At 36.7% G+C, this 65,448-nt stretch overlaps 2 protein-coding genes across 2 annotated transcripts; both read right to left on the bottom strand.

Moving 5' to 3' along the window:
* Positions 1 to 10,797: 10,797 nt before the first annotated feature.
* On the bottom strand, positions 10,798 to 18,078 carry ak1 (adenylate kinase 1). The gene is made up of 7 exons (XM_028462161.1): positions 17,953 to 18,078; positions 14,589 to 14,623; positions 13,891 to 13,926; positions 13,653 to 13,816; positions 11,738 to 11,854; positions 11,458 to 11,649; positions 10,798 to 11,363 (listed from the first exon to the last, which is right to left on the bottom strand). The coding sequence occupies exons 2-7, from the start codon at positions 14,593 to 14,595 to the stop codon at positions 11,298 to 11,300; spliced, it is 582 nt and encodes a 193-aa protein (XP_028317962.1). The 5' UTR covers positions 14,596 to 14,623; positions 17,953 to 18,078; the 3' UTR covers positions 10,798 to 11,297.
* Positions 18,079 to 18,535: 457 nt separating this feature from the next.
* Positions 18,536 to 45,917, bottom strand: gpsm1b (G protein signaling modulator 1b). Its single transcript, XM_028462159.1, has 14 exons — positions 45,673 to 45,917; positions 34,521 to 34,742; positions 33,578 to 33,713; positions 33,349 to 33,491; positions 32,516 to 32,639; positions 30,371 to 30,486; positions 30,103 to 30,258; positions 29,351 to 29,459; positions 29,159 to 29,273; positions 27,728 to 27,798; positions 27,483 to 27,653; positions 22,221 to 22,383; positions 21,911 to 22,116; positions 18,536 to 20,149 (listed from the first exon to the last, which is right to left on the bottom strand). Exons 1-14 carry the CDS (start codon positions 45,735 to 45,737, stop codon positions 19,946 to 19,948), a joined length of 2,001 nt encoding a protein of 666 aa, XP_028317960.1. The 5' UTR covers positions 45,738 to 45,917; the 3' UTR covers positions 18,536 to 19,945.
* Between the last annotated feature and the right edge of the window lie 19,531 nt (positions 45,918 to 65,448).

Genomic DNA, 65,448 nt, shown 5'->3' with positions numbered 1-65,448 from the left:
CTACTCAGATGGCCAAGTAGGAAGAGGCAGGATAACAGCACACAAGAAAGTGAAATGTTATGATGTCTTAATAAACTTGTTGATTCCAGCTCTGAGAGCAGGTGTGTTGACACATTTGTGCGAACTATGTGATTTTCTTACATCAAATGTTCTGTTTCTTTCTTGTTTCAGCCTATTTTGCAACACATTTCTGAATCGAAAAGTCTCAGATTACTCTCGGAACAGTGTTTATCTTTCACTTATGTGCCACCACAGAGAAAAAGTGAGACTTTTAACCAGTAGACACAACATCCTTTCTGTGCCTTATGACTCACTGCAGTCATCTAACCATCACTCTTTTCACAAAGTCTATTGGCAGAGTGAAAAAGCAGAACAACACAGGCCAGAATTAAACAAAATCCTGTAAAAATACCTACAAGACTGCTTTAACAAATATATATATATATATATATATATATATATATATATATATATATATATATATATATGTGTAGTATAATATATTTATTTTTGTGGGAAATGGGAAAATAAAAGTGAGAAATACATAGCTTTCTGAGAAAAATGATAAATGCATTTTCAGTTTTCTAAAAGCAGTGCCCTATTCGTCACTGTCACTCGATTTTAGCCTAATCCTCATTCATTTTAATTCTTCAGACCTTCAAAATTCGATGTGGGTTTACTGTGACTTTTTCCTCAGAGTATTGGTTGATAATTTATGTCTATTTTAGGAGGAAGGAGAGCTACAGACACTGATGGAGTGTGAGCCAGCTCAAGTAAACCTAATAATAAAGTGCTAAGGTAAGAACCGCTTTGAATTTTAAACAGCTGTGTCATTGCAAGTGTCTGTGGGGTTTTTACAAGCGGTTAGCGCTCATAACTGTGGTACATGCAAATTGGAAATTAGAGTTGAGAAAACCACATCGCATGAATAAAAGTAGAACCCTCTGTTTACGATTGGACTGTATAAGTGTACTAATAAGTACGTTAGCGATGGACAGGCATATTGTCTTATTTCTTGTTAGTAATAAGAATGGCTAATGCTTGGTTAATGCTATTGCTTGGCTAATGCTTAGCTAATGCTAAGTTAGTGGTAATGCTAATGCGATTGCAAGGTGAATGCTAATGCTAGATTAGTGCTAATTGTCGGTGCCCAATCCTTTCACGGACCTGATCGTTTCTGATCCTTTCCACGCAAACGCGTCTCCATCAGGTCTGCTTATTTTACGGCAGTTTGTGTACTATTTAAAAGGTTGAAACCCTGCTATTTAAAAATTATTTGATATTTATGTTTTGAGTGAATTCCGATTTATTTTGGTTTTTATCTTATTTTCTGTGTGGTTTTTGATTGTCAAATGTTGTGTATTGTGTTTTTATCCATTTTGTTTATTTATTAACATTTAAAAACACCACAAAGCAGTCACATATTTAAATTTGTACTATCAAAATATTTAACGAACGTCGTACAGTCGGTTTACATTCAAATCTCACGACCCAGCAGCTGTCGTAAGGATTGTGAGTGAAGGAAGTAACCTAGTCTACGCGCATGCGTTAAAAAGGATCTGAACGGATCCACTCCGTGAAAGAGCGAATGCTAATGCTAGGTTAGTGTTAATTCTAGACTAATGCTAATGCTATTGTTAAGCTAAGGATAATGCTATTGCTAGGCTACCGTTAATGCTAATATTAGGCTAGCTAACGAAGTGCAACGCAGGCCAAGACCTGCATCCTCACTTGCATTTTCTTCAGGAAATACAAATTTTCTAGTTGGTTTTGTATATTTTTATCTCATTTTCTTTAACCTGTGTGAATTTGTATAACCTCTGTACGGCACTTTGGTCGACGTCTGTTGTTTTTAAATGTGCTCTATAAATAAAATTGACTTGACTTTACTTACAATGTCTTGCTAGCTTGTTATTGGCAAGAATAAAGGACAGGGTCCAAACTTAAAAAAATATAATTTAGCAAAGCCCTAAACCCTAATGTTTTTTAAACTCTACCTGTATTTCATCAAGATGTTTTTCTCATCCAGTACTGATGCCAGTGTGCCAAACAAGGATACGATTGCGGTACATTTTTTCCAATGGATTTAAAAATTGTATTTCCCCCCTGAAATAAATAACCCCATAAACCTTATCTTTCCTTTTGCCTTAGCTTTCTCTAATGATAACGGGTCAGTTTTGACCCATGTCTTAAATCAGCTGTAAAATACACTAAAAAACAATTATTTATCATCTCTTGGTTTCCTTGTTAGGCTTGCTTATCCATAATAATAAAAGTTTTAATATTTTTGGTGTGGGCATCCTAGCATTCTTTGTGTCAATATACCTCTCGATTTCAATTATTATAAAACAATGGTAAAATTATCCTCAAGACAACTAACAGGTAGTGGGAAAATGCATTATGGAACATGTTTTGATCATTGTTTACTTTGTATGTGTAAGCCATAGAAATGTAACATGGTTCCCCAGTTTTGCGTTTCATTAAATTGTAAATGACAGTTTTAATAACGACTCCATGCCAAATTACAATTCAATTCATCCGTTTTCTGACCCCCTTTTTCAGGATCGCAGGGTCGATTACAAAGTCAATTATTTGAACTCAATTACGGTTACAACAGCAGCATTTTCTTTTTTCAATTACAATTATACAATAATTGTAAATAATTACCAATTATACAATTACAATTGTAATTGACCCCAACCTTGGTGCCAAAGTTACACTTCTGGTGTTTTCACGGATTGGAAGTTGTTCCAAAACAACAGCGGATGTTGATATTGTGGCTTGCTGGCGGAGTGGTGTCATATCCCGGGGAACACTACAAACAAACCAGGATGAAAATAGCATCAAGCGAATCACCGTCTTCCTCGTCTGGCGATGAAACACAAGGTTTCTGGTTAAGAATGAAGTAAAAACACTTCTTAAATAGGATTCCCAATCCAACAATGGAATGCATGAAATTTTTCCAAAGTCCAAGTTACGTGACCATTTGTCAACAAACTCATTGTTTGTGGAGTCAAAAACAATCTTGTGACATTTGTGAGTCAGTTTTCCAGTTTTTCAGAATAAATACCTTTAATTTATTGATCTTTGAGGCCGACATTATATCTTTATCTGGGTTTTAGAAATAATGTGAGGAATCGTCCTCAACAGCTTTAAAGGTCTAGTACTATGCTATTTTTCACCCATCTCCATTTGTTTTAAGAACCCCAACAACGTAGCATTTGAGGTTTATTTTCCCAAACTTGCCTGTTTTCCAGATTTCAAGACGATTCTGTTTTTGGGGCCTTCATAATAATGCATGAGTGAGCGTGTCTGTAGATGCAGACTTCATGCCTTGCTCCGAGAGGGTAATCAGTGATAACCGTCGTGATTTTCTTTTGCTATCCACACGCTCTTGTTATTGTTTTCAGCCAAAAAACTGCACATTACAGTAAAACACATGGCTATTTAAGAGGCTATTGTGATTGTGAGTCAAACAAACACTGGGCCATGGTGAGCGTTTATCACATCAGCAGCGGGTTGTGTCAGTTGTTTCAAACACACACCAAAGCTGCTACGTCACTTTCTTTTTATCCGCACATATTCTGACCACAGAACTAGAACTTACATATATGACAATAAAGTATAATGTATATTCTATATTAAAACACAGTGTTTGTTTTAGCTGTGAGGTAGTTTGTGAGGGAGAAGCTCACATTTTTATAGGGTAGGAGGAGCCAGGATTGTCAGGAGGATGAGTTTCTGCGATGTGACGTCACAATGCGAGAAAAACCCAACTCGCCCATTTGGAGCTGATTTTTTACAAAATGTGGAATAACAAGGGAGAAGGGAGAACTTTTTCAACTTTGGCCCTCTGGCCAAGGAATGTATATTATTGTAGCAAAACCATTAAAGTTATTTTTTTCATAATACTGCCCCTTTAAGGTAAGCAGTTTAGCCTATAAATGATGTAGAATTCTACAGAATTCTAGCTGTTCGTATTGTATCTCATTAGAAGCTGAGGTTTTAAGGACAACCGTCCATTAATCTTTACCTAATGAATGGAAGGCAGAGAACCAAAATTAGAGCCACATGTGTCAACAGCTGTCATTAAGTGAATAGCATCAGCTCAAGTGTAATTAGTCTTCCTAGTTGTTGCAATCCATCGTTTTTGACACGGAGAGTAGGGAAACTGCCACTGGGTTAGAAGATTTAACCCTGGCACGTCACTTTCTGAGGAAAATTTGTATTTTCTCTTTGGGCAAACATGGATTTTCTCTCCATCTTTCATTTCTCTTTCATCTATACCAGTGGCTCCCCATCTTTTTTGTCCCCTGTACCCCATCTTAAGTACCCTCTCCATAATTTTACATGTTTTGTAATTTGTGGATCAGCGTACTTTCCTAAACCTTTCACTGAGTGGAATTTAAAGTGGAATTTATGAAAAATAAAAATACCATGCAACTTTTATTTTTGATTACTTCAATAGCAAGTAAAAACGGTGTTCTTTGTAAAATATAGCGAGTTATTGTCTCCTATTCTCAGAAGTGTGATAAAAATGGCCTCTACTGCATGAAATAATCCTGTTTCAATAAATTACAAGAAAATATGATCTTTTTTTAGCAATAGCACTGATAGTTTGTGGTGACTTTGTCCAAAAAAATTGCCTAAAAAAGATGTAGAAACATTTCTCGATTATTAATAAATCAGTTGTTAAATCTTTCTTAGTATATCCTGCAATGTGCTCCTGTACCCCTAGGAGTACACGTACCGCTGTTTGGGAACAACTGATCTATACCAAACTGACATGTTTTTTAAAGACTGGTACCTTGACTGTGAATTATGGAGCCCTTAATCTACAGTTACATCACTAAGAGAGAAAGAGACAATCCAAGAGTACCAGTCTTTTCAAACTGACACTCATTTATGCATATGTTATAGAAACACTGAACTGTCAAAATGCTCAAGTATGCTGGTCCATAAATGCAGCTTTCAGTTGTTAAATGAGTGACCAGACTTCATCTTGAAATGCAAACAGACGCACATTATTCAAAGAGCCTCGTTGATATTCTGCATGCCAAGCTGACTCGCCACACTTGACGTCATTCTTTCAAGCTGCTCGAACAAAGAAATGCACATGGGATCCAGCACTAAGTGGAGACAATTTTATGCTGCTTGCATTTTTTTTTCACGACTTTAAACTATACTTGGACCTCCTGGTAGTTCACGCAGCCTTGCCAGTAGCAGCTAAGGAGGGTGTCACGCTTTGCATTCACCTCAGGAACTCATCACGTCTAACATTGGCCAGAGGACACTTGTACAGCAGCACTCTAATTCAATGGCAGTTTTTTTTTTTTTTTTTATTGGTTCCTGCCCCTAGCTTTCTACCCCCACCCATGAGCAGTATTTCAATAACAGGAAACAATCGGCCACCGTCTTTCATCACAGAGAGACGCTGGTTCCCGCACGGTGCCACTGGGTCTCTGTGGTGCCAGCCAGCCAGCACAACACTGTTCCTAACCGAGCACACAGAGAATAAAGAGCATGTGCCAGCCTACTCATTTCCTTATCGCCCTCCAAGGGGGATCTGACGCATGCCCTTGCGCCAGTAATATCCCAGACTGATACAAAAACGAGCAGCAGCTTATCAGCCTTTCAGAGTCGTTGGATGTGGAGCTACAATCCCCTCTGGTAGCTAATTGACAACTCTTTTATCACAGAAGCGTTGAATTTGAAAAATGATGCCTAATTGTGCTTTTATATAAAGTCAATGGCACTGATTCATCCGAATGTGCATCTAAAATTCTCTGACAATCCGAGGGATTTTCAAAGCATTTTTCATCTTTAATTAACACTAGTCTCATAGTCAGTTGGTGTCTTTGCAATTAAAAACATACATTATTGTATTTAGCCTGTCTCATCAGGAACTTGGTTGAAACTTGAAAAAAGAAAATAGTTAGACCAACTTAATTAAATTGTTTCAATCAGTAACACCCTAATGTGTGACGTTATTTGAAATTAAGTTAACAAGTTAGATTAACACGATGAATTAATTGTTCTCAAATCAATGTTTTGCAATAGTCCAACTTAAAATAAAGGCAAGTCCGTTTCCGTAAAGGCCACCCCTCCGCAACATAAAACCAGATTATTATTATTTCTAGAAATTCTAAAGAAAGCGGATACGTCAGACGCACAGCATCACAAGAAACCTAATTGATGCAGGTTCATTAAAATGAGAATGAAATGGTGTTTACAGTGGAGATGTAAATGGCAATTTCAATCTTTTACATCTTTGTTTCAAGTCAGTAATCTTTGATTTATTGATAAGGTTTCTACTATGGATTTATCTGATAATAAAAATGAGTAACAGGTGGCAAAAAATGGTCCAAAAGTGACAAGAAAAGAATGAAAAATAACTCAAATGGGCCAAAAGCAGTCAATAGTGGCAAAAAAAATGACCAAAAAGAGGAAACGTGGTATGTAATGGCTAAAGGTAGCTTAAATTAGCAAAATGTGGCAAACGATAGTGAAAAAGGACAAAAATGGGCAACAAAAAGAGGAAAAATTAAACAAGTGGTATTAATTAGGCAAAAGGTTGCTTATTTGGATGAAAAGTGGCACAAAAAAAAAGTTAGAATCGAGAAAAATTGGATAAAAGTATCAAAAGGAAACCTGAAAAAACTAAAAAGTTTTAATTTTTTGGGAAAAATGAAACAAAGGAAGTTGCAAAATGGCCAAAGAAAAAGGTAAAAAGGGGTTGAAAAGTTTGCCTCTTTTAAGCTTTTCTGGGGGATTTTAACCTTTTACATCTTTGTTTCAAGCAAATGTTTTTCAACATATAGTGACAAATGAAGTCTCTACAACGGATTTATCTTGTTTTTTTTTTTTAAAAATAACCATTTTTGCTGCTGTGATATCCTTACTCAATTGTAGAGGGCCACAATCCTGCATGTTTCAGATGCTTCCCTGCTTTAAAACACCTATATTGTAAACTAATTGTAATGAGTGGCTTGTTATCAGGCTTTCTGCAGAACTGCGTCAATACAAACTTATCAGATCCGTGGAGAAAAAGAGGAGAGAAAGCTTTAAATCCTGCAGGACTGCAGCTCTTAGAGCAGTTTGGAATGCACTGTTCCAAATGCTAATGTAAATAAATAGGTATTCAAATGCATAATTCAGAAGTTGATCTATTATATTTGATCATCTGAGGTTAAAACAGCTCCAGCAACTGTGAGTAAATACAGAACGGCCCTAAATCGTTTTCTTTCAGGAGATTCATAATTTCTTCCATAAATCTGCACTATGAATGTCTAGGTTTTACACACTAACTTAGTTTTTCAAGATATACCGCTCCCGTTGCCAAGTAACTGTTAAACCACATCAAATTAAAAATGGCACCTCACTTGACTTTATATCACTCGGGGCCTTTAAACTCTCGATAAATTTGTACACATTCACACAGGAGATGTTATTACTGAAAATGTGCTATTAGTCTAACTTGTTATTATACTACTGGAGGGCTCTAAAGTCACATTTAGTATCCAGCTTTGAGATATATCAAATATTATTCTACTGGAAAGCTTTCGAAGGCACTTGAGACCTAAAACTGAGTTTGTTTGTCTGGATAACTGAGTTTTTTATATTATTATTATTTTATATATGAGTTTAGATAGCAGCGTCAAACACTTAACATACATAAAGCTACCTCATCAATCTGGCTCTTGACCTTGATAAGTTCACATTTCTTTTGTCCTATTCTTTGGAGGTAAGAGCAGCATTCCTAGCATTCCAGGCTCATTCCTATGAAGTCCCTCCAGTTCCCGTTGACTGATTGACTTCCCGATGGACACATCCGCTGCACCTTCACAAGCCCTTTTCCTCTTCCTTATTCCTTCGGAGCACGCGCTTATGATCAGAGCTGTCCTTTGTGAGTTCTCCGGATACCTGCCGCAATGTTTGCTCAGCCGCTTGGAAACGTTTGTGCGTTTGTGCGTGCGGTAAGGAAAGAGGAGTTGGTGATCAAGGCCTCAAAGGAAAAATTGTAATAACAGAGGTGAACGGTGTCTATTGCAGCGTGTCCTGTATCCTGTTGTGTCTACATGCTTCAGCACCTTCACCACACTGTCTGAATAGCAAAGGGTTTTTTTTTTTTCCTTTTTCACCTTAGGTACACAGTTGGCCTTGTTTTATATATATATATTTTTCTAGAACAATTTTCGTCACATATAGATGCTGTGTTTTTCAAATGTGGACATTTACAATGTGATATTCAGCAGGGGTGTGCAATGCCATGAATCTGATGATACGATTCACAATTTGTATGTCACGATATGATATGTCCTGATAATACCGGTAATAAACAATTTGATATTCATTGCGATATATAATTATAAATTTCACCTTTACAAGTACAAAATGAGAGGAAATACAATGTATTTCTTTTATTTTAAAGTTGCGAGAACAAGTAAATTGTAACTAACTGTAATTTAAGTATAAATATAAAAAACAAGTGGTATATTTATCAAACTGTCAAATTACATTTTTGTTAGACAAATTGTTTTTTACAAAATTTTTAGGATCGATATAATTGTGCGGTGAAATATCGCGATATATCGTAGAATCAATTTTTTTTTCTTACCCCCCTAATATTCAGTAGGTCACAATCACTAGTGTGTCAACAACACTTTTTATTTGTTTGTTGCGGACGTTGTACTTCGCCACCTTTTTTTTTTTTCTCACTAGATCAAACAAGACTCAGGACATTCTAATGAAATTAAGTTCAAATGAACATTCTGAGAGTCATTACTGGCTGTTAAACTTCCTGAAATTGTGCCAAACATCCTTAATACTGAGGTTATTAATTTCATATTTCTCTGCTGTAGAAGTGCGCCAGAACAGGCTGTTTTTGCTACACTTGCTAGACATTTGGCCACCGGTTTTACGGCAAAAACAATCAGGGAAATGTGTGAAATTGTCCCCAAACTTGTGTTGTGGAGGTATGTCTGTCATATCTCAACATTTCATAGCTACATTTTGTGCAAGATTTCATATTGCAGTCTCTTTGCGCACCCGTGTTCGATGTAAAATTGTGTGTAAAGGTGGGATATGGGCTGTGTTCCAAATGGCACACTACGTACTATACACTACAAACTCAATGAGGATATACTGTCTACTATATACTGTACTATAAGTATGATTAGGATGATGAGCGTTACCACTGAAGTATACTTCCAAGTTTCCCAAGATGCATTTCGAACCTACGATGACAAAAACCTTTAGCACACTGAGGCTAAATATCTCCATTAATTTGCCACATTTGAAAGTTCTGAAAACATTTTAAATGAGAAAGTAACCAAGTAGAATATCAACATTTCATTCCGATATTTCAGAGACCCGCCATTGTGCTAACAAAAACGTTAAAAAATATTCGAAGACAAGAAAAAATGCTTTTGTTTTGAAAAGAGAAAGTTTGATTTTTAGCTTGAAGTCGGTCCCAGGACGATTTTACATTCCTCTCGCAATGCATCATGGGGCGGTTGAGTATGACTAGTGTGCCCACTGTGCACACTTAAAAATGTCCCGATATAGTATACATCTGGGTATTTCTTGCGTACTCAATCTTTCCATACTATCTAATAGGGATGTAACGATTAATCGTAAGGCAGTTAAAAATCGATTCATAAGTATCACGATTCACATGGATACTGTGAAAATTGAATCGCAGTACTTTTTTTAACCAACAGAAGTGTTGGCGGCAGGCGGAATCTGCTAATACTTTCTTTCTGGCAGCCTTCTGCTTTTAAACATGTTCATAAATGATTCCTTACCCCTTTAGCACCAAAAAATATCTGTAATATTACGTGAATATCTGTAAAAGTCACGTTTTTCTATTAGCTCTGTCTGCTAGCATAGCATCTCTTCTTCACTGCAAGATATCAGCATGCCAACCGACCACTGGGTTACCAGCGCCCTCTGCTGGTCCAAACAAATAACTGACCTAAATACAGTGAAATGACTGTTTTTTTTTAAGTCCAATTGTTAAGGCACAAAATACATTTTGAGTTGCACTTTTAAAAAGAACTATTATGCAGTTTTAAATTAATGGGCTTCTTTTTAATTTGTATTATTCCTCTATTTATTTCATTCAAGATTTATTTTTAGTTAAATTGCATTGTTTTGAATAGTTTATCAAGGGATTCTTTTGACAATGAAAAAGAAAAGGAAAACAGAAAAGTTTTTTATAGTTTTTTCCCCCCCCAAAAAATAAAGGAATATTTTTCAGTTATCATTTTTCTACAGTCCCATTTAGTAAAATAAATCGTGAGAGAATCGTATCGTGAACCCAGTATCGTGAATTGAATTGTATCAGGAGTTGAGTGAATCGTTACATCCCTACTATCTAATGTGAATCCACAACATACTCGTTTTGACGTCAAACTTAGTATGAGTAGTATGTTAGTATGACATTTCGAACACGGCCCTGGTCTCAAAACATGCATGTGACGATATGTTCCGTGTCATAATGCCATTTCTGCATGATTTTGCTCAAAAAAATAAACAATGTTCCCATTTCAATAAATTAATTCCATAATTTCTTTCCGTTTTCTGGGGATGAGACACCCTACAAGTCTAAGGAAGTAATGCAAAAGCTTGGTGGCATTAACCTGCATCATCCAAACAGATCCAGCAATCATCAGCCCAACATCCACATGAATGAAACTGTGACACTGGGAGCAAATGTTAATACTTTGCTCCCTTTGTAATGAAAATAGGCCCAGAGAGATCTTAAACGTACGAAAACCATCCAAAACATTGCAGTTTTTTCATAATAGGATTGTTTAATTTTTGTTTCCCTTTATATATTATAGACAACCTTTTTTAACATCTTGAAAAAAATAGAAAAAAATATGATCTTATAAATGTTCAATTAGATATGTAGCATTTCTCTGCTATTGTTCAGTGGCTCAATGTAAATTAAGTTAAAAAAATCTGGAGTCTTTACTTCAGAATAAAGAGGGAAATTAACGACTTGTAAAGTGCACGTTTGTCTCCGAAAGGACAAGAAGCATTAAAGAGGTGGTAACCATTACTAATATACTAAATTGAACATGTTTGATATTAGTATTTGTCAGGAGACGTATTCGTCGATGCTGTTGCACTTATTGCAGTCATTAGTCACAGTTGGATTAAGGCCTTTTTGATCCTGAATGTCGGCATATCTTCCTTTCTCATTCATTTTGACTCCCTATTACATAATCAATTATACAAAAGTTCCAAATGAAACCACAGCCAGAGGCATCTCATCCAGTTAAGCTTTACTACAGTGCATCAACTGCTTTGCAGACTTGGGCAAACACGTCATCCACCGCCAGCTCTGAGTCGACCTAAGGGAACACAATGTGGAGGGAAAAATCAATGTCTGAGTTGATGGTGTTTTTAATGTGTTTATATTGGGAACACCATGAATACTATACACACCTTCCTGACAATACCACGGCTCTCATAGAAAGCAATGACGGGCTCGGTTGCTTTGTAATACAAGTCCAGACGCTTCTTGATGGTCTCCTCGTTATCGTCAGAACGACCGCTGGTCTCGCCGCGCTTCATGAGCCTCTTGACCATCGTCTCTCCTTTGGCGTCAACGTACAGCAGCAGGCTGGGTTTACCAATCTGGGACCAATCAAACATCAACAAAAATATGAATGTATTTATTCATTTATTTTACATTTGTAGGGATGATTTGTGTTCATGCGCTTACCTTCTTCTCAAACTCCTCCCCCTGCTTGACCTCACGTGGGTAACCATCAATAAGGAATCCCTTAGAGACGTCGGCCTTGGCGATCATGGCGTCCTTAATCATGTCTAAGACCGTGTCCTGCAAAAAGCCACGAAACATTATTATCAGCTTTCATTAAGGCATCGTTTTTCAACCTTGGAGTCGTGACCCCAAGTGAAGTCGCTCGGAAACTTGTTTTAAAAATTTACTGATTATTAATATGTTGTACATTTTTTTTTTTTTCATGTTTTGGAAAGCATCAACAATATACAGCTGACATAACAAAATGCATATATGTACATTCACATCAAATATACATTAAAAGTGCAACGTCCTATACAACTGTTAACTTGTTATTCCTTTCTTTTCTTTTTAATCTACATACATATAAACACATGTATATAGAAACATACAACACTAATAAGCAAGTAATCAAACTAAAAAATAAATAAAGAAAAAGAACCATTTTCAGATGCACTTCATGCACATTTTTCTTAATTATTCTTTTCCAAATTAAAACACAACACACATTCTTAAACAACTGTATTCTATACTTTCAATTTCTCAAATCTAGTAAAACAAATATGATCAAAAAGTAATTATGGGGTCGCCAGAAATTTGTGATATGAAAATGGGGTCCCGATCTAAAAAAAAAAAAAAAAAAAAGGTTGGGAACCATTACATTAAGGTATGCTAGCGCTAACAGAACTTTTTAGCAAAAATCTTCTCTTTAGTGAAAGAAAATGCTGACATTCCATATTTTTTTATCCCAGTCTTTGCTTTTTCTCTCCATACACTAATGCATGTTTTCCCCCACAATTAAATGCTTCCTCATGTTTTAACATTGGCAAATATAGATTTATGAAATCTTCTAAAAACAACCTGGATCAATTTTTTAGAACTTTGTGACTATAGTTTCTGCAATTATTGCTTTTAAGCAAAATGAAGTCACTTCCTTGCTTTATTTATTATACATGTATATATATATATATATATATATGTCAATCAGTTTACTTTTGAATATCTTATGCAAAATTACAAGAACTCTATTAATTACAGTGAGACAATAGTGTCTCTTTCAATTTTACAAATTTGAAAAGAGCCGGAAGCTTATGTTTAATTAATTCCACCCCTTCTCCTTAAAGTAAATCAAAGTTATTTATTTCTTAAGGATACCTATAATATATATACCCATAGAAACAGAAATTTGACACAATTATTTATTCACAAACCCTTTACAATCACTTCTGTTTTCTTATTGTATGTTTAGTCATTTTAATCAATTTATCTTAGGTTATCTTTCATTTATATATATAGATATTTTTTATTTTATTTTGTTTCTTTTTTTTTAAGTTCTGTTTTTTTTGTCTGTTCTTTACTTTTAATTTTTAGGTAAAAGCTTCAAATAAGCTTTTCAAGCTTTCTGCTTTTTCCTGCACTCTTTGTCCATTTCTTATGTGATAATGTGTATTATTCTGTAATTGTGCCAAAAAATTTAAATTAAATAAATAAAAAAATCCCATTCCAATAATTTGTAACAAATAAGAAATAGTAAAAAAAAAAAAAAACAACAAAAAACCCAAGAAAATAAATAATAATTATGACAGAAATACAGAAACTCTTCCTTGCTGTACAGAATTGCATTTATTGTGAAGTTAAAATTAAGCTCTCATATAATATTTTTCTTCAGACCAAAACTAGATGAGGACAAAGTTGACTAAAACAATGAATCAATTAAACTGTAATTTGATTTGATTTTTGTCAAATAATAAGCAAGATCTATAAACAAGATTAGCAATCCTCCAATCAGAAGTCTTTTTGTCCAACCCCTTGTTTTTAAACTAAGATCATTTATTGATTGAAGGTGTTATTAGATATTTAGATTTGTTTTTCTTACCAGGGGTACGAGTTCTCCTTTCTGCATGATGGCCTGCAGATGTTTGCCTCTGTCGGAGCCTGAAGCCACCTCTGCACGGAGCAGGTCACCAGATGACAGGTGAGTGTAGCCATACTTTGCTACTATCTTCTCACACTGGGTGCCTTTTCCAGAGCCGGGCCCACCTGAGAAATATAGAAAAAGCATTAATATAATAAAAAGAAGCAGGCTATAGTTGGTGTTTTATCACTGTACTCGCCTACGACAAAGATGATCTTGGCGTCTTTAATTTTATCTGAAAAGAGCAAAAAAACCAAGTTTATATTTAAGCATGAAATGAAAGTTTCTGTGAAGAAAAGGAAATGATTTCCTTTGACAAACCATCCTTAGAGTTAGTTGTAGATGCAGAATCAACATTTAGGTTTTCCATCTTGAGTGAGACGAACTGGTCCTGATGGCTGTTAGCTTCTATGCTATATTCTCTAACTCAAACAACATTGCCATGGCAACTGTTGCCCCTAGCAATTGTCAACCAAGTGTTTAGAACACAGCTGCATGGTTTGTCTTAGTTTAATCATAGTGTTTTTGCTCATTTAACATCTATTAAAATAATAGTCAAAGTCAAAATGAACCAATGTTTTGTAAGTTTATTAAATAGAGGAAAACATTTACACTTAAAATAAAATAATGAAAATACAAATAATGTAATTATATACATTTAAATTAAAAAAAAAATGTATTTAAAATTACATATTTCATTTAGAAATAATGTGAATCACGTTTACATTGTAAATGTTTTCTTCTAAAACACCACAAGAGGGCAGTGTAGGCCATGAGAAAACAAACATGCCTCTGCCAGTATTCAAATGCTTTAGTTTAGGTACAAATACCAATGTGCTGTATAATGACAGAACAGAAACAACAAGCTGTTCAAATCTTACAATGGTTGTGAATTACCTGCCATTGTGTTGAGGGCTGAGGGCTTCAATTACCTGCAAAACACACGAAATCTCACATGACAACAGTGTGAGCTCAGCAGATAAACTGTGTAAAAGGTGCTGTAGAACTGGTTTTGGAAAAGGGTTTTTTATGCTTGAGCTTGATCTGAGCAATGTGTATATGATACTATGGAGGGACTTATGGAGTAACATGTCCCATTCATATATTAGTATGTGTCAATGATTCTGTCCCATCAACTGTCGCAATATTTGACTCACAAATAAATGAGAAAACGACTGTAATGGAAATTGCATGAAAAGGGGGTGGGCCCCTTGGCTCCTAATCAAATTGTGCGAGGCTTAATCATAATCTACGATCAATTACCTTTGAAGCAATATATCACACGACTATGTTCCCATAAATTTGGATATTACCAGAAATGGGGGGTGGGCCCCGGGCACCCTACTTTTTTTTAAATAAAAGGGGCTCAGAGCGTCTCATCATATTCATTCATAGAGTATTCATACCAGACTGCATTCTGATCTAACGAGAACTAACGAAGGAGTAGTCATTTGAAAAATGGGACCCCCGGAGTCCCACTGACACGTACGGGGTAATGGGCCCTATTTATACTGTATATTGGTATGTGCCAATGATTTGGTACCACCAATCGTCGTAATATTTGACTCGCAAATAAGTGAGAAATCGACTTTAGTTTTTTTTGTTTTTCAGGAAATTTACTTTGACATTTTTTTTTAGGAGATCAAAGTTAATTTCCTGAAAAAAGTTTTCTGAATAAATGAAACCTGAACATATTAGTTAAAAAAAAAAGACAAAATGAACTTAATTACTTATTAATAACTGTTTAAATAATTGTCAGAATTGCTTGAATAGTCTTTACATTTATGTTAACGCTTATGTAGTCTTATTATTGCTTCTAATTATTGTAATTATATGTGTCATCATTAGAAAGTGCATAACACTATGGCAGTTGAGGTTGTGCTGGTGATCCATCTTTTTTTATTAATCATTTTTACTTAGTTTGAGTTTAATCAATACAGGTTACAAGATTACATTTTCCTTTAGCAGACGCTTTTATCCAAAGTGACGTACAACACGAACAGTTGTTAGGGTTAGAGCTGTTTAGAGAGAGACTCCATTCACTCCAATGGTCCGTCCTTTTTGTACAGAAATGGCGGTTCATGGAGCCTCACAATAGTTCCAGGAAGTGAGCAGTTGACCTTTGCACCGCAATGGAGCTAGAGTGGAGTAGGCACTTTGTGATGCACTTTTGAAAGGTAAGACGTTTAAATAATTATATTGGATATTATTATTATCATCAGCAGTGTATCTAAACCCATTAACGTGTGCATTAAAGCATATTAGTGGATTATTATATTATCTTTATATACACAAATCAATGGATTTGAATCTTCCAAGGAACTATTTGAGTCTACGTGAATCACGTGATGATAGAACACGTCAAACAGCTCTGATTAGGATTAGGACAACAGGTTGGATTCGAACCAATGACTCTCAGATTACCCGCATAGCTCTAGTTTAGATTATCCTCTTTATTGTAATTCCTATTTCAAATATATTTTAAGTAGCACTTTGGTAGGGATTATAGAATTCTAAATAAATCTATGAAAAGGCTGTAAGAAAACCCTATTTTACTATTTTTGCCATCTTGTTATATCCCTTAGTTCCATAAAGTTTAGACTACAACTGCACGAGTTACACATGAATGTCCTTTGGTAAAGTATTCATAGTATGTTTTCTGGTTTGCACTTGGCAACACGTCTCAGTTCTAACGATGCTTCATCTCAGGTGTCCTGGTATATGTCGGTGTCTGTTGACCCTGAGGTCAGGGTAAATGTCACTGGTTGGCAGGCGTCTTAGTCAGCACACACCCACTATAGGACCCCCACTGTAGCCTATTATGGTGCCTCTTATGGGTCACCTGCTTTGGCATTTAAGAATGTATTTGTGTTATAATTTAGGTATGAGGTTTAGATCTGGATCCAAAATTATATTCATTCAATACAAAAGCATCACATCCCACTATAATGTAGTGAATGTTCAGTCCCACCCACGTCTTATTATTAATGCTGCTTTTTAACATTTAGCTGTGCTATTATAAGACTCAGTCATTCTGCAGCTGTTGGGGGATATCATGTCAGCCGCTCATAAAAAAAAAAAAAAAGTCTCCAAATATGAAGCCTCGGCTGCTACTAAAGGTGACTGAAGTAAGAACATAGAGCACACGTGTCAAACTCAAGGCCCGGGGACATAATCCGGCCCTTTCAGCAAAAAAAAAGTCTGAGAAATTACAAGTCATTGTGTAAATTACCAACATATTCAGTTGTAGATATCTCCAAAGTTATACACAAATTCAATGTAACTCCACAATAGTAGGAGTAGTCACGTGTTCTTATATCACAAGATAGCCATCATTTTTAATCTCAAATTATTCAAATTATTTTAAAATCCTGCAATTTATTTCAGATTTCACAAAATTTCTTCAAATTGCATAAAAAATGGCCACAAAATCAAATTAATTGAAAGTAAAGATTCTGCAGGGACTGATATCTGTCACTTATTGTTTTGATATTATCAGTGCCGTACATATTTTGTCATTTATTTATATGTAGAAGTGCAAACTTGAGTACAATAATGTTTAAATTACTTATTTTCCCACCAAAAATCTGTGGCCCACCTAGGATAAACTGCTCTGTATTTGACCCTTGAACTAAAACCAGTTTGACACCCCTGACACAGTGAGTGCAGGGTCTTTTTAATGCAGTTATTAAAGTGTGCTGTCGCTTTAAGGGAGGAAAGGAGACCCGTTTGACGTCAGTGCAGTGGGAGATATTCCATGTTTGTGGAAGGATGGATGTATTCGTGAATGTAGCCGCTTAATGTGATTGTGTTAACTTTAAGGTGCTGCATGTTCACGTACACACGCACACACACAGAGGAATCAATAGCACTCAGGCTCTAATAGAATGTTAATAACTTCTATGGGGCTTAAAGGAGGACAGAGGATGTGACTGGTCGATAGCCATGAGTATTAAAGCGACTTTAAATGGATGCAAAGTAGAGCTGTTGGTAAGATATGTGAGATGCAACGTAAAATCAGAAACCAATGTGCTATCCAACAATTATATAATGTTTTCAGCGCCAAGAACAGTAACTCACACTTCAGAGGAAATTCTACATGCTCCTGTTATTTTCTCCATCCCATTTGACAGCCCAGCCCACTCTGCATGTCTACGCCAAGCCTTCCTTCCCTCTGACATCTCACATCAACATCACCCTCCCAGGCATGTCTCATCCCGTTTCCTGTCCTCCCATAAAGGCTTTTGTCCCCCATACTGACCTCTGTGCTGTGCTGTGGCTCTAGATCCCAGTGTAGGGGGGCTGCGGTCCCTGGATCACCGTCAGTGTGTCTGCACAGTTCCTGCTGCACGGCAGCCCTCCCTCCCCCATTCTTTAGCCTTTTATAGCTCAGCTGAGCCTGCTCAGCCTGTGTTGCATTGTGGGTAAGGAGGAGGAAGAACGGACAAGAATAAGAAGGGAGGGTGGAAGGGAGGAGGGATGGCCAGAACAAAGACGGAGGGAGGGAGAACATTTGGTTGAATGGTGCGACAGTTGCTAACACTAATAAACATGGAACTTAATGACATCCCTTATTAACTGGTGGTATGAAAAGATAATGGTTAAAGAAAATATTTTCCAGGGGTTTTTGTTTCTTTTTCCCCCTTCTGTTTTACGTAACTATACTTTAAGTAGGCCAACAGGTCAGGTCAGCCCTTTGTTATTTGCTCTAAGATTACAGTTTGTGAAATCCCACCAATCAAACAATAAGAGTGTGCTCAGGATGCCAAAAAGGAATTTGTACAGTGCACATAGTGATGTGTGTGGTATTGATGGTATTTGTTACTTCAAAAAGCAAAAGAAAAGCACATCTGAAATGTTTTATTAAAAGCATAAGGAAACATTTTAAACCCTCAAAAGGGAACATAAACACAAAATATATTTCAATGTACAGATTATGGCGAAAAAATGGAAGCGTACCAAGTACTTGTTCACGGAAGGAGTTCTGTGTTTATCAAAGAGGAGCTACAACGCAAAATGATACAGTATATCCAATAAATCATTTTGTTTTGTTCAGATTAGCTTGGTTGTACAACAATGGTGTGAATAAAAACCTATTGATGATGGTTGGATAATCCTTTGTGTACTCAGACAGCAACACTGTGCAACTAAGTGGATTTTATTTTTTGTTTTTAAGCCAATTATTCCTCATCTCATAGTTGAACATGTTAAAGTTTGCTCCTGTAATATGGGGAAAAATTTGAAATTCTTTGCAAAATCCTAAAACTTTTGGTTCGAGAATGACTTAAAGAATCACTTAGTTTTTTTCAATTTTATATTTATTTTTCTTTTAAATTTCAACTTTGATATTGTAAAATGTATTTACTAATAAGAGGTTACTTGTCTTTAGATGCAATACATCAATTGGACCACAGAGGGGCAGCATTGAGTCAAATTTAGCATTTCAAGCAAATACTGTCACTGAGCATTTATTATAAGGTACTTGTGGGCTGGAGCCTGACTTTAGCAACAGGTTAAAATCCATATTTAATTACAATCTGTACTCCTTGTCCCACCCTTTGACTTGTCTTGTTGAAAATTAATGTTTTTTTGGCAGCCTTTATTATTACAAAACTCAAAAAAGAAAGTTGAAATGTTCAAACTCGGAGGAACCGTGTGACTTTTGAGAAAAGTAGAGTGTAGACTGCTAAATCCAATACTGCTTTAACACCACCCTGCAAAGAGCAGTAAGAGCTACTGAAATGTGTTACTTTTATCGACATTAATGTAACTAATATAGACATTTCAATCTCAATATATACTTTTGATGTTTAGAACTTTGCCAGTGCAAATCATGACACAACTAATTTTAAATCAATACTGTTTCAATACAGAAATGTTTACATCTTCCCTTTCATACATAAAATCTTTTCTTTTTTTTGTACCTGACAGCTGTTTGTATTTTAACACACACACACACACACACACACACGCACACACATAGCTAATATCAGGAAATACAATCTTGAGTCTGAATGCTGATTAAGGCATTTGAGTACGTATTTCATGTCTGTTTTTTGTTGGTCCAAATGTGTTCTTTTCTTTTTGTATTTACAAAACTAGAACATAATACAAAAAGCAACATTAAAAAGCACCACATATTGCACATGTAATAATAAAAACATTGTTAGTTCACCTTTACCAAATGTCTTTAAATGTTTGCTCCTCATATTTCTGTTGCATTCATTTACTGGCACAGCTTTGATCACACAGTCCTAGCTGGGGAATCCACCTTGTAGCTCTGGCTCAGGGGACGAGGGGGGGTCATCCTGCTCGTCCGATGGCAGGTGAACACGCTGCTCATCCATGCGCTTGGCCTGTACCCTCTGGATTAGACTGAAGAAGTCTTCGTCAGGCACTGTGGGGGCATGAGGGCCTGCTTCTGGGGGGGAGCACCGCTGATCATCAATCCTAGAGGACTAGAAACATAGATATATTCTCTGTTTATTATTTTTGATCCAAATACTAATGACAGCCTAAAACGAATGCAAATATCTCACAAGATCGTGTCATTCTGATAGAACAGGGAATTCTGGGAAGAAACTAGAACAAAAATAGGGGTAAGAGAACCAGTGGTCTCCTTGTTTAGCAAAAAAAACACAAGAAATCACAGTAAGAACTAAGTGAAAACACTTCTATGCGTCCGTTAACGCGACTCCACATTAGGGGTGTGCCATCTAAGCAGTGTTGGGCGGTAACGCGTTACTGCCCCAACGTCACTTTTGACAGTAACTAGTACTGTAACGCAATATATTTCAAAAGAAATAATGCCGTTACCATTACAATATGGTGCGTTTGTCCATTACTTTGCTAGCTGCAGTCTACTTCCTGTTTACAGTGGCGCTACATATTTTTACGGGATGCCGTGCCAACCACGGTAAAACAGTAGAAGAAGATGCATTGCCAGCGTTTCTCTGTTTACATCATGTGCGCCAATGATGGCAAGTCAAAGCGAGAGCAGGACGAGCTTCTCAAAGTGGAAATACGCGCATTATTTTTGTCTCCAAAAGATTCATCAATGAAGCTAAGCTAACGCTGCGGCTGGATTTTAACAGACTGTGACTGTTATCCAGGGACAGGTCAGCCAAACTATTGCACGGTATGTTGTTGTAAATGAGAAGCCTTTCGCTGCTGCTGAGTCACTGCTAACAGCAGCTCATTAGCCTGATATGTTTAGCATTGTGTAGCTGAGAAAAATGCTGTGAATTAGTTTTTCCACATTTATTTTTATAAGCATTTTCAACAGCAGAATGTGCACCTGGAATACACACAGCTTACTTTACATTACTGTGCTAAGGCTGAAAAATTACTGTTTTAATTTTGGGGCAGCTGTTTTGTGCTTTATATGCACATCATTTATGGTTGTTTTATAGCAGTTGATCAACAGTGGATTATTATATTATTACAGCACTAATATGAAGCTGTATGGACACAAATGACCCAAAATAAATAATACATTCTTTAATTTTAAGTAACTCAAAAGTTACTTTTCCAGTAACGCATTACTTTTTGGTTAAGTAATCAAAATAGTAACTGAGTTACTTTGTGAATGAAGTAACTAGTAATGGTAACTAGTTACTTTTTTTCAGTAACAAGCACAACACTGCATCTAAGGCACCTCATGATTCAATTACAATTAGGGTGCTACGATTCGATTAATTAACGATTATTACACTATTAACAATTATCACAATTTTCAATGCATCTCCCACCTCCCCCTTAATCCGGATGAGTGACTCTCCCACTCAGTAATTGTAGTTAAAGAGTTAGCTGCCGCTATCGCCTCCTTCACCTCGTCTATTATCTCAGGTGTCCGGGCGGCATGCGCAACTTTAACTTTCGTACCACGAGCCGCAGTTGTGTTTCTGTCATTCAGCTATTATGAAAAATAATGTGTGAGTGACGTTAACATAGGTACGTTAAAAAAAAAATCCATGAAGGAGTACTGGCAATAAATCCTTAGATTGTCTTCTTCATGGATTTGTATATTTGGATGCACTTTCTTTTTGTGTTGCATTGTGGCGTTTGTCATTCTGTGTTCTGTTGTGAGCTTTTAGGACCACAGTAGAAAGCAAACTTCCGAGCAGCAATTACGACCTTTTTTCCTTTCTTCTTGGAGTAAATCATCTTCGATTCATGAGGCAGACACTATGAATTATCAGAGAAAATTTTTTCATTACCTGGCACTTAATAAGCATGTTGAAGAAGTCATCGCTGGGTTCTTGATGATCCCCCTCACCCACCAGATGTCCCAGGTTGTTATGGGTAATCCTGAGTCCTGGAAGATTACCAACATTAACGCGCTGGTCGTCAAGACGTCGACTCTGAGAACTGGCGATCAAATCGAAGAGTTCCTCTGTCTGAGGAGACATGGTGGCAGCGGAATCTAAGAGAAAGGGTGACACCAATGGATGATTATGATTTCAAGGTCTTACAAGGTTGGCGTTGATACAGTACAAGGAGGGGTACTGGTATGGTGGTTCAACCAACCCAGCATCTCGCTCAGGGACACCATAGAGTCCGAGGCTTCTTCTACACCATTTTCATTTTGAGGCTCATCAAGATGGCAGCGCTGGTCATCCATGCGGCTGCTTTGAAATTTACTAAGGAGGTCAAAGAAGCAGTCCTCATCGGAAGGGTCACGACCCAGCTTCTGCAACAAAAAGAAAATACTTGTTTAGACGATGTTTATTAACAACTTTGTCTGGAAAAGGACACGTCCTGAAAATAAGTTGTTGGTCTTGCTGTTATGGCCAAGATCCTTCATGGGATATACAGTCATGGGTGAAAATATTGGCACCCCTGGAATTTTTCCGCCGTCATCTGAATGAGAAGCAGCGCTATGGCAGAAGACCCAGGAGAATCCTACTGCCGACACCGGGACAAAAATGTTACTGGGTAGGCCTCAATCCTTCTGGGAGAATGTTTTGTGGACAGTTGAGACTAAGATAGAGTTTTTTGGTACTCCTCGGTCTCCTGTCATAGCGTTGCTTCTCATTCAGACAACATATGGTCCGAGCTCACACTTTTGCACCCCGAGTCTGAAGAACAGCCTGAATTTGACTGAAGATGCTTACGTTTCTAACTATCTTGCAATGCATTATTTTGTCAAATCTCCTCTTCCATCTCCGTTTAGGGAGATTAGCCACGGTTCCATGAATTATCAACTTCTCCACGATATTACGCACAGTGGACTAAGGAATTTGGCGATCTCTGGAGATAGTTTTGTAACCTTGAGATTGTACGTATTTTTCCGCAATTTTGCTTCTTAAGTCTTCAAGCAGTTCTTGGCTTTTCTTTCTCTTCTCCATGCTTGGTGTGACGCACAACACAAAGGTTGAGTCATCTTGTATACATTGTGACTGGCTTCAGGTGTGATTTCTATATTTCCAGCACCTGCCAACAATTTTGTCTAGTCCATTTTTTTAAAAAATTTTGGGTAAAATTACGAAACTTTGGGGGGTTTTCTTCTGCTATTTTGTGTTTTTCTTCAATGCACATAAAGGAAATAAGCACGTGTATACCAAAAGCATTTGTAATTGCAACTATTTGTGGAAGAAATGGTGTGATTTCTGGAAAAATTCCCAGCGTACTAATACTTTCGTCCATGACTGTACATCCTTAAAATCCACGTGGCTTTACTCCACATTTTTCAAATGCTTTCCAAGAAAAAGAGACAGCTTTTTTTAAGCTGGGCTGAAGGAGACGTTCATTTTCCTCGATCAAAAATAACACTGTTAATGAAATAATTAACCTCAAAGCCATTATGAGTTACATAATAAGGGCCTTCATAGAGCTATCATGTAAATGAGAAACATAATCTGTTTAACTCCTAAGAGATTACTTGGCTTATGAGACCACCTTGGCCTCTATAATGAAGGTGGTTCATTTACAACAAACGAAAAATAAAAATAAATGAAAAACATAACATAATTGTTTTGTGTTTTACAGACACATGCTGTGGGTGTGTAACTGCTAAACATGACCGGTCCTTGTTTTCAAATTCTGTTTTTACTAAAACAAGCTACATTTTTACTAAGATAAAACATTCAATACAATCATAATGAACATCAATATTTTGCACAAATAAATCTGTGATGAATGCTGTTTTTTTGACATTACAATATTTCCAGCTAGCTGTGCAAACATTTTTTCGTATCCTTTCAGTGACCTGTGTTTGGAGTTCCTGTAGCACACCCCTGCTAAATAGGGTTACTATTTGAAGGACGTTTTTCATTGTATTGCTTTGATCTGTGTTTAGTCTATTGGGCTGCACTAAGCAACAGAATTACTTCATCGTCATAGCAGTAAATGAGTGTCAGATAAAAACTGTAGAGGGGCATCATCTTAAACTTTAGGCTGTGATATTTGTAATATTTTTTATGTACAATCAATCATTATTTGATCATCAATTAATATAGCAATACTGGTTCTTAGATTATGTCCATTATTAACTCAACTGAGCCAACAAAGACCAAATGACAAACTATTGTATCTTCTTCAGAAGACCTTTTTAAGTTACTTATTTCACGTGTCAGTCCAAACAGTCTTCGAAAGTGCCAGTGAGCCTCAAAGGGATTTTCACACTACCGAGTGAAACGGGTTAAAATAACTTGCCTTACAGCAAAGTGTGAAGTAGGTCAGTCGACACAAAATGTCAGTACATTTCTAAGTAACATCCATTCATAACTTTTTACACTCAGTTCTTGGAATTTCTGTTTACACTCCATCAGCTAACTGAAAAACAGAAAGTATCAATGCTGATATTGTAACTCAAACTATGAAAAGCAGGAGTTTGAGTAAAGTTAACATTAAATATGTGAGTAAAGTTAACTTTTGTATTGTCTTAGTTAAGCAGAAGGTATAAAGTCTTACCAGCTCTTCTCTGTCCTTTATCTACCTGCTTCTCTCGGAGTCCAGATTCTAGCGCACTGCTTCACATCACTTCTCCTCCCTCTCTCTCTGCTTTCCTGCTAAACACAGCCATTTCCCCCAAACCTCCTCGCTATCCAGTCTTTTAATTTCCAACATTCAGTGTCACCTCCTCCTCCTCTCTCCAGTCTCTGGTTTCCCTTTATACACCCGCTCACTCTCTTTCTCTCTCTCACCAACTCCCTCACTGCATTTCCCTGCAGCTCTTTGGCATACCAGTATCGCCCCGTTCACCCACTGTGGGAAAACAACTCATTATGGGAAGCTGGGGGTTTGACCCTATGGGGAGGGTAATGGTTCTGTGATCCAGGTCATTATCAGTAGAGAACTGGAGCTATGGTGGACCCACTGAGGGGAGGGGGATGTAGTAGTGGGTAGGAAAAAAATGTGTGCGGGAGGGCAGTAAATGGCATGTTACAGCTAAAGGTCAAAGTCATCTCTCACAAAATAGCAACAACTACTGTGGGTCTGACACCAAAAACAATTGACATTTATTTTTGTTGTTATTATTATTATTACTGATCAAGTTGGACAATTTCGTTCCCATGTCCGTGGCCCCATGATCTCTAGTGGATCTCATCAGTTCCCTCTCTTTATTGTCCAATTAGGCAAGTAGGCCAAAGGGACAGACAAGAAAGAACACGTGATGATGATGAGAGAGAGAGAGATGCACACGGTGAGATAAAAGGAGATGGTAAATTAGATTAGAGCAACTTCATGCTGCTTGGGTCAGGAGTTGCAAAAACAAACAATGGTCAAAATAAAATCTATCATCTGACAACTAGTGAACCCTTCCTTTAACTGGCCTGGATGGCTTTTGTTGTCAAAGTCAGGGAACCAGATCACCCCTTAACTGTTCAATATAGTCTTTCTTAATGTTGTCCTAGTGGGCAGAAGTTAGTTCTGATTGCTTTTAATCAGGGTTTTTATTTTGATAGGGTAAAAACCAAAGTTGTTAATTGGTTTGTATGGGACTTGAGTAAGAGTTAACCATATTTAACATGGGTGTTTATTAACAAGTTAAACACTGCCAATCATCTACTGTATTTTATAGCTGACCAAAGCAGAACAGAATCCTCAGCTTTGACTGTCAGTTATTAAAGCTGCTGCAGACAAAAACTTTGATCAGATCAATCTAAAGTGTAGGCCTCAGATATCCATGAATTAAAAATCATTTACGTGGAGAAAAAAAAAAGATGGAAAAGACTGAACATGCAACTTGAAAGTTTCTTTTCATCTCAACCGTAAACACTCTTTGGATTTTGTGCATTGCATTGTGGGATGTGGAGTCCCATACATGGATGCATAGAGATGTTTTTCCTTCATTCTTACTGTGATCTGCCCCCCAAAACACAGCCACACATTTCTTGAGTGTTCTCCAGACTGAAAGGGGTGGCTAAACAATAGGGATGTTTATTTTTAGCTATACACAAAATAATCTAAATCTGGCCAGAATAGAATGTCTTGTGGACTGAGGTTATATCACAGAGAATACCTGGAACAAACTCAAAATAATTTGCTTGGTGTCAAGCCAATCACTGTCCTCTTGTCTGGCGAAGAAATACAAGAAATCACACTTCTATACATTTGTCTACGGGACTCCACATCCCACAATGCAATGGGCAAAACTTTTCCAAAGATGTTTACGGTCAGGATGAAAACAAATTTTCAAGCAGGACTTTCAAAATTTTTCAAGCAAATCATTTCCGTTAATTGATCTATGTCTTCACCAGCAGTTTAAAGCTGATTAAAGACATTTTTTATTTACTTATTTTTCTAAAAAACTTTAAACAATTTACTGTCAAAAAGGCTTCTGTTGCTGATAGAGTAAAATAGAGCAAATGGAGAAAATATGCACACACAAAAATGTCAAAAGGCATTTGATCATTATAATCATAAAAAGTCCACACTGGGACCAATATAAAACATTTAATAGAAAACAGAGAGAGAAAAAAAAAAAAGGAGATTTTGGCAAATGTGTACAAAACCACACTAACGATGCTAACTTGATCTGCTAATGAGAAACATGTCAGCTTGGCTGACAGAACTGACACTGTGTTATTCAGTGTCAGTAAGATCACCAACATTTCCTAACAGATGCTATTCCCACTCCCTTGTGATGAACTACTATCATCCAACCCCATCATTGCCATTCGTTTCAAGGATGCCAGCTCACTGATTATAACCATTAGCACCGTCACAAACACAAAGAAGGATTAGATGAGATGTGCACAGAAGTCCAGCAGTACAACAGCTGTGAAATAATATATTCATTAAAAACTCAGTGAACAACATTCCATACAATTCTGCTGGAGAGAACATTTCAGGTTTATAACGACAAAAACTAGCTTAAGAGTTTATTTAAACTTGACCTCAAACAATCTTGAAATTGCTGTCTACATATTTTTTGAATGTTTCTTACATACTACACATTGACTACAGGTCTGAGAGTTGAAGAATTGTGGAAACAATGTTTAGGTTCGAGTAACGGGTGGAACAGGATTTTTAAAATCTATTTAGAAGCATTATGTGTATGGAAAATTATACATTGGGTGTAGTCGTTTAATAATAAATGTTTTTTTTTTTTTTGACACTCACATGCACAATTGCACAGTCAGCCTAACTATAGCCTCACTGAGCAGCGACCCAAAGAAAAAATAGGTATTTAAGTTCCTGTAACAGGAATTACATCTGTAACGAAGAACCTTGTGTAAAAAGTAAATAAATATAAAATGTTTTTGTGATTTAATGCTTAACTATCATTAATAAAGGACAGAAAAAGTCAAAGCAAAAACATAATAAACCATTACTGCTACTCACTGGCATAGGAGGCGGGACTTGCACAGTGATGTCATCAGTGTCCACTGGAGAGTCTAACCACAGTCGCTCGTCTGATGATTGGCTGTCAGGATAGGCTTTTCTTTTTCCTGGTTGGGACATGTGACTTCTGGATCTTCTTGGTAAACCCTCCAAATCTTGACTCTCAATATTCTTAAATAGTGGGACAGTGGATTTCAGTGGAATAGTAAAGAGGGAGGTGCATGTGTAACAGGAAGAGAAGTCACCTTATCTGAAGAGTACTTCCACAGTTCCACACTGTCCATGCTGTTTCTCTTGGTGAATTTGGGTCTTGCACCTTAAAAAAGATAAAGCATCATTGTCAGTAGCATTCTTTCAAACATTTTAACCGGATATCTAGACTCCATTAGGTCCCCTCATGGCAGACATAGGCAACTGCCGGCCAGGGGCCACATGCGGCCCTCGGTCTAATTTTGTGCGGCCCCCAAAGTTAATAAACAAGATTACTCCAAAAAAACAACAAAAAAATCCACCAAAAAGAAATACAACAAAAAACACACAAGATGACTACAAATGAATTATCAAAAAATATACAAAACGACTATAAAATTTACTCCGAAACACTCAAAATGACTCATAACACACCACACAACGAAACTATACAGAATGACAGAAAACTATGCAAAATGACAACAAAAATATACAAAAATGATAGAAAAACGCACAAAACAATAACAAAACCTTCAAACCCTTTGTTGTTTTCTGTATTCATGCTCAGATTAGTCTTCGTTCTAAACGATCACATGAATGTTGATAATTTGCCCCTTGGATCAGAAAAAAAAAAAAAAAAAAAAAAAAAAACACATTTTTGTGGCCCCCACTGTGATGAAAGTTGCTCATCTCTGCCCTAGAGTGATCTCTTTAAATGTATACAGTGACCTATATTAGACACCACAGACACCACATGATTGTTTTCAGACAAACAAGCAAAGAAACTGAATAAGGGTCTGTTTGCAAGCTCTAACTCAACAAGGCTAATGCAGAACATTAGTGTGACTGTCTGCCTGGAGGCAAGCTTTCATCACACAGTAACCAGTCACATCATACATGTTTTACAGCTTCTCTTTGCTTCATTAGATATAAAGCTTAATCACCTGACAGTGAAAGCAGCTGAAAGCTTAGAGAGAAATCTGTTTCGTGATTTGATGATTATGTGAAAAAAAAATAATAATAATAAATCACACTCTCTAGAAACAACGTGTCCTCCAATGACGGGCTGAAAAAACAGTCCGACACCCAGAAATAACACATTAACACCTATTGGGTATTTGACATGATATTGTTTTGAGGTTTCAAATCGTGCCACTTAAGGTCTTCTTATTAGAAGCCAATGCATGCAATTATTTTTCCAGCATAAAAAATATTGTTAAAAACCAAATTAAAGTCTGTTTTTCCACAAAAAATATTCAGTTTGGCACAGAAATTAAAAAAAAAAAAATTATACTTTTTTTTATTTCTAAGCTCATGCAACTCGCATAACAAACATGTTCAAATGTTGAGAAATCGAACTATTAATGTTGGCAAAAGGCCTTTTTCATAAACTTATTCTTTCAATTTTTTTACAGGACTGTTTCTCTAAAGCTAAAAGGAAAATAAAAAGTTTGAATTAAATTTTTTTTATTGGAATTTGTTTTTACCTTGAATCTCAAACTCTGAGCTGGATGGAGAAAGGTCACTTTCACTCACTCCAAGGGCTTCCATCAGCTGCTCCACATTCATTCTGGCTGTCAGTTCCCCATTTCTGTCTCCAATCTGAGGATAAAACCAACAGTGTGAGAAATATGTGGAATTTAAATATCCTGATAATTAAAATTAAGTGCGTTTGATACCTCTTTAGAGATATCGAGGTGCTTTCTGGCATAATGGAGAGCCTGTTTGTGGTTCCCTAAGGACACGTAAGCATTGCCCAAACTCCAGCAGGCTCGTCCCTCACCAACCCTGGTAGAAAGATGAAACATCATTAACTAGAATAGTTGCAATTTCCTGAAGAATATACAAGTGACAATGCACTGCATTAGCTTAACATTAGCTAGCATTAGCATTATTGAGCATTAACATGAGCTCGCATTTGCATTAGCACTTGTATTAAGTATATTTAGCATGAGCTAGTGTTAGCTTTAACCTCGAGTTAGCATTAACCTAGCAATTGCATTAATCAAGCATTTTCTAAGCATTAACCTAGCAATAGCTTAACATTAGCAACACGGTTGAAAAAGGTTTAAAATGGGTTGAAGGTCGTAGCTGAACACGTTAAAGGTTGAATGGTCAAAATCGGTTGAAGAATGGCTGGAGATGAAGTGGTTCAAAGTTCAAAAAGCTCAAATTTCTAATAGAAGCAGTATGGGAAGAAAAAAATTGCACACAGAACTCAAAAAGTTTAAAAGTTACAAATTATGAGAACACAAGTATACATTTCGGGAATTTTCTGAACGTTTTGATAGCTTATTTGTCAAAATTGGACAAACGGTGTAGGAATAGTTAACGAAGGACAGAAGAACAAAATAATATGATGAAAAATAATTAGAAAGATAAATGAATACAATACACTAATTAATAAAAGCACTTAATGTGTTCATGTCACCTGTCTGTGAGCTCCTGGGCTATGTCCAAGTGTTTCAGGTGGTAGTCTATGGCTCTCTCATACTGTTGGAGGAGAGTGTAAGTATTTCCGAGGCTGTAACAGGCCTGAGCCTCCATCACCTGGTCCCTCAGCTGCCTCGACAGCTGCAGAGTTTTCCTTTAGTGCAGAAAAGAAAGAGCAAATGATTCCAAAAAAAGTAAAACTAAGAAACATTTTTTAGCCGTTATTCCTCCCTCCACTAGATGTCAGAGTGATTCTTTTTCTTTACCTGTAGTACTCTGTTGCTGTGTTGAATTGACCCAGGAATATTAGGGCATTGCCCAGATTACTGTAAGCCCGTCGCTCCGCTGCTTTGTCCCCAAACTCTTTGGCAATGGATAATCGCTGTGGATGACGAAAAGGTCAAACTACATCCAGATTGTATCAGTCTACCCTTATTTTGCTTTATATCTGACCAGTTTTGGCTCTATTTCCAGTTACAAAGCTGTTGGAAGTTAAATAATGTCTATAGCAGTGGTTCCCAAACTGGGGTACACAGAAACATTTTGTCTGTTTATTTTTTTAACATTATAGGGTTTTGTTTTGTTTGCTTTATTTTTACATGCTCTCTCGGGCTCTTTTCTTATCTATCAATAATAATTTAAAATTAAAATAAAAGGTGAAGTTTAAATTCTAAAACAAGCAAAATGTCACAAATAAATGAATTAAAAGGCCTAAGTTCAAGGTTAATGTGTGACAAAACACAGGAAAGAGTTTAGACGAGTATGCAGACACAAATAAATAATGTATAACATGAGCTAAGGGGTCTTTGCGATGAGAAATAAAGGCCAAGGGGTACATGGGGGCACTCCAATTTGGGAAACACTGGTCTAGAGGTTCTGCTTCAGTTCACGGATTCTTTGTGGTTTCAGTACAGAGTCATCATAGAAAAAAAAATAGTTATTTTGTACTACTTTTACATGAGCAGCCAAAACAGCTCAAACAAAAGGAGGAACAAAGAAGGAATAAAACAGCATATGAGGCTGCAATGATATTATACCAAGCCTGATGAATGAGCTCCTTGGGAGAATACGACTTGAAGCTTTAAAAGTCAAATTGACTTTGTTCTCTAAACAAATTACAAACAAATCATTGTTTTGCATTTTGTGTATAAAATTTTGACACTGAAACAAGGTAACTTGCTTTACTCTTCCTCTTTTATCTAAATAGCAAAGAATTTTAGCTAGTGTATCATTTAAATAAAAATTATTTCCAAAACATTACGTGTACTCCAAACCCTGTCCAAGAGTCCTGCAAATCCAACAGCTTTTAGATCTCTCTGCTCCAACACTTCTGAATTTCAACCTATGGGCTGTTTAAGAGCCTGCTGACAAGACAGGATTTGAACACCCCTTGTGTAGTGTCCTAGTTAAGTTAAGACAGTACGAGCAGTACTACATACTGTACATATCTTGTTGGAACAAAACTGTCACTTTAAGTCTTTCTCCCCCTAAAGGACTGTTTATATATTCTAAATAAAAGTGCAAATAGTCATTGTCAACATCATCAAACACCCTCTGTTTGGCAACTTGTGCATGTGTGGACAGATTAATGTATAGTGAATTACATTAAATGTATAATTATATAGATATATATCAAGTAATGATGTGTATATATGTATATTTATAGTGTAAATGATAAGATTATATGTATAGTATTAGATGTTACAAGGGGTAGGATCATATAAGCTTATAATTCCTGCTACTCTTTTTCAAACATGTAGAGGCTTCACGAGCAGCATTTTGTAACCATTTGGTCTCGCTTTGCTTTGTTTGATTTTTTTTTTTTTTTTTTATTATTATTTTCATTGGGGTAGATACACTGCTGCTGTGTTCATTTTGAAAAAAAATTAAATCAATCAAAAAGTCTTAGTGATTTAGTAAAGGAGATAACTCACTGGATCAGTCAGAGGAAACAAGACTCACCTTATTTTTTTGACAGAATGGAAATAAATGCTATAAATGATCAACATGAAAAATGTAAAAGTGCAAGCCAAGCAGACATGTAGTCCGGGTGGGACACTAAGTAAATAGTGTGGTGGAGTTTTATTTGCTTGTGGTCTTTAATATGACAAGCATACGTACAACAGGAAAATCTGTACATTCCACTGTGGCTTCCCATAGCACATTCAAAACTCCCAGAATGACCACACAGCATATGCATAAAACCACTAAAGCCTCACTTCACCATGTGTAGCGACTTCTTTAGGCAAACCAAACATTTAACGTTATGTCCACACATTAGAATCTAGTTTCAATTCTGACATGAGCTCAGCTTCATGGAGTAAATGTATGTATCATTTAGACATCAATAAATCATAGATAAATAGCATATCACAGCTCTGATCTTGAGGCTGACCTCTAGATTTTCTCACCTGTCGGTGAAATTTGATCGCTTCCACAAAGTTACCCAGCAGGTAGTGCGTGTTGCCCAGGTTCCCGTAAGCCCTGCCCTGGGCAGCTCGATCACCGAGTTCTTTAACCAAACACAAGTTCATCCTATGGAGGAAAAATGTATTCATTAACATATCATGATGTCAATAACGACCATATGGATGTTAACCGTGAAAACAGATGTCTGATTAATCTAAACCAGAGATGGGCAACTTTTATCACCACAAAAATGTGATTTTCTGATCCGAGGGCCACATTATCGATATTCATGTTCATATCCATTTAGAATAATGATCAATCTGAGCGTGAGAGCAGTGTTCTTAATGTTGTTTTGTGTATTTTTCTGATTTTTGTGTAATTTTTCTGATATTTTGTATATTTTCATCATGTATTTTTGTGGTCATTTTGTGTACTTTGGTTCTGTTATTTTCGTGTCTTTTTTGTGGAGTTATGTGTTTTTGGAGTCATTCTCTGCATTTCTTTTACTCTTTTGTATATTTCATTGGAATTTTGTAGATTTCTGTTGTCCTTTTTTAAAAAAATGTCTGCGATATTGTATGTTTTTTGGAGTCAAAATGTGTATTTTTTGCTGTTTTGTGTAGATTTCAGTCAGATTGTGCGCTTTTGGAGTCTGTGTGTGTTTACAATACTAGACCGAGGGCCGCATGAGGCCCCCGGCTGCCAGTTGCTTATCCCTGATTTAAACTGTCTGAAAGAATTCTTAAAAAAAACCAAAAAAAAAAAAAAACATTGATTTATATAATTTGTGAGTCTAACTCCATTTAGTGTTCAGTTGAGTTCACGTGTCACCTACTCATAAAAGCCAGTAGCCCTTTGAAGTGTGTCCCTGACATCAGCTGGTAGGTCCCCTGGCTCCTGTGTGCAGCCCCATAAATGCTGTTTCCCTTTTGCGTGAAACACGTTTCCTATATTATAAAGTGCTCTGGCCTCTCCAACCTAACACACAAAGATGAATAAGAAAATATAAAAAGAAGAAAAAACAGATATTCTGTGCTTTAAAGATTGTTTTTATGTGTGCTTACTTTGTCGCCTTGCTCTTGAGAAATATCCAAATGTCTTTGGCAGCAGACAACAGCCTCATCAAAACGCCCCAACACTTTTAATGTGTTACCAAGGTTACCGCTGGCCTTTCCTTCTCCAATTCGGTCTCCAATTGTTCTGAGAAACAATAGAGGGCATTTCATAGCTAATTCAAACAAAATCACAATATATCAGTGACAGATGGATAGAACTTTGTTGTTAGGTTCTTGTCCCAATGGGGAGTCTGTAATATGTATATAATATGTATAATACTGTAATAAGGTAAAATCTCCAGGGACTAATCACTTCCTGGCTGTAAGACCAGCTGCACTCACTGCAGGAGAACAAATTACTAACAAGCTAAATATACCACTCGTACAGTAAAATAGAACCTTTACTTGTTTTATTTATTTTTTAGCTTCATTGGTTACATTAAATGTTTACAAATTGAGGAATAATTATAGCACTTTAAAAACAGACCAGGTCTCCAAGACAATTTTTCCTCACATCAATAACGGGACAGAATAATATTAATAGATTATCATGCATTTTATTTATCTCAAAGGATGACTTTTTTAGCCTTATCAAATTCAAGTGTCGTTTGTATATATTTTTGGCAAAAATAAATAAATAAATACCTTGAGGCAAAAAATAAACACCCAAGACTCAAAAATGAATGAAAAATTAAAAAGACTAAATACAATTGTATAACTTTTATAAATGCAAAGTAGACTACTTAGATTAGCAAAACTAAGTTTATAAGTCTTAATTTACCCCTGATGATCATTTGTTACCGTTTTAATTGAAGTTTCATTAATTCAAGTTAGGTCAAATCCAAGCCTTGTACTGTAGTTAACATTATTGAAAACAAAAGATTAGTGGTGACAATTCACAACTCGATTCACCATAATTTGTGGTAGTGATATCAAAGCATACTGTGCTCACCTGGCCAAGGTGAGGTCATGCTTGTGGTATTCTAAAGCTTTTCCGTACTCCTTAAGATAGAAATAGGCGTTGCCCAGCTGGCTGTAAATGGCACTGAGGGTCTTTAAGTCTTCTGTCCCCACTTGCACTGCTGCTTCGAAAAACGCTGTCCCCCCTTTGAAGTCCCCAGCCTTGCACAGTCTTTCTCCCTCGACGGCCAACTCCAAGCAAGAGGCCTCCATCCTGAATAAAGCAGAAATGAGACAGACAAGAACATAAATAAAAGAGCTCTTGTGTCCATATGTTCACACAATACAGATAATAGTAATATGGAGACTTTTCAACATCATCTGAAACAAACTAGCAATGTCACCATAACAACAAGACTTGTAGCAAGGCTAGCAGGCTGTTGCCATAGCAACTGACTAATGGTCCTTTTCCACTGAAAGTACGTACTCGGCACCGCATGCGTTTTGTTCTCTCCATTGACTTAAAGTAAGTAATAGTAGGTAATTGCAGGTACAATTTTTCAAACCTACTACTTGCCAGTACGGGTGAAAATTACCAGTTTTTTTTAATCAAAATTTGAATCTCACACACACACGGCTGCAGTACTGAAAGAGGCAGCTAATGGATGGAAAGTCCAAAGTATAAAGGACCCAAGCAAAAGCTTTAAAAACTTGAGAAATGAGAAATAGTTTAAAAAAAAAAAAGATTGGAAAAATTTGTTTCAACATTCCTACACACCGTCTCCAACTATTGCAGTCAAATTGTTTTTCTTAAAAGATTTGTTACACATTTGTTATTTGTCATTGGAAATGTTTTCCTCTTTGCAATGATGTACTGTATATATTCTTTCTATAAGAAGAAAGTAATAGTGGCTTTTGCATGTTCATGTTTACTTTTTGTGTAATAAACCTTTTGAAGACAAAGTTGTGTTATTTGTGCGAGTCACGTGTGGTTAGCATGTAATTAGTGCGAAAAAGTGCTTAAAGGTCCAGTATTATGCTATTTTTCACCCATCTCCATTTGTTCTAAGAACCCCAACAACATAGCATTTGAGGTTTATTTTCCAAACTCCAAAGGTATGCAGACAAGAAACAGTGTGCATTCTTTCATTGATGAACAGGACACAGTATTTTGCACAGAGAGTGGATCTGGAAAAGAAAATATAAAGTAGGTAACTCAGTAATTGGGCACAATAGGCCATTATGAACAGAAATCCTGTACAGGATTACCATATTTGACAATTATCAACAGGTCTAATAACTTATTTGTAGGTAGTGATTGGAAAAACAGCAGAGTTTCAGAAATAAGGCCAGGTCTCCAGAGCAGAATATCATTTTAACACAGATTTCCCTATAGTGGCATGATAAAAAAAAATCCAAAGATTAATTCTACTAACATAACCAAGCCAACATCCTTTTACAGTTTTACACAAAATATTAGAGTTAGCTTACCTTTCACACCATACCTCAGCAGAAACCTTTATCTGGTTTCTCATTTGTTTGTTTGTGTGCATGCATGTTGCTCTTAAAAAAACATCTCACCAGCTCATTACAGGGGATGTATATGAGGAGAGGGAAACCTTGATGGAAAAGCGGCAGCAGGCAGTGCGGAACCGTGTCTTGCGGTATATACACAGTCAAGAGAAAAAGGCCATAAAGCTCTGAGGGTCTTTCAAAAAAATAGCTGTATTATACAAGGCTGTATATATGTTAATAAGTTATTTTAGTGAACCTTCAATAAAAATAAAAAAATGTTATTTTAATGTAAATATTGAAAGTAAAAGCCTCTACAACTATCAAAACATGTTTGATTCATGATAAAACACTATTTCAAGGATAGCTTTTAAAAATCTCAACCTCAGTCACCATGGCAACTGCTAGGTTTACTATTTAATGTTTTAATATTGATAACAAATATACCTTTATCAAAAACGTGTGACGATATGAAGCAAATGTGTGCAGGTGTTCCTTTTGACTTAAATGTGCACAGTACACCCACAATGTAGTTGACATATGTGGCTATAAAGACACAGTGTTGGACATGTGAATATGAAATGTATATAACCCTTCTCTTCAAACAAACCCAGTTTCATTGTTGACATGTATCCAGAAAGTACAAATGCAAGATTTATTATATAATCTGGGATAAAGTAAATACCATGCGGTTTAGTTTTGGTCTAAAATCCTGACGAAGACACTAAAACTTAAGAGTTAAGCAAGATGATCCTCAAATATTTAGTTAGTAAAAGGTTTTATAAGAATCATTGTGGTGCAAAGCAACAAGCAGCAAGAATAAGGCAAACTTATTTCCGTCTTTGAGCATTACCTGCATTTCTGTTTGCCTCTTGTTTTCTCAACATACACCTTGAGTTCCAACTGCAAAGGTCTCAGCATGGCCTGTGGCCGAGGCCCATGGTGGACTAGTCGGCATACTGCTCTCTCTGCTCCAGTCAGAGGGCAAGACTCAGCTGCCATGACAACAGTGAAGAAATGTAGGTAAAAATGTGAAAACAGACGATGGGATCAAAAGTTTTCAACTCGGACTTTTCTTTAGTCCAAGATCATCTTCATTGTAATATATCCTTTCCAAGTCATCATGAAAGAGAACTTGGTTCCTTTTGTAACCCAGATGGCTAGGAGTAAAAAGAGAAATGTTTCACCAAAAAAGCTGTAGAGGCCATTCCTGATTCATCCAACAGATATTTCCTCAGCATTCCAATGGAAGTAGGTCAGTAATTCCTTACAATCAAAACAAAAATCATTTTTTTTACTACCTTCACAGGGCGATCCATCAATTGAACTCTAATATACAACAGGAGAATCCAAGAATGAGAAATACTATGGAGGAGTAGATTTGATGACGACAAAGCAAGAGTAGCACTAAGCTGGAACATTTCCCCAATGAGAAAAGGATAAGGGTCAATAATCCGGTGACCTGCACCTCCTTGGTTGAGATGGATTCCACTCACTGGCCTAATCTAATCCAGCCTACTGCTGACACAGCATTAACATTATTAGGCCACCAGCTGGGGTCGAGAAGAAGGAGAAGCAGGAAACAATAGACTGGAGATTGTTTCAACTTCCAGAATATGGTATTTATTTCATCTTAATTAATCTACTAATTACTGGACAGGGTTGTTGGGTTCTACACATCGGATTAGTGGAGTACACCCTGGACAAGACACCAGTCCGTCCCAGAGCCTTCCTACAAGTTTTTATGGCTTTATAGTCCATTGTAGACATCATTCCAGTTGTGTTTTCGGCTTTGGGAACGGATGCTTCACCACTGTGCCTGCATGTCGGACATTGCTTGCATTGTAACAGTTGCTCGGAAGTAGGATTGGACAATGACTGTTAGTGGGCGGGGTTTTGCGAAAGGTCAATTGAATGAAGCCTCACTTGTTCCATTAACAACAAACACTGCTGTCACCAGCACCCTCTCAGCTGGTAGACAAACCCATTATTTAAAGGGACCACATGGTGTTGCAACACTAAAAAGAAAACATCCAACTCATATTTAAATCGGTAGATGGTGCCTAAAATTTGACATAAGTTGCATTTATGTGATTTTGTAGTTTGTACAGTTGGAATAACCAAATGGGAACAATTATTAGATAAAATAATAAAAGTAAAATCAATCAAATAATTCTAGAAGGGCTTTAAATATAGCAAAAAAAACTTCTCACTTTAGCCTGTGGATATAATTAGTATTTCTAAAGGTGGTTAAAGCTCTCCATTTGTTGCAGGAAACACTCCAGGTCTAAACAGTCAATCCCATAAAAATAAATAATGCATAACAATTGATCGGAAAACTGGCTCTTGATGTGCCATAGAGATTCTTTTGCACAGAGGTGAAACCAGCACTCAAAGTAATAGCCATGAAAGGTATAAAGGTCAGTGCAGTTACAAAACATCTGTAAAAGATGATCAGTCGTACCTTAGAGGTATCACTAAAAAGCCAGATGTGGGGAATGGGAAAAGATAAAAGTTTTCCATTTGAAGATGGTGTTATGACCTCCTTACTTCACTGGACTTTCACAAAGTGAGTTTTATTCTTATTGTTAATGTGGTTAGAGTAAGAATAGATCTGTGCAAAACAGTTGGCCATCTCTCTTCTGATGATTACCCCTTTAATAATCAGTTTGGAGGCACTTTAGCTAAAACAGCCTGCATGTGGTTTCGGTCAGATAATCTCCATGTGTTATCTCAATAGATGACAGAACTACACCAGGATAGGTTTCAGGATGTATGTCTGGAATATAAAACTAGAGTTCAACAGAAAATCTAACACAGCTATGAGAGTATTTCAACATGTCTTTCAAATCATGTCTAAGTTTAGAAAAGGGTTCTCAAATTGTTCATGCAATGGTTCTAATGGCATGTACCGTACTGTTTCTCCTTACGTAAGTGAATGGAGGCATAAAGCGTTTTGGTGCAATGTCATTAGCTTGTAAAACACTAGATGTTTTATGAGCTCCAACAAACACTATTTGAAGTTCCTTTATAAAGAGTCGACTCCGTGCAAAACACTTTACATGCTGCTGCTTTTACAAGCCAAAATTGACATGGAGTAATCCCACTGGTAGTAAATTTAAATTTTAGGAACATGTTCTGCAATTCAATGTACAGTAGCTCTTGCATTGTTGCCCATATACGTCAGGCCTGTACTACGAAGCTGATAAATATATCCGGGGATATCTCTCCGTTAGCTGGCTTCACTTAACCAAATATTGTCCATCATAGAGTAGCTGTACTACGAAGCTGGTTATCAACATGTTCACTTTTAAATCGTTTTTTAAATCTGAATATGTACATGCTCACATAAAACGGCTGGTGATAACAGCATCTGACCAAATAAAACACGTGTTAAACTCAAGACCCGGGGGCCAAATCTATTTAGAATATTCAATTTGGACGACAGGAGAAAAAAAAAATTACTAAATTGATAAATAATTAATTTGTAATAATGCAATAAATTCAATGAAACTCCACAATATTTGGAGGATCGCAATTTTCCACTGCTTTTATCACATGACTGCGGTCATTTTAAATCTCACATTGTTCAAAGAAATACATTTTCCTGAAATTATTTCACATACTTTCTCCAAATTAAATTAAAATTGGTCACAAAAGCAATTACATTTAAGAGAGAAAATCAAGCAAGGTTAGGCACATAATTGCTGACTGTTAATGCATGTTTCCATTCAGGTATCCGCCTCTTTTCGGGTGCAGTGTGTGGCTCTGATGCTGCGTTCATAGTCATACAGCACAGCCTACATCATAAGGTGGACAATAATATTTGTATTTTATACAGCCTGTATTATCTTACAGAACTGAAACTCTCAGTATAGCCAATATGAATGAATGAATCGTTCCAATATTGGTCAGTCCATCAAAAAGGAATCTATATCTTTCCTATAGGATGTCATCTTTCTCTAGTCAGATCTGATCCATGCAGCAACGTGTAAAGAGAATGACTATGATTACTGAATATAGGAGAAGGACTAGGATTAAATGAGTTTTTCTTCTTCCTACTCCTACCCCTTTTCAGACATGTTAAATTAGATATAGGTGTACACATACACCTATACACCTTTTATTCACTTTCATTTCATTTCATTTTCCTTTGCATGGGTACACATGTGTGCATTGCGTTACATGTCTGAAACTAATAAATAAATGGCCCAAACTTGGGCAGGTCAGGAGGCGGTGCTTTTATACTCGCTCAGATCTTATCCTAGCACTTAACCTGGTCCTGATCAGGTTAGCCGTTTAGCGTACGTTACAATGGTGATTTACCCCAGTAAGAAGTTAACCAGCATTGTAGTACAGCATATACATTGTAAATTCCGGAAGTTAGCGCAATTGGAGAAATCCAGCTTCTTAGTACAGGCCCATCATGTTTGTAATACAGCTATAATTGAAAACATAATAATTTGATTATAGATGTGCTAAAACGAGCAGAGAAAATACGACGTAGACTTGACGGGTTTCTGGGTCCGAGCATCAGTCTAAAAAGCTTTTACTGAAACTGTGACATCCTAAACTTTAAGAAAAGCAACATGATATGGGCATCAAAAGTGCACACATTTAAGCTATTTTTTTTAGGTAATTCCATTTTCTTCTCTAAGAATTCTTAATATTTCTTCGTACATGTCTTCTGAGTAATGTTTTGTTTACTGATATTTTTCTTTCATTTTACCTAATAAGTTCTGAACTATGGCCCCTATGAGTCTTGGTTTGCAAAGGAACCCTGAAAGCCATAATTATAGAGTACATGGGCCAGTTGTCAGGGAAACGAAAGAAAAACTCTCGAAGAATGTTTTTCCTCCTGCACGGCATGTCTCTTTCATTCAGAGCAAGACTGTATCCTCCTTTCTTTTGTCTGAAGTCTTAGTAAAGCTGCGTTTCTCAGGAATTAGGTTTCTCTTAATACTTCTGTAGCTAAATTGATAAAAACTCGATCAATGTCTTGACGGCAGAAACATTTACAACAGCAGCATTTTTGTGAAACAAAAAATAAGCCTTTGATTATATTTATCCATTTTTCAAATGGATAAATATAGATATTCTTGCAAATATTGAATAAAAAAATGTGCGAATCTTGTCTTGGTAAATCAAAAGAAAACATTTGTCCTCATGTGTTTATCTGACAGAAGATACAATTGTTTGACATTACTTTATTGTACCATAATTATCAAATTGTATGTATTTATCTTTTTATTGAAACCAACAAAGAAAGTTTTTGTATTTGCCTTGACTTAACTGATATATCTTAATAAACTTTAATAAGCTTTACGCACACTAAGCGTGTCCTTAAAAAAAATAAATAACCACTGCAAAATACTAAGTTACAGAAAAATGCATTAACTTCTTACAGATTACTTTTACTATTTTTTCCAGTAGGCATACAAAAAAGTTAATTACTTGCAGTTCACTAGTCTAGAAAAGACCTATAGTCTTTGTGTTACAAAAAAAGTTATAACATCTACACATTAAAAGTCACGCACATATCTACAGCCCTCATTGTGAAAAGGACACATATACAGTACACTCTAAATTTAAACATGAACACAGCCAACAAGGTGTTTGTGTGTACATGTGTGATATTCCTCCAGGACATGACAACCAAGCAGTGTTGCCTAAATGGCACTTCTCAGAACAACAGTCATTAACATTCCCCACAGACAGCCTGTTTCAAAGACAATAAACAGTTGTAATGTCACAACAAGGGTTTGATTCTACTTCAAACAGTGGGAAAGTATGTTGCCGCTCACTCAAGTAAAGACATTAATTTAAGAATAGAATATGACATTCAGGATTTTTTCTATGGACATTTTCTTTTAAGAGAAAAAGTTTTAGCTGGAATTGTTTTAAAAAAATGTACACCTTTTTGGAAAATACCAAAAAAAAAAACAAAATCTGCCATTTTTAGCATGTTAATGACTGTGACATTTTATTTCACAGCTTAGAAGAGTGCCAGTATAAGGAATAGAAGGGATGAGACTGTTAGAGACTGAATTAATCTAATTAATGGCACCAGAGTTCCTTCTCACATCCTCCCATCTCTGGGGTTGAGGTTGCCTCGGTGGTTAAAAAGCTCCTCGGTGGCAGGGCCCTGGGGGTGGATGAGATCTGCCCGGAGTTCCTCAAGGCCCTGGATGTTGTGGGGCTGTCAATCGCATGAACATCGGGGGCAGTACCTCTGGATTGGCAGACCAGGGTGGTGGTCCCCCTTTTGAAGAAGGGGGATCGGAGGGTGTGTTCCAACTATAGAGAGATCACACTCCTCAGCCTCCCTGGTAAGGTCTATTCAGGGGTACTGGAGAGGAGGGTCCACCGGATAGTCAAACCTCAGATCCAGAAGGAGCAAGGCAGTTTTCGTCCTGGTCGTGGAACTGTGGACCAGCTCTACACCCTCAGCAGGGTCCTTGAGGGTGCATGGGAGTTTGCTCAACCAGTCCATATGCGTTTTGTGGACTTGGAGAAGGCATTCGGGTCCTATTTGGGGGCCTCGGGATTGCATCACTGCTTTTTGCAGATGATGTGGTCCTGTTAGCTCCATCATGCCGTGACCTTTAACTCTCACTGAATCGGTTTGCAGCAGAGTGTGAAGCGGCCGGAATGAAAATCAGCACCTCCAAATCAGAGTCCATTGTTCTCAACTGGAAAAAGGTGGAGTGCTTTCTCCGGGTTAGGGATGAGATCCTGCCCTAAGTGGAGGAGTTCAAGTACCTCGGAGTCTTGTTCATGAGTGAGGGAAGGATAGCGTGAGAGATTGACAGGCGGATTGATGCGAAGTCTGCACAATCTGTCGTGGTAAAGAGGGAGCTGAGCCAAAAAGCGAAGCTCTCGATTTACCGGTGGATCTATGTTCCTACCCTCACCTATGGTCATGAGTTTGGGTCATGACCGAAAGAACAAGATTGAGTGTACAAGCAGCCGAAATTAGTTTATTTCGTAGGGTGGCTGGGCTCTCCCTTAGAGATAGGGTCAGAAGCTCAGTCATCAGGGAGGGGCTCAGAGTAGAGCCGCTGCTCCTCCACTTTGAGAAGAGCCAGATACTTAGGATGCCCCCTGTACGCCTCCCTAGTGAAGCATTCTTGGCACGTCCCTCCGGAAGCAGACCCAAAGGAAGACCTAGGAGGGACTATGTCTCTCGGCTGCCCTGGGAACACCTCGGGATCCCCCTGGAGGAGCTGGAAGAAGTGGCCAGGGAAAGGGAAGTCTGGGCCTCCCTGCTAGGGCTGCTGCCCATGCGACCAGGCAACGGATAAGCGGAAGAGGATGGATGAATGGATCCTTCTGTCTTTTTGCCATATTGATATTAACTTTCAGTTTGTTTTTATGATTGTAAAGTGATTTGTTTTTCTCCACTCATTGTAAGATGGCTTAACTGTCAATAATATTTTTTTTCTTTTTCCTTCAGTTTTACCTGTTTAATAAAAGTGCTATTTATCCATACGCACAATCATCTATACACTGAACGACTGCTTTACCTCAGCTGACACAGAGAAAAAGGTAAAGTGAGAACTCTGGAACCTAGGAGTTCATCAATAATGCACTAATCTGTACATACAACTGATCATCTGGGGAGCCGAGATCATAAAAATAAAAAGTATATGTAAAGGACAAAAAAAAAAGCTCTGACTCTGTTGAAGGATTTTTGGTAAACATATAATCTATGAGCCATCAAGGCTCCTGTCATTACAACATATTTATACCCTAACTTATAAATCTATTTCTTAGGCTGTGTTCAAAATGGCATGCGTACTACTCATACAAAGTCTGACGTTAGAATGAGTACTGTATGTAGTGCGTTCACATTGGATAGTACGAAAAGATTGAGTAAGCAAAAAATACCCAGATATATGCATGGTGGACACACTAATCATACTCAACCACCCCATGATGCATTGCAAGTGGAATGTAAAATCATCCTGGGACTGGCTTTGAGCTAAAAGTCAAACAGCCCCTTTTCAAAACAAAAGCATCTCTTCTTGTCTTGAACTAGTTTCTGTCTCTCATTTCCTTTAATTTATGGTCAGGAAAGTATTTTAGTAAGATGACAAGAGGCTAGAAGTCAGTTACTTTTTGTTTGAAGTGGTTGTCTTGTAGATCCTGAAATTATTGATATCTTACCAGTTGGTTTGATCATTTATAAGCCGGATAAAAATTTACACAGTAAAAATAAACTTTTTAAAAAAAAATTTCCCACCTTATTCCAAAGTCACTACTCCATGATATGTAGCACAATCTATTGCATTATTATTGAATACAAAGCCAATTATTAAATACTTGTGCAGTGCCACAGTAAATATGTCTTGCTATAGAAAAGTGAAAGGTTAAGTAGTTTTTTCATGGATGGTTTACATGGGAGCCTTAATTCCTCTTTAATTCAGAATAAAAGTTCAATCCTCTTTAAACTAACCTTGTAAACACTCAATTCCTTATGCAAATCTGATTCTGAATTACACACACAAATTTTTATTATAATAAAGTGACTACATTGCAATGGTAGGTTTTTTTTTTTTGGTGGTTTTTGAGCAAACAAAATGTATGCTTTGAAACACTTTTAGTTTTAGAAGTCGCTGCTTTCACTATTTCTCAGAACAGCATTAAAAGCACATTTAGATTTGAGTGCGTCCTAACCCAGAAATCTGTGTATCATTAGTTCATTTGTTTTTCATTATGTAACAAAAACATGAAAAATGAAAAAAAAAAAAAAAAAAAACAGTCATTATTTGATATTCGTTTCCAAAACCAAAATGAAAAAACGGAAAACCCCTTGTTTTTCAAATTCAAGCTCTTTCGCTTCGGTATAGAAAATGGAAAACGAACACCTTTATTCGTTTTCTCCATTACTGATTGGCCAAAGTACGTGACGTGTTACATAATTCCCGGACCTTCCCCTAAACAAGCCACACTACAAAGCTCACTCACACATGCTGTCCTTTATAGGAGAAAAAGCTCAAAGTGGCACACAGTGTGCAACTGTTTGTTAATAAATGTGCCAGTTGTCGCATTTTACATCAGCAAATTTAACTTTATTTCTGGTCATACTTCATTTGAATAAAATGTCTCAAGATTTATATCATATATCGGGATTTTTGAGGAAAAAATATCGCTCCATATCGCCCAGCCCGAGTACTATGCGCTGAAAGTTAACTTTTAGCCACACAATATAGTGCTAGTAGCATTTGTTTTATTGCTGTGAACAGAAACATAATATAATAGGACTTTTTAAACCCTAAAAAAGATATGATATTGAAACCTCATGACAGCCAGCTGAAGGTAGTTGATGTAATGATAAATCACATTGAAATAAGGTCAAAGATTAGAGCTTTTTCAAGTGAATTTGTTTTCATATTTTAGGTTTACTTTACTTGTTTTCTGCTTTATACCAAAGACAAGAGCATTATTCATGCCCTGCTTTGAGCTCCACATTGCGGCCGTGTCAGCTCCATGACCAGCCCACAGATGAGGCTTGAATCTGGGCAGAGTGAGTGCAGCTGCGCGGCGGCAGCCTGGAGCTTTAAATCACAGCTAACAGCTTCGGCTCCAATTCTTGAGCCTTCCTCACTTGTTGAAGACGATGCTTCTTCCGGGGTCGGTAATGGTAACGTAACGTAACAGAACCCCTGCTCGCTGTCCAGGTTTCCTACCTTGAGTGAAGCCGCTTGCTGGCCAGGTCGACCGGGTCCACACCGTTAGCAGCTGACTGAGCCATGGAGCTCCCGGTTCTGTCGCCCCCTCACACACACGGACCGTGTCGGTTCACTATGAAGCCTTCTTTACTAGATCTATGACCCAAAAGAAACCACCTGCTGTCTGTGGTTGTTCCTCCCTGTCCTGGCTCCTCAGCCCCACACACTCCTCCTTTAGCGCAGTAATGGCAGCAGCTGAGGAAGTGAGGTATTGTGAAAATAAACTGTAAAAACACAGAGCCCCTCCCACAAGTGACGTCACTGCCTCTGCTTCGGCCCAATATTTCTACAGAAAAGTAATAGAAAATTCATCCAGATGTATATCTGGTTTTTACGGAAGCGTATTGCGTTCACTTAGGCTTTTATTTAACTCTTTTTCTGACTTTTTTTTTCTTCTTCTGTTTTTAAGATTTTTCTTCTTCTTCTGTTTTTGGACAATTTTTTTTCCCCTGTTTTTCTGAGTAATCTTTTTCTGTTTTCCGTGAAAAAAAAAATAAATAAATAAATCAAAATTACCGAGATACTCGGAAATCCCGCATAAACATCCATCCTTTGGCGAACATGGAAAAGAATAGCATGAATAAAAGAAAAAAAAATAGTGCTAAAAACAAAACAAAAAATTAGTCCAAAAAACTGAAAAAAAGTTTGCACGAAAAACAGAAAGAAATTAGTCCGAAAAGCTAAACAAAAAATAGTCCGAAAAACTGAAGGAAATAAAATAGCACGAAAAAACAGGAAAAAATGTCCAAACAGAAGGGGAAAAAATCCAAAGAACATGGAAAAATAGCCCGAAAAAAAAATAATTTGGTCTTGGGGGCAGTTTTTGTGTAATGTCCATGTAATAACCATAGTTGGCCATGTGATGGCGCCATTATAACAGTGAGCAGTGACTTCAAATTAATACTACTATTACTACTACTACTGATGATAATAATAATAATATCAATAATAATAATATGGAAAAATGTAAAACTATGTGGAAACAGCTCCTAGAATATTGTATTTAATGTTTTTTAGGTATTTTGACCACCAAATTTAAAAGAAAAACACTCATTGTTATGTATCCATAATCCCATTTTTAGTGTTGAAAGTTGCAATAATTCAGTCTGCAGCACATCAGTGCTAATGCTGAATGCTAAACGGTGCGGCTCTTATAGGAAAGCTAATATGCAGACTCAACATGCCTTATATATCGGATAGGATTTGTTTATTGATAGTCGTGTGGTGTCATATAAATGAAAAGTTTACTCAAATTTAATTAAAATTAAGGGATCATTAGTGTCTTTACTTTTTGTTCACATCTTGTGGATTTAGTAATGCAATTATTTCCCTGTTATACTCATATATATATATATATATATATATATATATGTCTTGTGTTTTTAAGAATATTTACGGGGGGGGGGGTCTCATGCTAAAGGAAGATCCCAAATAAAAGTTAATTATGATCACACATTTCCATATATGTATCTATTTATCATTTTAGACTCTGAACAACACACATATAAAAAGGAATAGTCAGTTCTCTGTAACACAATGTAAACAAAAGCTTTGTCCATGATCTTATATCAATGGAAATGAATGTATTTCTAATAGTCTGGATTCTGTGTTTGATCACCTAACATTTAAAAATGTGTTTCTGGAAAACAAAAAAACAGCCACTGATCATCACTGTGTGTTAATGCTGTTTTTTTGTTTTTATCTTATTATGATATGATATCAGCTCCAACCACTTATATTAATGAATTTGTGCTCCATGCACAGATGGACAGACTCATCATTGCAGGTGCATGAAATGTGCCTTTCACACACCCTCCAAAAAACATGTTTTGTTCCGTTTTCCCATGTTTTACGATTTGTTTGCTGTTTTTTGCCCTAATCCTCAGATGGATCTTGCTCTTGGGCAGTGCAACCAGCAGCTGATTACAGAGCACAAGGAGCAACAAAGGCAAATGAGATTGAGGTAAGCTGATTTTAGATTTAAAACTGAGCAACTCAAATTTGTTTCTCTTGTGCAAAGGCTGCCCCTTTTACAAAAACAAAAAACCATCTGCCTGTATCTAAGAGGTGATTTTTCATTTTCCATATTGTTTTCCCAGGAAAGTGTGATCATTGTGAATAGAAGTAACAAGGGGGCTTGGATTTAAATGCAGATTACTGCTATGGGTGGGTGGGGGGGATGACAAAAAACTATTAAATCCATTTCTGTATACTCCAAAAAATAAAATGGGTTTTATGGATACTGATGGAGACAAAGCACCAATTCAACTGCTGAAAAAATAAACGATTGATAAATTCATATTTTTTCACCAATATTCTGTTTCAATTCCATTTAAACTTTAATGTGAAAAATAATTGTTAGTTTGTGAAATGTTGTGGATCATGAAGTAAAATTTGATAGATTTCATATGCCTTCCATTCAATACCCAAGCCAAAAAATGTGACCACAAAGCAACTTTTGCATTAATCAAGCACTTATGCAGGTAAAAGTGGCATAAAGATGATCAAAATATTCAGTATTGATCTATAGTTAGTTTTGTTTTCCTCAGTATAGGACAAGGTATCATTAAAACTAAAGGTTCCTATTTTCTGTATTGTAGCAGTTGATCGTACAGATATTTATTCCTGGGACCGTTACTTCTTTCAGCTCCTTCTGCTGAAAGTCCTATCCTTTTGCGATATATGTTATAGCGCATCAAAAATAAGCAGCTCTAGAACTGATGGGTTGTTCCTGAAGTTTTGGAGCAGATCACAAAGTGTCGTGTGAACGCAATCCGAGCCAAATCAAGGTGATAGAATGATCAGCTGTTCTCCGTTCATTCAACCCGGGACCAACTAGGAAGGATTTGGCGTGGAGGAGAATCAGCGTAGTAGCAGGTAAAAGTTCTCTCTGTAGTTTTCATCATTGAAAGTTGGCACTGCGCTAGGATAGCATTAGCTGCTAATCACACCGGCTTTTTTCACTGGTGGTTTATGTTTATGAGAGGAGAAGAAGGAGCGCAGCTCCTCACTTCAGCAGGCAGTGAAACTCACCGAGTTGGATGTGTCGCTGGTGGGCGGTGCTTCGCTTCACATGCGCATATGAAGCGAATGGGGACATTTTTTAATCCTGAAAAACCTGCGGAACGTTTTGTGCGGCAAACGCATCCGGCGCCGCAGAAGACGCATTCAGTGTGAACGCAGCATAACTTGAGTTTTCCGCATTGATCTGGGTCTGTGTCTTGTGAATCCTTTCGGAACCAGGCAGGCACATGAACAGAATGCTTGAAGCTGATTGGGCGAAGTATCTGTCCACTATGATTTGTTTTAGCCAATCACACGGTAACAAATGATGTCATCATCGGCATGCTCCGCAGAAACGCTGCTACAACAACAACAAAGCACGTTAACATCCTCCTGCGTCACCATCTTTCTATTTTGATTCGGGGCTGTGCTAATAGTGGTAGCCCAGCTAGTTCCTCTTCCCGCAAATGTGCATGTGCCTCATGATTGTTTCAAATCGGTTCAGTTCAGTTTCAAAAGGCAAAGGCGGAAACAGCACAAGATGGATTCTGGTGTTTGTGAACACCAGCAGAATCCATCTTGCAGGCAAGGTTAAGTGGGCACACTAGTCATACTCAACCACCCCATGATGCATTGCGAGCAGACTGTAAAATCGTCCTGGGACCAGCTTCAAGCTAAAAGTGAAACATCTCCTTTTCAAAACAAAAGTATCTCTTCTCGTCTTCCATGAGTTTTTTTTTTTTTTTAACGCTTTTATAAATAGGGCGCTTGTTTTGAAGCTAACAGGAAGTTTTGTCAGTAGCACAATGGAGGGTCTCCAAAAATCTCAGAAATGTTGACATGAAATGTGTAAATGCAAGTTTTATGGATGAAATGACCACATGCTGGTATTCTACTTGGTCACTTTCTCACTTAAAATGCTTGAAAGAATCAACAAAGATAATTAGCCTCAGTCCGCTTCTGGTTTTTTGTCGTTGTAGGTTTGAAATGCATCTTGGGAAACTTGGAAGTAAACTTCAGTGGGTACGCTCATCATCGGTCATCATACTTGTACATAGTATATAGTTAGTAGACAGTATATACTGATTGATTGTGCCATTTTGAACACAGTTTTTGTGTCTGCTGAGTGGGTAACTTTCACCTTCCGACTGTTTGCACTCAGGTGTTCATTATCTCCTAATTGCCTTCCCTCACTATTCAAATGAGTATTTGTACACAGAATAGTTACCGTATCATTGTCTCTCCACTTTTAATTGACTTCACTCCATCCCCCTCCCCTGTCTTTCACTGTGTTATCACACCCTGGCATGAGTTTTCTTACTGTTCTCCTATTTCTCCATCAATAAAAAACATGACTCTTGTGTAGACACATTTTCATCTACCTATGGACCTGTTATCAGATTTGGTAGCTACTGGAGCACTGACCGGTAACATAGCTCACTGCTGCTTTGAACAAATTCTGTAAATATATTTTACCGGTCATCACCTCACGACTGAGATGCCATAAAGAAAACCATTTCTTGTACAGTGTGTGGTTTTCAACACGGAACTTTTTCTCAATAAAATGTTTAAATATAACATCTGAAAGTGCTGGACTGAATTTGAAGAACTACCCTAATTATACGAGTAGAGAAATGGTTCTAAATGTTAGTGTATAATAAAACGCTAGAAAAATGTGAGTAAAAAAAGCAACTGAAATGCAAAGATTTAATGAAATAGCTACATAAAATATTTTTTAAGTAAATAGTTAATATTGTAATCTCGTTTTTCATTACAATATAAAATGTAATTTAGAAATGTACTATATTCTCTATTCATATATGAATTAGTCAACCAAGTTTGTGCATTTTTTCCATCCGTTTCATTTGCTTTTGTCAGGACACAGCAATGTAAATTTGACTAAAGTCTTTCTATTACTTCCATTTATTCAGATACTGTCTACCTATCTTAGTCAAAGTAAGCTGCCTCAACACACGACATGTAATACACCACAGAGGAAACTTAGTGTTAAGTGAGAAGTTTGATATCTTACTTTGTAGAAACACTTATCCAAACTGAGGATGTGTTTAGATTGAGTGTTCGTGGTGTGTAATTGGTCTTAGATTACAGGATTTGTCCTTTTATTATCGTCATATTTATCAGATTTTCTTACTGGGGATAAACTCTGGGCAGAGCAACTTCTATCAACAGCGGGGGCCACATAAATGTGTTTGTTTGATTGAAGGGCCACGTTATCAACTTTCATGTCAGTATTTAGAATAATGACCAATCTGAGCATTAACACAGGTGTGCTTCTGTCATTCTGCGTATGTTTATTGTTGTCTTGCTTGTTATGATTGTATCGTGCGCATTTCTGTCGTCCTTTTGTATTTGTCCTGTAAAATGTAAGTTTTTTGGAGTCATATTGTGTATTTCTGTTGTAATTTTGCTTGTTTGTGGGTTTTCGGTGTAATATTTAGTGTTTTTCTTGTTTTTTTGTTAACTTTTGTTGTCATTTTCTGTAATTTTGTATGTTTTTTGTTTTTTTTTAATCATTTTGTATATTTTTGTCATTGTTTTGTGTTACTTGGTAATTGGTTATTCTTGTCTAGTATTTTCCTGCAATGTTGTATTTCTTTGAATTTCTTCATGTATTTTTGCTTTGGTTTTGTACATTTTTCTGTCATTTTGTACATTTACTTGTTGCCCATGACTGTGCTAAACAATAAATTAAAAACTTTATTTTAAATAAAGGCTTATTAGGTAGAGCCTCTAGGCAAAATAAGTGATACAAACAATACAAACAATCATCTACATAACAATAAATAAAACAGCCCTTATCCATTTGCATAGTTTGCATATTTCCAAAAACAGCTTTGGGCCTGGGTTACAAATCAAATTGCTATAAATGTGAACTTAAAAAAAAAAAGTGCATAATTGTATTTTTGCTCATTTTTATCTACAGTGGACAAATCCCACCACCACACAAACAACAATAAGAAAGACAGTGTACAGTGATTATGAACAGTAGCCGATTAGCATAACAGAAGGTGTAAAGTGGGCCCCTCAAAATGTATAGAATAAATATGAAAAATATGTAAAGCCAGGGCTTATGGTATATGGCACAAAGCCTGTTTAAAACACTTGATCTGTCCTGTGAGGCGCTATGAAGATTACCTTCAATCTGTGCCCTCAGGGATTTCAGGTCAACAGTTCACCAACATATTGTCTTTATAAACTTCCTTGGCTTTGTAATATCTTTTTGGTGTCACGAGACAATGAAGTTGTTGTCAATTATCATGATGAAAGGAATAGACCGGGGCTTACTTTACATGATTTTAATATCATTATATTCAAATATATTTTTCCTATTTGTTTGCTCCAGTTTTTAAAAAAATATACCGACTTACAAAGTTCTGACTGAGAACCCATATGTCTTCCATCCTGATACATTACAACAGTGTTACACTAATGAAAAAGCAGTTTCTCATCAGAGCTAAGTGTTGACTGAGAGTTGGAGAGGATAAAACAATTTGCATAATAGCAAAAAATTCACATCTAATCCTCTCGAGAAAGCAGCTTGGCAGCCGAGGCAGAAGATAAAAGGGGATGGAGGAAAAGAAGGTATAGGCAAGAAGCGACGGATGTGCTTTAAAGAGGAATTCAAGCAGAGCTGATGTTCCTGAACTCTCTGTGTAAACCTCTTCAAATGCCCTTTATCTTCCCGCATCCCCAAGACAAAGCCTCGTACTTCACCACCCACTCTGCTAACACAACATTTACTATCAACGATATACAAGAAACATGCATGTTACAGTGATATGTAGCAAAAATTTAATTATCTAATGTTTACTGCCTGGGAGATCTAACAATGATATTTGGAGCACATATTTGTCTGTTTTAAAAAATCTTTCATTTTCAATTCTAATATTTAAAAAATGACACACTTTACGAGCAGTTTTATACAGTTTCAATAACTGTATGACATTAAAATGAGTCTCCAGAGCTGAAACGTTTGAAACTAAACATTCAACTACAACATAACTGCAATTGACATTGTTTACACTTTAAAATGCAAGATGGAAAACAAATAGTGATTTTTTTTTTTTTTGTTGTTGTTTTTTTGCACCAGTTTTTAAGTATAAGATTAGTATTTTTCTTGCTAATTAAAAAGTCAAGTTATTATTCACTAAAAGGACTTTCCTTTTATTGTTTTCAATCAGTGAGTGAGTTTTTATATTCATAGTCGCAGTTTTTCTGTTTAAAGTATCTGTTGCATCTACCTAAATGTAATTGTAATATGTAAGCTGGTATAATTTGTTGCATTAATTGTTTGAAATTTTAGGAGTCTACGTTGAAGTTTGAGAATATCGAACACCACAAATCACACCCAAACACTGCTGACTTAAAGGTGAAAAACATAACTTACAGGTTACATCATCGTATGCAAAATAATTACAATCTTATACTTACATACAATGCATATTATTGAATGTAAACCTAATATGAAATAAACTCTTGTTCTCATTTTTGGCACTACACTGCCATAATATTTGTTTATATAAAATCCTTTGTGTGTCCTTTTCAAGATGTAAATGTATACACATTATTTTACAGTATACATTTTTTTTATGCTTCTCCATTTTTACATCAAATCTGGCAGGACTTATCCCTTAACTGTTCAACTTTTTGTCCCGTCTTTGTACTTATCATGAGAGAAAGTGTCTTTGTACTTATCATGAGAGAAAGTGTCTTTGTACATAAAAAATTATAAGAAAAAGGGGGATAAAAGTGCTTTTGTAGCGTTTCTCCAAATAGCCAACGGGTGGCAGTGTTGTTTGTTTGTAGATAGAGCACTAGATCTATAGATCTGTTTATCTTTGATCTATACTAAACAAAAAGCAACTAAGATTGATGTTCTTCCATTGTTGTTGTGTTGGACAGATAGATAGATAGATAGATAGATAGATAGATAGATAGATAGATAGATAGATAGATAGATAGATAGATAGATAGATAGATAGATAGATAGATAGATAGACTTAGAGTAAGATGGTTTGGTTGCATATAGGGGCTACAAGCTCTGGCAAACCACATATGGGATGAAGTTTTAGACAAATATTGATTTGTGTTCACAGCTTAACGCCTCCTGTCATACTGAAAACAGGCCGTTAGCATTAAGCCACTGTATACTTAAAGAGAGTCATCTAATCAGGAGCCACGGAGAAGAGAACCCTCTGCTCTGTTTTCTCTTCAACTTGATGTGTGAAACGTTAAGTAGTGCCAGCCAGAATACTTAAAGGGAGTTTATGACTATCAAAAAACTATGTGTGTTTCCATTACACTTGGAAATGCGCAAAATCTAAATAGCGCACTAAAAACTGGTAATGGAAACACCTGAATTTCAAAAAAAGAAAAACACTCAAATATTGCAAAAAAGGTTTAACGCTTTCATAAGGAGGAATTTCAGACGTTTCAATATTGGAATGTATCGCAAAAGTGCGATGGAAACACTCTTTCCGCAAATACACATCACAGAACGTGACGTGTGTGGTCACATGACCACTTCTCTATGAGAAAACATGGCGAGGTACATGTAGACAGAAGAGGAGACTGAGACATTTCTTAACATTGTACTTTAAATCTATTTCTGCCACAATAGACGTGAAACAACAAAGGAATATGAAGCGTTTTATACAGCACCGTATCATCAGCTTATTCATCATCTGTCCATGTGTCTGTGCGTATGGACCGATGTATGTGTCGCTCTTGTCCGTCTGTCTGGCAGAGTGATAAAGCCTTACGAAGCTGCCTGCCTCTCTGTTGTGGCTCCTTGTTCTTGGCCTACTTTGGGAGAGGTGAATTGAGGGCAACTCGAGTCTATGGGTAAGGGGATTAGGTCTCCAAACACGCTTCTCTCCAGTTTGGGATTTTGCCCTGATGCCAGACACTTAAAGTCTGCCAGGGATTAAGATAAAGAGTGAAGTAAGAGCGGTGGGTATTGTGCTGTGCTTGGGGAGATGTTTTCAGCAGCAGCAAAGCAAGAGAAACCATGGGTGGTGATTAATAAAAAAAAATATCATAATAAGATTGGTGGTGGTGATATGATCTAATACGCCAATGCGGCATTTGCTGACCTATATGGGTGTGGCTCGTGCCGCGATGTCGGTCACCATGTTTTCAAGGGATAAGACACAATAGTGTAGAAGCTGTTCTTTTCATTTCTTTTGTATTAGAGGATGATCTCTGCTTAAATCAGTGTTTTAATTAGGAAATGGCTGAATATTTATACTTGTACAGTTTCCTAATTTGTTAAACAAAAGAATTGCTTTGAATCGGCACAAGAGCAAAGAAGACGTCTGTGAGACTCCGAAACCTTTGGCCGCGAAGGCCGTGCTCGAAACGTGGCTGTATTTCATCCCTTTGTATCAGTAATAGTCTTGGTTTTTAACCTTACAGTAAACCACAACATCATCAGCATAAAGAGACACCTTCACAGGTTTGATAACATTCCAGTTTGAATATATGATCAGTGAATCTTGGGTGAAACCATATGTGCAATAAAAAAGATATGAAGCTCCCAACCAGGGTTGGGGTCAATTCCATTTTAAAATTACAATTATGTCTTCAATTATTCACGTTCAATTACAACTCAATTGCGATTACGTTTACCAGGATCAATCACAATTACTGAACCTTTAATAAAATAACCCCATAAAACTTAACCTTCCTTTTGTGTTAGCGTTCTGTTATCATCTCTTCTTGACCCATGCATGTCTTAAATCAGCTGTAAAATACACAAAAAAAAATGAAAAATACGTATGTGTATAAAAACCGTAACATGGTTCCCCAGTTATAACAGTTTTTATAAAATGTTCATACCAATTACAATTACAAAGTCAACTGAACTCAATTACAACTCAATTAAGATTACAACAGCAACAGATTTTTTCCATTACGATTTCAATTATTTATTTATTTTTCATTTAATTATTTACCAATTATGCAATTACATTTATAATTGACCCCAACCCTGCACCCAACTATCAGATATGTGGCCCTGAGAACAAAGTGGCATATCCTCTGAATTATTTATTAGATAGATTTGATGAGACCATCAGGTTTAGGTATTGGTGTTCCTGAACCTCTTATTAGGAGTCTGCCTTTTTCTTTGTCTTGACAAAGTGGGGTGGGGGGGTCACGCCACCCCTCCATCCTGCGTCTGGAGGCTCCTCCTAAGTAAGAGCAGGCTGCTGCTGCTTCATCATGCTTCTCCAAGAAAGTGGGTCATGAGTCTGAGACTGTGGGATTACTGACCTTCAGGCAGGCGTGTGCCGAGCTGCCTCTTATCCATAACCAGCCGTCACACCCCTCCCTCCAGGGCAAAAGACAGGGGGAAAAGATAAACATGGTCTCGAGCACCGAGGGATGCATTTACATCTTTAGCCATGACCTTGTTTGTCTAACACATGATGCTCAGAAGTCTCAACAAATGTGTCAAAAGTGGCCAAAATCATTTGAGATGTTCACACATTCAGTTGTGTGAACCATTCAACGATCATCAAGAATTAGGTTTACTAAAATAATGTTTAAAATGCCAAATGCTTTGTTAGCTTGTTGTTTCTATTCAGATTTGAACTCAGACATTGAGAATTGATTAGAAGCAGAGTGGAAGAAATCTATTATAGTTTAGAACAGAGATGGGCAACTTCTATCACAGCGAGGGCCACAAAAATGTGATAGTCTGATGATCCGAGGGCCACATTATTAACGTTCACGTCAGCATTTAGAAGAATGACCAAAAACACAAGCTTGAAAACACACTTTTCGTGTTGTTAAATTCATTTTCTCGTCAAAATGACACATTTTTGTTGTCTTTTTGTCTGTTTTTTTCCAGTCATTGTGTGTTTTTGTAATATCTTTGCTGCTCTTGTTGTCATTTTGTGTAGTTTTGTGTATCTTTGAAGTCCTTTTGTATATGTTGTTGTTTTCGTAGTCATTTTGTGTGTTTAAGTGGTTGTTTAATGTGTCTTTGTTGTCATGTTGTGTGTTTTATGAATATTTGTGTATTGTTCTTTTTTTTTTATCTTTGTGTGTTTTTGTTGTTGCTTTTTGTACTTTTCTTGACATTTTTCTGTGTTTTTCTGTGTTTCTGGAGTTTTGTGTATTATGTTGTTCTTCGTTTAACTTCCAACGTCATGAATTACAATTTTGTTTTGGGGGCCGCACAAAATTAGACAGAGGGCCGTATCTGGCCTACGTCTGGTTTAGGATATTTAAACGGCATTTACATACATACATACATAAGACAGCCTGTGATGCCAGATAATCTTGTAAATGGTAAAGAAAAGAAACTATAGAAAGGGATAGAAAGATAGAAAGAGAAGAGGGGGGAAAGCATCTGCTGATAAATCTGCAAAATGAATTATTCTCAGTTCATTTAAAAAGTTTTAAGAGATCATTTAAGATAAAGAATATCTAACATATTTGAAACTGTACCTATATTTCATCCAAAAGTTGTTCTCATCCACTTCTGATGCTCGTGAAGATTGAAAGTTGTGCCAAACAATGGCGGATGTTGAATTTGTGGCTTCTCACGGAAACACTCAAATACGGACAAAATGTAATGTCTCGCTGATTGACGTGATATTACAGCAAACACCACAAACAAACCAGAACAAAGATGGTATCAAGTGAATTTATGTCCTCCTTGTCTGACGAAGAAACACAAGAAATCACGATAAGAATGAAGTAAAAACACTTCAATGCTGTCTTTGCGTTGTTCTACAGCCTTGAGTCCCAAAGTGGGGTCCGGGTGCCCCCAGGGGCACTCAAATTGTCATAAGGGGTACGTGAATGAAAAATAAAAATTAAAAACACTGTGACAACTTTGAAAACTAGAATATAAATAGAGCAGCTAATGCTAATGCTCGGTTAATGCTAATGCTTGGCTAATGCTAGATTAAGTGAATGCTAATGTTAGGCTAATGCTATTGCTCGGTTAATGCTAATGCTTGGCTAATGCTAGATTAAGTGAATGCTAATGTTAGGCTAATGCTAATGCTCAGTTAATGCTAATGCTTGGCTAATGCCAGATTAAGTGAATGCTAATGTTAGGCTAATGCTATTGCTAGCTTATTGCTATTGCTAGGTTGATACTATTGTTAGGTTGAAGCTAATGTGAGGTCAATGGTAATACTATTGCTCGGCTAATGTTAAGGCTAGGTTAATGCTAGCCAATGCTGATGCTAGATAATGCTAATGCTAAGCTAAGGCAGGAGGACACGAGCCAGCACCTGCATCCTCACTTGCATTTTCTTCAGGAAATGCAAATATTGTAGTTATTATTATTATGTATTATTCCTCAACAGGAGGTAAAATTCAGAGACAAATTTCATTGTATATGACATTATGTTTATGAAGTGTGCAGGAGTAGGGGGTACATGGCTTCAGATTAAAGGTGTGCAGGGGTACGGGACTGTGGAAAGTTTGGGAACCGCTGGGATTCCCAATCCTACAATGCAATGCAAGGAACTTTTTCCGAAGTTCAAGTCACATGACAGTCAGTCAAAAACAATGTTGTGAGCGGCCATTTCTACCTTTGACATCTGTTGTTGAGTAAATTCGCCAGGTTTTTCGGAATAAATACCTTTCATAAATTGATCTACGAGGTCGACCTCAAGACTTTATCTGTTTTATAAACATTGTTAGTTCTCGTTCCCAACATTTTTCGTTCCACAAAAACAGGGAAAGATATTTGTATCTTCTTTTTCTAAAAAAAAATGCTGACAATGCTTGGTCTTTCCTTGAACTGAAGGTTCTACTTTTCAGAAGTTTTTTCTACAAATGTATGAAAAAAGACATTTTTTGTAATGAATGTAAAGCCACACCGACAAACCTTCTTGTATGATAAGTAAGAGCTTTAGAGCATGTGTCAAACTCAAGGTCCGGGGGCCAAATCCGGCCCTTTAGAGCACCTGATTCGGCCCGCAGGAGAAAATAAAAATGACAGACTAGAGTAAAGACATGTATCATTGTGTAAATTACAAAATAATTCAGTTTCAGATTATCTCAGCCCCTCCAAATACACATGGGTACAAATTTCCCCACACTTGTGTATCACATGAGGGCGGTCATTTTTTTAATCGCAAATTGATGAAAAAAAAAAAAAAACACACATTTTTTTTTAAATCCTGCAAATTTCTTTAAGTTATTCTACTAAATGAAATAACAATTGTTCATAATATCAAGGAAATGTAAGTGAATTTAACTTTAAGGTCACTTAATGGTTGGATATTGTCAGAGTGCCACAATAGCGTACAGACCATAGAGGTTTTGAGCAGAGACGTGTATGTACACCGCTTCCTCAAGATTCAGAAATGACAACAAAGTGGTCGGAATTAGCATCAATCTGGAAATTCACGAGTTTATTAGATATGATTTGTTTTAGAACTAATAATTTAAGCATCTCAAAGCAATAACGGCACAAAAAAGGACAAACTCAACTCAAAAATATGTGATTGTCTCAAATAGGGATGTAACGATTAATCGTAAGGCAGTTAAAAATCGATTCATAGGTATCACGGTTGATACCGATTTTCTGACAATTGATATCTGCATGCCAACCGACCACTGTGTTACCAGCGCCCTCTGCTGGTCCAAACAAATATGACGTAAATCAGTGTAATGACGATTTTTTTTTTTTAAAGTCCAATTGTTAAGGCACAAAATACATTTTCAGTTGCACTTTTAAAAGAAAAAGAACTATTATGCAGTTTTGCATTGTTTATTATAGAACCAGAATTTAAATTGATAGGTTTCATTTTCATTTGTATTATTCCTTTATTTATTTAATTCAAGATTTATTTTTAGTTAAATTGCATTGTTTTGAATAGTTTATCAGGGAATTGTTTTGACAATGAAAAATATAAGGAAAATAATACAGTATTTTCTAGTTTTTTTGTAGACAATTTGTCTACAGTCCCATTTTGTAAATGAAAAAATCGTGAGAGAATCGTATCGTGAACCCAGTATCGTGAATCGAATCGTATTGGAAGTTGAGTGAATCGTTACATCCCTAGTCTCAAACTATTCAGCCTTCAAGCACCCACAACTCATGACAACATGTCTTTGTTGTGACCAAAGCCGTCCACTGTGCAAACACAGACACTGAATACATATCCAATCAGGGTTGCAAAGCTGATTATTAGTGCTAAATAATTCACTTTAGCTGAAAAATGTCAAGCTTGGAGCTCTTAGAGTTCTACTTAAACAACATACCACCTAGGAGCAGGTCAACATCTGTAATGACACTCTGGATGAAGCCTCAGCTCTCCCTGAAAAGTTTGACCTCTGACCTCTGTGGTATTATAGCTACTGCTGGGGCGGCTTATCAATGCTCCACAAAGCTGATATTTCCCACACCAGACAAAGACGAGTGAAGCAGTCGGGACCACAGAGGGTGCATCGGAACTGAGCAGCAGCACGTCCCCGCCCCCACCTCCTCCCCAATGAAACAGGACGGACAGTTGTTGGCCTTCATTGTCTGAGCATGAAACCGGGGACACATGTTGGGTGGTAAAAGTGTCAAACCCCGACTGAAGACCCTTTGTGTCAGAAACCCCCACGCATTGTTTGCTGTGTTGTTCGCCATTAGCATATCAATATTCAAAGGCACTAATCCTGAGCAGAGGTGGCACCAGAGTGGACCCTCATACACACATAATGAAAACGTTCACCTCTTGAGGGCCAGCTGTTGACTTAAGCACATCATTTCTAGAAAAAGTTGAATGAATCACAGTCGATACGACTGCCACGTCCTCTTGGATTCACATTCTTGAACATTTGTCACGCTCCTTTCTTTCAGTGCGGGTTTAAAAAAGTCTTCCTTCTCCATCAAACACTTTTGACCCAGTTTTAACATTTTCTCTATGAATAACAATGGGCTAATGCAGGGGTCAAATAAGGAGCGGTTTGTCTTACGTGGGCTACAGATTTGAGGTGTGAAAATGAGCATTCATTTCATCATTATTGCGCCCTAGTTTGCACTTCCACGTATAAATAAATTATGAAATATGTAGCAATAAGTGCGAGATTTATTTCATTTTGTGAGCCATTTTTTTGTAATTTATGGACATTTTGTGGAAGAATTCAAAGAAAACTGCAGGATTTGAAAAATTGAAAAGGGAAAAATTTAGTTATTTTAACAATTTGACATTAAAAATGACTGCCATCGTGTGATTTAAGCGTTGGTGGAGTTTCAGTGAATTACGTATTAATTTGGAGATGTATACAACTGAATTATTTGGTAATTTATACAAGGATTCATTGTTTCTCTGACTTTTTTGCTTTCTGCTACGGGCCAAATTGGATGCTTTAAGCCAGGGTTTCTCAAATGGGGGTACGCGATTACACTACAGGGGGTACATGAGAGAGAGAGAGAGAGAGAGAGAGAGAGAGAGAGAGAGAAGAAAATTAACAAATGAAAGCATTACAAATATGGGGTTAATAATGTTTATTTCTCGTTAAAAATGATATCCATACTAAATATTACCAGCAACTCACAAAACGACAATAAAAACACACAAAATAAAAGAAAAATATACCGAATAATAAAAAGAACAGACAAACAACAACAAAATACACAAAATGACACCAAAAAGAGAATAAGAGAGAAAAATACTATTACCAGCAACACACAAAACAACACTAAATGAGCAAAAAAAATAGACAAGATCACTGCAAAATACACAAAAATAACAGAGAAACATTCAAAACAACACCAAAAACACACACGCAGAGAGAATTATTGAAATACATCAAACAACACACAAAACACCAAATTTCTCAAAAAACACAAAAAATGAAGATAGAAATGAGTTTGATTAAAACATTAGCTGAAAATACAAGAGTCAGTCTTGGTTCCATGCAATACAGGAAACGATAGAAATAAATCTAAATACTAAATACTGTTTCAATCCACTAGATTCTGTGTTATTATTTGTTCATTCCATCATTATGCTCTAAAGTAGTTATTTTTTCACAGAATTCTGAGCTAAATGTTCTTGTCAGACAAAGGGGGTTCATGGATTCAAACGTTAGAGAAAGGGGCTGCTTGAGCCAAAAAAGTTTGAGAACCACTGCTCTAAACTAAGGGCCGGATTCGGCCCCCGGGCCTTGAGTTTGACACGTGTGTACTAATGGGTTTCAGCCATTCTACTCCTCACCATCACCCCCTCCCCTTCCTCAACACACGACAACTGACCCTAGGACTGTCAGGCCGGTGGACAGTTAGCCTTGTGTAACATTGTGTTTGTGTGTGTATGTGTGCATGCTAGCGTGCATGCATGCATGCGTGTGTTTTATGTGTGTGTGTGTGTGTGTGTGTGTGTGTGTGCGTCAGTGTGTGTGTGGGTAAAGCCACCAAAAGTGTCGGTTAGTCCGATGCGTGAAAGCAGTTGGGCAGTTTGTAGCCAGCTGCTGGGGGAGCGAGGCTAGCCTCGGCCCGGCCTGGTCAGTGAAACCTTGCCAGATGGACCCGTTTCCAAACAATGAGAGTCCTTCAATGTGGCTGGAAACTATAAAGTTGGTTCCTCAGATATGAAAAAGAATGGAACTTTGCGTAATATAAGATATTTCTTGGTTTAAAGTCATATTTTTTAATATATGATGTCCAGTTTAGCACATACTGTACTGTATCTCCCTCCATTGGATTAAACACTACTTTCCACCTTCATATAATCTTTTCCTTATATCCATAAATGGCAATATTTAGCATTAACTCTAGAACCATACTCTCGTGGTACAGCTTTAGGTTCTGGCCCTCTGTCTCTCCAGACACCAGCAACAGGCTGAAGTGTCCTGGGACTACTCCGTTTAGGAGTAACCAAGCCTGGGTAATGAGGCGTGTGATTGGTCCCCGCCCTCCTGGACATGGCCAGTCTTTGGAGGACATGATTGATCATGACAGGAGGACAACGGCAGCTTGTTGTCAGTGGGGTGGCATGGGTGCAGACACGGACCCCCGCACAGACACACTCAGCTGTGCATCAGCAGTTAGACACACACACACACACACACGCACACACACTGTAAATGGTGAAGCCAATTTACATGTTTGGCCACAACAGCATTTTCTTTAAAAAGAATAGAAAGCGTATTTTGCTGAAATATAATAGTTTTTCTTTTTCATGCAATACGTACAGTACATAAGAATGTTGACATCACTTTGCAAATAAGGTTTAGGAAATTTTTTTTTTTACAGATGCGTTACAAATATTTTAAATGAAAAGAAGAAATATTAAAACATAGAAAAAAAAGAAAGGAAAAAGAACATATGTTTACAGTAATTAAATAGGGATTAAATACAAGTGCACACCTCCAGTAAATAATATAATATAAATGTAGAAATATACAAATATAATACAGATAAATACAAGTATAGTATAGTGAGGCATCTACCAACTACACTGTAAAACCGAGTGGCATTTTACCAATTTAGTTTATTAATTACTACTGTTCCTGTTTTTGCGAAGAGTAATTCAGTTTTACACAGCTTTTTTTTGTGTGTAGATAAAGCTCAATCAGTACTTTTTAGACAAAGTTATGAGAAAATCAGAATCAGAATCATCTTTATTCGCCAAGTGTATGTTATACACATGAGGAATTTGACTCGGTCAACTGTGCTCTCTCCAATAGTGAAAGCATTCAATAATAAACAATCAAAGATGATAATAAGTATAAACATAAGTATAAATATAAACAGTAGTTAGACTATGTGCAAACTCGATAAAATAACAAGATAATAATAATAATAATAATAATAATAATAATAATAATAATAATAATAATAATAGTATAAAAAAAATTAAAAAAATGCAATTGTAAGACAGTGTGCATTCCTTTCCTTTTCTCATCTTTTGCAGCCAAAACAGAAATATGCGATATGAAAAACACTTAGACTGAAGTATTCATAAAGCTCTTCAGACAAGTGCCTCTTCCTGCCGTTTCATATTAAAGTATTATGTTTGTTCTTTGATAGAAACCTGCACCCACAGAGCACTTTCTCATATTCAAGGTCAAAAATCAAGTTCCCACAGGTGCAAAAAAGGCCCGGTCCTTTTAGAAGGCTGTTAATGGCTGATTGGCTGCTTTCTGAAGGGGGTCCCAGGTGGTTTAACACATCGCTAATTTACTGTGAGGAGGCTCTGAGAGATCAAATGAAACCAGAGTGAGAGCTTTGACATGTTGGGAAGGTTTGGCTCATTGTAAAGATTCATACGACGAGGAAGCTGATGAAGGTGAAAATGAAGGAGCTCGAGAATTAATGATGCCTTGCTTTGTCGTCCAATACAGTGTTTTTCAGATGGGGGTAAAATAATTTTATAATGTTTATTCTTAGTTTAAAAAAAAAAAATGATAATCCTACACTAAATATTACCAGCGGCACACAAAATGACAACAAAACCACACAAAATAGAAAAAAAATATGCTGAATAATATAAAAAAACAGACAAACGACAACAAAATACACAAAATGACACCAAGAACACACGCACTAAAAGACAAAACTATTCACTATTACCAGCAACTCACAAAACGACAACAAATACACACTAAATGAGACAAAAAAAACACACGATACCACAAACACACACACTGAGAGAGTATGGTTTAAATAATACCAAAAACACACAAAATAGGAGGAAAATATGTGAAATAATAAAAGAACAAACAACAAAATTACGCCAATATGATAAAAAATGATCTTGATTAGAGAAAAATATACCCCAAATCACTACAAAATACACAAAAATAACAGAGAAACAACCAAACGACACCAAGTACACGCACACTGAGAGAGAATGATTTAAATCATACCAACAACACACGAAAACAACAACAAAAACACACAAAAAAGGAGAAAAATATGCTGAATACTTTAAAGAGCAGACAAATAACTACAAAATGACTCCAAAAACACACAAAAAGATGATAGAAAGGATCTTGATTAGAGAAAAATATACACAAAACTACTAAAAAATAACAGAGAAACAACCAAATGACACCAAGTACACACACACTGAGAGAGAATAATTAAAAGAGCAGCAGACAAACGACAACAAAATGACACCAAAAACACACAAAAAAATGATAGAAATATATATACAAAATACATAAAATTACATAAAAATAGCAGAGAAACAACCAAACGACACCAAGTACACATACAGTGAGAGAGAATAATTGAACTAATACCAACAACACAAAAAAAGTGAAAAATATGTTGAATAATTTAAAAAAAGAACAGACAAACGACAACAAAATACAAAAAATGACACTAAAAACACACAAAATGACACAATTACACATCAGGAGGGAGATGACCAGAAATTATATTAAAAAAAAAAACTATAGAAATAAATCTATATTCAGGATGCACTAAATACTGTTTTATTCCACTTATTTACAAAATCAGATTCTTTAAAATGTGTTCTCATTCCATCATTTTGCTCTATAGTTGTTTTTATATAGTTTTCTAAGCAGAACGTTATAGTCGGACAAAGGGGGTACTTTGAGTCAGACACAACAGAAAGGGGGTACTTGAGCCAAAACAAGTTTGAGAACCACTGCTCTAAAAATATATCATTTATAATCCTTATTTTGGGGTTGTATGCGTAGAAAATATTACCACTGCATATCTTTGTTCTTCTTGTTTGTGCTCATCTAATCTCCTTCCATGATGCATTGACT

The sequence above is a fragment of the Gouania willdenowi genome, chromosome 12 (assembly GCF_900634775.1).
Source record: "Gouania willdenowi chromosome 12, fGouWil2.1, whole genome shotgun sequence".
Classification (NCBI taxonomy): Eukaryota; Metazoa; Chordata; class Actinopteri; order Blenniiformes; family Gobiesocidae; genus Gouania; species Gouania willdenowi.
The sequence above is the reverse complement of the archived record's forward strand: the minus strand, read 5'-3'. Positions and strand labels throughout refer to the sequence as shown.

What these genes read in the sequence shown, in the direction of transcription:
- gpsm1b (XM_028462159.1), bottom strand. Translation starts at nt 45,737, where the DNA reads ATGGCTCAGTCAGCTGCTAACGGTGTGGACCCGGTCGACCTGGCCAGC. An exon ending in ACCTCGATATCTCTAAAGAG is followed by an intron (nt 29,274 to 29,350) that starts GTATCAAACGCA and finishes TTTTATCCTCAG; the next exon opens with ATTGGAGACAGAAATGGGGA. An exon ending in ACATGCTTATTAAGTGCCAG is followed by an intron (nt 20,150 to 21,910) that starts GTAATGAAAAAA and finishes CTATGTTTCTAG; the next exon opens with TCCTCTAGGATTGATGATCA.
- ak1 (XM_028462161.1), bottom strand. An exon ending in CAAGATCATCTTTGTCGTAG is followed by an intron (nt 13,817 to 13,890) that starts GCGAGTACAGTG and finishes TATATTTCTCAG; the next exon opens with GTGGGCCCGGCTCTGGAAAA. An exon ending in AAGGAGAACTCGTACCCCTG is followed by an intron (nt 11,855 to 13,652) that starts GTAAGAAAAACA and finishes GGCTTTTTGCAG; the next exon opens with GACACGGTCTTAGACATGAT.